This window comes from Ovis canadensis, chromosome 3, assembly GCF_042477335.2.
Source record: "Ovis canadensis isolate MfBH-ARS-UI-01 breed Bighorn chromosome 3, ARS-UI_OviCan_v2, whole genome shotgun sequence".
Taxonomy (NCBI): Eukaryota; Metazoa; Chordata; class Mammalia; order Artiodactyla; family Bovidae; genus Ovis; species Ovis canadensis.
In genome coordinates this window covers 34,513,309-34,566,198 of record NC_091247.1, presented here as the reverse complement: position 1 = coordinate 34,566,198, position 52,890 = coordinate 34,513,309, and the positions used below count along the sequence as shown (strand labels likewise).

The 52,890-nt window shown below is 47.0% G+C and overlaps 3 protein-coding genes across 6 annotated transcripts; 1 reads left to right on the top strand and 2 right to left on the bottom strand.

Annotated features, from left to right (window-relative positions):
* Positions 1–285: 285 nt before the first annotated feature.
* IFT172 (intraflagellar transport 172) lies at positions 286–34,706 on the top strand. 2 transcript variants are annotated; one of them, XM_069580317.1, is made up of 48 exons: positions 286–477; positions 3,207–3,350; positions 3,589–3,701; positions 4,135–4,174; positions 4,480–4,545; positions 4,759–4,838; positions 5,059–5,146; positions 6,146–6,360; positions 7,264–7,387; positions 7,804–7,899; positions 8,783–8,944; positions 9,300–9,353; positions 9,579–9,682; positions 9,858–9,943; positions 15,235–15,347; positions 16,198–16,365; positions 16,889–17,025; positions 17,263–17,370; positions 19,172–19,256; positions 19,551–19,643; positions 20,133–20,210; positions 20,450–20,698; positions 20,879–20,957; positions 21,130–21,250; positions 21,427–21,571; positions 22,761–22,850; positions 23,452–23,549; positions 23,714–23,849; positions 23,939–24,055; positions 24,390–24,532; positions 26,360–26,453; positions 26,615–26,679; positions 26,872–27,052; positions 27,284–27,393; positions 27,549–27,678; positions 30,263–30,361; positions 30,553–30,662; positions 30,789–30,852; positions 30,953–31,039; positions 31,374–31,490; positions 32,046–32,156; positions 32,414–32,533; positions 33,033–33,128; positions 33,346–33,405; positions 33,491–33,589; positions 33,893–34,046; positions 34,248–34,339; positions 34,566–34,706. In XM_069580317.1, exons 1-48 carry the CDS (start codon positions 439–441, stop codon positions 34,653–34,655), a joined length of 5,250 nt encoding a protein of 1,749 aa, XP_069436418.1. In that variant the 5' UTR covers positions 286–438; the 3' UTR covers positions 34,656–34,706. The 2 variants fall into 2 exon arrangements, with proteins under 2 accessions (XP_069436418.1, XP_069436417.1); XM_069580316.1 differs by having other exon boundaries at positions 306–477; positions 27,284–27,429.
* Positions 34,707–34,774: 68 nt separating this feature from the next.
* KRTCAP3 (keratinocyte associated protein 3) lies at positions 34,775–36,533 on the bottom strand. 2 transcript variants are annotated; one of them, XM_069580321.1, is made up of 7 exons: positions 36,355–36,533; positions 36,028–36,212; positions 35,857–35,916; positions 35,457–35,663; positions 35,195–35,329; positions 34,977–35,090; positions 34,775–34,855 (listed from the first exon to the last, which is right to left on the bottom strand). In XM_069580321.1, the coding sequence occupies exons 1-6, from the start codon at positions 36,380–36,382 to the stop codon at positions 34,983–34,985; spliced, it is 723 nt and encodes a 240-aa protein (XP_069436422.1). In that variant the 5' UTR covers positions 36,383–36,533; the 3' UTR covers positions 34,775–34,855; positions 34,977–34,982. The 2 variants fall into 2 exon arrangements, with proteins under 2 accessions (XP_069436422.1, XP_069436423.1); XM_069580322.1 differs by having other exon boundaries at positions 34,775–34,858; positions 36,355–36,472.
* Positions 36,534–36,536: 3 nt separating this feature from the next.
* NRBP1 (nuclear receptor binding protein 1) lies at positions 36,537–49,382 on the bottom strand. Of its 2 annotated transcripts, XM_069580318.1 has the most exons (18): positions 49,230–49,382; positions 46,182–46,411; positions 45,517–45,639; positions 45,227–45,328; positions 44,229–44,318; positions 44,047–44,087; positions 43,575–43,669; positions 41,977–42,060; positions 41,733–41,791; positions 41,473–41,571; positions 38,903–39,035; positions 38,612–38,717; positions 38,420–38,470; positions 38,188–38,323; positions 37,620–37,673; positions 37,469–37,532; positions 37,170–37,225; positions 36,537–37,081 (listed from the first exon to the last, which is right to left on the bottom strand). In XM_069580318.1, the coding sequence occupies exons 2-18, from the start codon at positions 46,389–46,391 to the stop codon at positions 36,977–36,979; spliced, it is 1,608 nt and encodes a 535-aa protein (XP_069436419.1). In that variant the 5' UTR covers positions 46,392–46,411; positions 49,230–49,382; the 3' UTR covers positions 36,537–36,976. The 2 variants fall into 2 exon arrangements, with proteins under 2 accessions (XP_069436419.1, XP_069436421.1); XM_069580320.1 differs by lacking the exon at positions 37,469–37,532 and having other exon boundaries at positions 49,230–49,355.
* Between the last annotated feature and the right edge of the window lie 3,508 nt (positions 49,383–52,890).

Genomic DNA, 52,890 nt, shown 5'->3' with positions numbered 1-52,890 from the left:
TAACCTATTTGGGTTCAATTCTGTCAACTGTAAAAGGCCTGTAAGAGCAACTGCCCTGCTTTTCTCCAGGGTTGTGAGGATTAAAAGAAAGCGCTCGGCCGCGTTTACGAACATCAAACACCTAGAAAGACTAAGATTACATAGGACCCCGGAGTTTGCCGAAGGCTTGTGGGAGTGGCTGGAGTTTGGGTTTGCATGCCGCGACGGGATTGGTCGAGAAGAGAAGTCAGCAAACCCTCTCAGGGTCCCGCCCTAGATCTCACCGCGCCTGCGCGCGCTCTATTTACTAAGCTGCGAAACTGCGTGGTGACCTTGCGACGCGTGTCGCGCTCAGGTCGCTAGTGCGTCAGCGGCCGTCGCTGCGGCTGCGTGGCGGGTTGTCCAGGTAACCACGGGAGTTGTCGCTGTCTGTAGGCATCTGAGAGACAGGTGTTCGTCATGCAGTTGAAGCACCTGAGGACGCTGCTGAGCCCTCAGGTGAGGAGTCGCGTGCCTCTTCCCTCCCTCGCCCGCCTTAGTGTTCCACGGAAAGTGGGGGATTGAAGTTTAAAAATGGTGAGCGCCTACTGTGTGCAGAAGACCGAAGGCTTTAGCGGTGATACGGACTCTGCTCCGTCGATAGAGTGTGAAGTAGGGGAGAGGGGGCTGCTGAGCACCGTAGCTTTCAGTTCATTTCATTTAACGGATCAGTTGTGTACCAGGTCCCATGCTGGGGCTCCAGGGGATCCAGAACTTCCTCAGTTGTTGCCTTTGCTTTCGAGAGGCTCGTACTAGAGGAAGAAGCGCGTGTGTAAACAACTAACAATAATCTACATGGTGCATGTCCCACCGAAGGGAGTGCAGACGACCACATCGTTCGTTCTGGTGGTGAAAATCTCAGATTCAGAAGAGGCTGGGCACTAGGGGTGTAACCCTAGAACATGCTGAAGAAAGGCTGGGTTTTGGAGTTAGGAGACCAGAATTCAAGACCTAGCGTCACCACTGCTTTAAATAAATGACCGGATACTTTAGCCTTTATCGCACAGGCTCTTTAAGCACTCATCCAAACTTTTACATTTGGAAAAGGGGAATAATAGTAATCGCAGCCTTAGGGGATTAGGGGAAAGAGTTAAAGGCAGTAGTATACACAAGAGAACCTTGTAAACTAAAAAGCAGCAGGAAAACTGTTAGACAAGAGAGAACGATATTCAAAATTCAAAGGAAAAATTCAAAGGACAAAATAATACAAAGCAAGAATATCTGTCATAGTTGAATGTTTAATGTGTACCAGGGCAGCATAAATAAAGAAGTTGGGGTTGTGGATTATAGAATCAGGTACACGTGGATTTAAATCTTGATACTGCCGCTTAAACTGTGTTTGTAAACTTGAGCAAATTACTTAGACTTTCTGTGCCTCCATCTGGAAAAGATGCATAAAAGTAGCATCTAACTCAGTAATGAGATAAAGTGAGATAATGCATATCACACACTTAGCAAAGTGCCTAATCTGTAGTGCTCGTTAAAACTTAGCTATTATCCTCTTCTCTACCTCATTTTGGAGAAGGAAATGGCAACCCACTCCAGTGTTCTTGCCTGGAGAATCCCAGGGACAGGGGAGCCTGGTAGGCTGCCGTCTATGGGGTCACACAGGGTTGAACACGACTGAAGCGATTTAGCAGCTACCTCATTTAATCCTCACAACAGTCCTGTGAGGTACATATTGTAGAGAAAGGAGAATTGATTGATTATGGGAATCAGGAAGGCTTCACAGAGCATGTGGCTTTAGGAAAATAGAAGGAAACTAGAACAAAAGAGAGGTGTACTCATTGCTTTGAATCTGTATTTTGAAAATTCCTTTACCCTAATGGAATAATTGGAAATGAAATCTCCCTTCAGTCTTTCAAAATAAGGTGATGTCAGATGCAGGAAAGGACTAAGTGTCCAGGATGGTGCAAAATGATGAAGGAAGTTGGTCAGCAACAATTGATGAGGAGCCTTCAACACTCCTAACCTAATTTAGTTAAGAGTTGGAGAAGGCTAAAGGTGGTGGGGTGACTATTTTCTGATTCTGGTTTGAGGATTTTGATTGGGAAAAAAGGCCCTTTTTACCTCTGATGTTGAAAGTGGGTAGGTTAGGAGTAAAAATTAACAATGTTTTAAGCCAGGGCTCTACAGCCCAAGTAGTTAATCAAACGGAGCAGAAACTAGATTTTTTTTTTTTAATTTCTAGGAGGGAAATCCTTAGTGCAGAACCTGCTGCATAGACCACCAGGGCTGGTGGTGGAAGGGACAGACATGGCAAGAATAATTCGCCAGGAGTTGATCACTTCTAATTTGGGCCTCTGTGAAGTGGATTGTTAAGGGAAAAAACAACAATGACAGAAATAAAAATAAAAAACAAAGGCATTTTTTGAATCCTAAGTCTCAACTGTGATTATTTTACTTCCCATTCCAGAACTTTTACTGTCTCTCCCTTTTCTCCCAAATAAGTCCAAACTCAGCCTAGCTTCAAAGAGCCTTCCTGAATTGGCCTCCATCTGTTTTTCCTGCCTTCCCCCTTCTGCTCTGCTGTTAACAATGTAGTGTGAGCTAAATTAAATGACTGTTTATTCACCAGAACTTGTTATCGCTCATGCCATTTCTTCTACCTCAGAGAATTTCCCTACTTAACTGTATCCATTCTTCAAAGCTTAGTGTTGATCATTTAAATGGAAAATTATCTCAGGCTTTTCCAAACTGTTAATAGTGCTTTGTATGTGCCTCCCTTATGGGACTTTTTCCATTTTTAGATCTTTGGGCAGGAACCACGTTTTGCTCTTTGTCTCTATCTCTCAGCCCTTGGCCAAGTGCCTTTTTCAGTTTGGTACTCAAAAACATTAATTGAATTAATGGCTAAAGACCAAAACTTAATCAGACCAGTTGCATTTATTTCAGTAGCAGAATGAGGGAATAAGAAGGCCACTGTAGGGACACACTGGTGCTTACTTACTGTGTCATCTCCTAGTGCATTTGCATTATGGTTTCTAGAATCAGTTTGTTCCCACCATCCAGGGCTCTGAGGCCTGAGACCTGGACAGATCATGGGCATCTCTTTGTTTTAAGGACTGTGCTAGAAGGAAAATTGACCAAAGTCACACTAGAAGTAATGGACCTAGAAATGCTAACAGAACTAGAACTAGCATTCTCCACCAGCGTCTGGATTATTTTTGTCCCCTTTACCTCTGCAGGATGGAGCTGCAAAGGTCACCTGCATGGCATGGTCCCAAAACAATGCCAAATTTGCTGTCTGCACAGTGGACCGTGTGGTCTTACTGTATGATGAACATGGGGAGCGAAGAGATAAATTCTCCACCAAACCAGCTGACATGAAGGTGAAGGGAATACTCACATGTACCTTAATCTGTTGATGGGACCTTAAAAACCTAGAAGGCTTCCGTACCTACTTCCTAGCCACAGGCTTAGGAAATGGCCTGCCCTTCCTTTTTTCAGTACAAAGCCCTCAAGCCCACTACCATCACACATGTACCTTTTCTTCTCTTTTCAGTATACTCATTACTTCTTTTTTCTGTCCTTTTCTTTCTTATTTTTTTTTTCTTTTTTGACTCTTAGTATGGCAGGAAGAGCTATATGGTGAAGGGCATGGCTTTTTCTCCTGATTCCACTAAGATTGCCATAGGACAGACTGATAACATCATCTACGTCTACAAGATTGGAGAAGACTGGTGAGGATAGAGATTGGGAGATAGGGTGTCCCAGAGAAGGGCAAAGTGGGAAGAAATGCCCCCCTGGGAAGGGGGAGTGGAGAGCATAAGGAGCCACGCTGGGGCTTGGCAGGCAGGGGCCTTCTAGAGTCTGTTGCGGCCCTCTCTTTGCCTACACTGTGTTTCCTGTGATCCCGTCCCTGGAGGAATCAGTCTTAGATCAACAAGGAGGCCCTCTGAGATCCCGAGGAGCCAGGAGTGATGTTCTGTTTTTATTATTCTTCCAAAGCTACTCTGGCTCCTTCTTACGCCTCCTCTGAGGGCTTCTGTGGAGTGAGAGGCAACACTGGTGGGCCAAGGATGGTGTCTGCAACTCCTTCCCCTCCCCCAGCATCATTTGTGGCAATTATTCGTGGCTGTGGTTTTTAATATGCTTCTCTCTTTTATTTGGCAGGGGTGACAAGAAAGTCATTTGTAACAAGTTCATCCAGACGGTAATGTTCTAACCAGTCCCTGAGAGATCAGGAGGAACAAACATATCAGTATATCTGCTTATAAATACAGCCAGAAGTTGGCATTTGTTAATATCTGGCTCAGACTCTTCCTGCTGCATGAATGGTGCTGCCTGGCTGCTTACCCCCCTGTGCCTTTCTCCTTAGAGCCCAGTCATGTCCCCTCCTCTCCTTCCCTGTGGGTGGTTGGGGTGGTGGCATGTGATAGGCTGTTCAGGTTTAGATTGTCTATCTTTGTGCTCATATACATAGACAGGCTTATCCTTTTCATTGTTGCTTTCTTCCAGAGTGCTGTTACTTGCCTGCAGTGGCCAGCAGAATACATCATTGTCTTTGGGCTGGCTGAAGGAAAGGTAAAGGAGGGAAGCGAAACACAGGAGAGGCTGTGGATGGGGATAATGGTTCTGGAAAGAGGTATATAGTTAATCTTCTCCCTGAGGGTCAAGTTACGTACTGGGGAGAGACCACACAGGGAACAGTTTTTGTGTTTTTATTTCTTGTTCCTTAGGTTCTGGGTAAAGTTGAAAGTAGCCTAAACAGACTTGTGTCCACTCTCCCATTTTCAGGTTCGTTTAGCAAACACCAAAACTAACAAATCATCTACCATCTATGGGACAGATTCTTACGTGGTGTCCTTGACAACAAAGTGAGTAAGGAAGAAGGGTATCCCAGAAGCCTGGTAATGGTAGGAGAAGCTCTAGGGGAGTCTTGGCTTGAGGGACCATAGTGTGAACGATGGGGAGGGCTGGGAGCGGGAACCACAGGTAGAGTAGTGTCTGATGAGGAAGGGGACTTTCTTGGGGAGACAGGATGTCCTAACTGCTTCCTTTATGTCTCTCCTTTCTTCCTTTCCCCCTTTTTTTTAGTTGCTCTGGGAAAGGAATTCTCTCTGGTCATTCAGATGGCACCATTGTTAGGTATTTCTTTGATGACGAAGGCTCAGGAGAGTCACAGGTATGAATAAAGGGTGCCCTGGGAGAGGGGAGAAGGAAATCCCAAGCACTGTCCTAGGGGAGGTTGGACATCTAAGGAATTTAGATTATGGTGCTCAGGGAGGAGGCTGGGACCGTGAAGCCTCAGGCAGAGAGACACCTGGATGTGGCCACAGAAGAGGGTTTGTTTTCAGGAGGCCAGAGCTTAATAGTTATAGGAAAGGATGAATCAAGTGGAATAAAGGGGGTAGAGGGGAATAAAGACTCTGAGAGAAATGAAAATTGAAAATTATTCTCATTTATATAAAATGTTTTACATATGTATATAAATTCAGAGAAAAAAAGTTGTTTATGCTTGCAAGGGAAAATATAGGGGAATAAAGGAAGGTTCATGTTTTAATCCTCTATTATTTGAATCATTTACAATAAGAATTATTGGTGTAATAATTAAATGTGCCCTTCCTAAAATAAAAGAGTCATATATTCCCTGTGGGCCTATATAGTGTTAGTTGATGTATAGGTCAGCTTCCTTTGGGGGCCTTATTAGGTGAGTATTGAAGATCTCCAAACAAGTATTTTGAGGTTTCCTTGTGAACATAAGGGCTTCCCTTGTGGCTCCTCTGGTAAAGAATCCGCCTGCAATGCGGGAGACCTGGGTTCGACCCCTGGCTTGGGAAGGTCCCCTGGAGAAGGGAAAGGGTACCCACTCCAGTATTCTGGCCTGGAAAATTCCATGGACTGCATAGTTCATGGGGTCACGAAGAGTCAGACATGACTGAGTGACTTTCACTTTGAACATAAAATTGATAAGTGCATATATATTAAAATGTCATAGAAGATGTGTATGTGGTATGAGACAGATAATTTGTGAAGTCTTCAGATTAGGATGTGTTATGGCAGGATAATGTTGGGGAAAAGATTTCCTCAAGTAGAATGATCCAAGGGAGTGTGTCAGATGCTAGGAATGAGAAATTTCCGAGGTGGTGTCCTCAGAGTGATGGAAACCCTCCTCTACTCTTAGGGAAAGTTGGTGAACCATCCGTGCCCACCCTATGCCTTGGCGTGGGCAACCAATAGCATTGTGGCTGCAGGCTGTGACCGGAGGATTGTGGCCTATGGAAAGGAAGGCCACGTGCTACAAACTTTTGACTACAGCCGTGACCCTCTGGAGCGGGAGTTCACCACAGCTGCAGCAAGTCCTGGGGGCCAGTCAGTTGTGCTGGGAAGCTATGACAGGTGGGTCCCTGTCCAGCTGTGGTTTTTGCCTACTTTCCCTGTGTACACTCTTCTTTAGCCTGGTTTTGCTTCCCAACCAGAGTGGAAGATTGGCTGAGCGTCAGAATCAAGTGATTCTCAAGGTTTAATTCATGCACATTTTCCTCTTCCTGCTCCCACCATCCGTTAGCATGCCAGCAGTTCCAAGATGCACCGTGCTCTGGTTGTGTGGGTCTCTCTCCCCAGGACTCCACAGCAGACTTCATCTCTACTTTCTTTGTATTCCCCTTGCGCCTTTTCAGACTACTGGCTTTGTGTTTATCACACTGTATTATCCTTTGGTGTTTGTATCTAACTGGCTAATTTGAAGAGCCCTTAAGAAAAGAGCCTCTATTTTTATTTTTTCAGGTCTCCAAAGCCTAGATTAGCATCTAGTATATCATAGGTGCTCAGCAGTTTGAGAATGAATGCATGAATGATGGAACAGTGCATAAACAGCTGGAGTCTAGGTCCCATCTCTTCCTGGAGTGCTTTTAACCCCAGCTTTGTCAGTGCTGTCTTTGTCCCTTTCAGTCTCATGTATGTCTCTTCCTTTCTTTCTTCTCTGACTCCTAGCAATTCTCTTTTCTTTTTCTGTATTTCTCTATACTAACAGCTCATTTTTCTAAATATCCATAATCTCTTTTTATTTTTTCACTCCTATCTCTCTTACTCTATTTTACTTTTGACTTGATTTTTCCCAGTTTACTTCCCTTGAACATTTTTGTTCTCTCCTACTAGACCCCCCCATCCCCTGCCACCTTGTCTGTTTTCTTTTATTTCCTCTGTTCTCTGATGTAGCAAAACTCATTTCCTTCCATTACAAGCCCATTTACACTTTTTCTCAGCCTCCATCTCTTCTAAAAGCCACATACTTAATTTCAGACTTCGGGTGCTCAACTGGAGTCCTCGGAGAAACGTCTGGGAAGAGGCAAAGCCCAAGGAAATTGCCAACTTATACACCATCACTGCCTTGGCCTGGAAGCGGGATGGCTCACGACTCTGTGCGGTATGCAACTAGTAACCCCTTTCTGCTTTGGTGACTTCTTCAAATTAAGAAAAATCCCACCTGTCTTAAAGCACTCTCTCCTGACACTGGAGAAACTCCTGTTCCCTTTTGATCACAGTCTAAAACTCTGATGTTCCAGGCAGGAAAGAGAAATCCACACTTTATTGGAGGTCACATGGGTCAAGATTTTATAGGCAGGGCTAGTTTCTCCCTCATATCCCATCACTAACTATGTGGTGCTCTTAAGACCTGCAAGTGCCACCTCTTTCCTGCTGATACTTCCAAAAACTACCAGCCCTTTCACCGCCAACTCTTCTGTAGATTCTAGAACCTAGGGTTTGAGAGTGTCTCTAAATACCCTCTTCACACCTCTGTACTGTGTGTGTTACCCTTTATGCTGCCACTTTCCCTTCCAGGGCACACTCTGTGGTGGAGTGGAACAGTTTGACTGCTGCCTCCGAAGGAGCATTTACAAGAATAAGTTTGAATTGACGTATGTGGGACCTAGCCAGGTAAGCAGCTGATAGCCTACCACACTGAAGTCATGCCATGGCTCATTCATCCTTGTAGTCCTACCCTGTGTTCTGGCCACAACATAGACTCAAATTTAACCTCTGGCAGAGCTGTTCTGAGGAACAGAATGTGTCTGACAACTTTCCCACTGTAGTTCTTCCAGCTTATTGTAAGAGAAGGATTAAATACCAGGTTTAAGGGGTACAGAGATTGCCATTTACATCTTCCTGGTTTAAAACTTGACTCCCTATAGGATGTCAACTGGGGAAGCTGATAAATAGGATTATAATTCTGAATTCCTTTGTTCTAGGGCTTCTGAACTCACTGTATATGACGGTGCAAGCTCATGCCTTAGTTCCTGAACCCAGTTTTATCTTTTCTCTACCTCTACCCTCCTTTCCTTCATTTATTATTCATTGATTCCTTCAGTCTTTCAGTTTCTCCAGAAATATTTGTCCTTTCTTTGTCTGTCAGCACTGTAAGGCATTGAGAATTCAAAGATGGTTATCTTTGAATAGTGTCCCTTAATCGAGAAGATCATTCTAGTGAAGGAGACACATGTATCAAAAAATAATATAGCACACATGGTAAAGTTATAAAAGTTTGTACAGAGAGCTATAGGAACATAGGGTGAGTGATTAGTTTAACCCAGTGGAACTTTCAGAATCATTTGTATTATAAGCATCAAAAGAGATAATAGATGAAAGCATTTTATAAATAGTAAAAGCATTATAAATGTGAGATGTCCTTTTTACCAAGAATATCCCAGGCCAGGCAAGGAAACAAGATGTGCTTTTGCTTAGCACTGTGGCGGTAGGCAAAGGGCACAGCCTGTTCCCCCCACTTTCGGACTTGGGGAGCTGAGACTCATCTCCTACCAAGGTGATTGTGAAGAACCTCTCATCGGGGACCCGAGTGGTACTCAAGTCACACTATGGCTACGAGGTGGAAGAAGTGAAAATCCTGGGAAAGGAACGCTACTTGGTGGCCCACACATCAGACACACTGCTGCTGGGGGACCTGACCACAAATCGCCTTAGTGAGGTAGGAACCAAACATGGAGAGGTGGGGAGTGGGGCATCCTGAGGTGCTCCCCAGATGAGCCAAGGTCCCTGGGAAAGGTCTCCATGGGATGCCCTAACATTCCTGTGTTGGGGACCTGGTTTCAGGGAGTGAGACCCAGGTTTAGAATCCTGGAATATGAATCACCGCTGTTGGACTTTTTTTTTAACACCTTCTCCCAGAAACACAGGGACCAAGGCAAAATCTGACATAGCATCTCTCTTGTGCAATGTCAAACCTCCCCAGATCAATCTCTCTGCGTCCCACTCTGTTGTTCTTGCAGCATTGTCTCGGGTGGTTATCCACAGGTTCCTTATGTCTTCTTCCCCCTTAACAGGTAGCTTGGCAGGGATCTGGTGGCAATGAGAAGTATTTCTTTGAAAATGAAAATGTGAGTAGAGCTTGGTTCACCATAAACCTCCTTCTAGCTTCTGTGTCATAGGATGGCAAGTGGCAAGGGGTTGAGGAAACAGCAGATAAAATGGGAAGGTGAAATAGAGGAACAGAATAAAGAGAAAAGTGGACTTTGCTGTAAACTCACAATGTACCTCCCTCGACGGTTTGTCTCTTTCTTCATGCAATCTTTCTACCATCTAACCATCCCACTCATCCCCAGGTGTGCATGATCTTCAATGCTGGAGAGCTCACCCTGGTGGAATATGGGAGTAATGATACCCTGGGTTCTGTACGGACTGAATTCGTGAACCCCCATCTCATCAGGTAACCCCACCTAGTTCTCTCCATTTTTGAAACCCAAAAGAATTCCTTTTTGACTTCTAACTCCTGTGTCCTCGAGTTAATCTAAAACCATCATCCCATGTCTTGTTTCAGAGCTCTTGTTAAACATCCCAGCTACCTAAGCCCATTTTGCCTTACCTGACCTTTCATATTTCAGTGTCCGTATTAATGAGAGGTGTCAGCGAGGAATGGAGGATAATAAGAAATTGGCTTATCTTGTTGATATCAAGACTATTGCTATAGGTGAGTAAGACTCCCTCATAATTGTAATAACAAAATTGATGTTTATAAAGCACTTCCATATCACAGGATTGTGTGCAGTGGAGAATCCAAGACTCTGAGAGGCAGCAGGCAAATGTGTGTCTGCATTCTTACAGTGGATATGTGAAATGTTTAAATTCACGTGTGTGTCTGTGTCTAGAGGTCTAGATATAGATACCTTGATGTGTATAGGCCTGCCCATATAATTATTCATGTTCTCTAGGCATTTATCTTAGGGCTGGAAAATTGGGAATTATAGGGAAGAACCATTAGAAAATTTAAGAATTTTCCTGTTTATACTTCATAGGGTCACAGATTCTTAGAACTGGTAAGTCCCCTTAGGAAGGGGACTTACTTTCTGTATGCTGCGAAGTCGCTTCAGTCGTGCCTAACTCCGTGCGACCCCATAGACAGCAGCCCACCAGGCTCCCCCGTCCCTGGGATTCTCCAGGCAAGAACACTGGAGTGGGTTGCCATTTCCTTCTCTGTATAGTTTGTCATTAATAAGTAGTGATGACACGTTTTATGTACATGTCACAAGTGTTCACATTTATAAATCGTACTTTATATGGGCTTCCCTGGTGGTGCAGAGGTTAAAGTGTCTGCCTGTAATGTGGGAGACCTGGGTTCGATCCCTGGGTTGGGAAGATCCCCTGGAGAAGGAAATGGCAACCTACTCCAGTATTCTTGTCTGGAGAATCCCATGGACGGAGGAGCTTGGTGGGCTACAGTCTATGGGTCGCAAAGAGTCGGACACGACTGAGCGACTTCACTTTCACTTTATATATTAATAGTTAATTTTGTATCATGAAATGTTTCAAGCATAGGGAAAAAGTATAAAAAATAGCATGGTATTCTCTGAAAAGCTTATTAGAGAATAACATATCCAGGTAGTGTAGTTGTTAACAGCAGAGCTCTGGACTCAAACCATCCCACTTCTCTACTTACTACTTGTGTGATCTTCAGGTAAATTACTTATCCTTTCTGTATCTCAATTTCCTTATCTACAATGTGGGGATAAAAATAGCACCTACTTCGTATGAAAAGCACTTAGACTAGTGCCTAGTATATGATAAGTACTTAATAAATGTTAGCTATTCATAATAATAATATTATTATGAATAGCTGACATTTGCTACATACTTATTATATACCAAGCAGTAGTCTAAGTGCTTTTCTTATTATTATTACTTGTATACCCATGGGCTTCCCTGATGGCTGAGTGGGTAAAGAATCTGCCTGCAATGCAGGAGACGTAGGAGACAGGGGTTCAATTCCTGTGCCGGGAAGATTCCCTGGAAAAGGAAATGGCAACCCACTCCAGTATTCTTGCTTGGAAAATCCCATGGACAGAGGAGTCTGAGAGGCTACAGTCCATGGGGTAGCAGAAGGGTCAGACATGACTTAGTGACAGGGAAGAGCTCTGTACCCATACCAAATTCTGTCAAATCCTTAACATTCCATTATATTTTCCTTGGATCTTTTCTCTCTTCTTTTATTGGTGGACATTTAAGTTGTTGGTTTTTCCCTGTTGCAGTATTTCAGTTCTCTAAGGTTTACACCCAGCGTGGAATTGCTGAATCATAAAAGAGGTACAGCCTCAATTTCACTAAATATTTCCAAATTGCTCTCTGAAGAGGTTGTACCCATTTACAGTCCCACCAGCAGTACAGTTCCACATCCTCTCCAATGCTTGAAATTGCCTGACTTCATAATTGGCTCAATCTGATGTATTCAATATATGAAAATATATTTAATTCTATTAATTTTCTGTTCATTTGTTTATTGGCATTTTGGATTTCTTCTTCTGTGAATTGCCAGTTTATATCCATTGCCTCTTTTTAAAATTAGATTGTTTTTTCCTTGTTTGGGCTTCCCTTGTGGCTCAGCTGGTAAAGAATCCACCTGAAATGCGGGAGACATGGGTTCGATCACTGGGTTGGGAAGATCCCCTGGAGAAGGGAAAGGCTACCCACTCCAGTATTTTGGCCTGAACTATACAGTCCATGGGGTCACAAAGAGTCTGACATGACTGAGTGACTTTCACTCACTTTCTTGGTTACTTGAAGGAGTTCTGTGTGTGTGCAGGTATAGACTTTGATGGTTATTTGCACTGCAGTTATATTTTCTCACCCTGTGTCTTGTCTTTTCTCTCCTTTTCAGCATCTTTTAGTGTTTAGACATTTTTAAGTTTAATGTAATTCATCACTTTTTAAAAATTTATAGTCGATTTACAGTGTTGTGTATCACTTTTTAATAAATAGTTTGTGGGTTTTGAGGTCTTATTTAGGAAATCCCCTTCTATTCCCTCCTATATTTTGACACTTAAAATTTTTGCCTTTTACCTGCAATTTATGTTTGTGCATAATATAAGTAGGAAGCTAATTGTATTTTTCCATATGTGTAACCATTTATTGAAAATCCATTCTTCTCCCAATAATACATTATGTCATCTCTCATAAATCAAGTTTCCATATACATATGGGTCTGTCCTTAAGATATTTTTACATTTCAAGAATTTTATATTTCATATGAGGTTTCTGAGCTCAGAAATATAAGTGTAATGCAAATAATAACACAGTCCACTGGCCTAAGTTCTAATAGCAGTAGTGAGCCTGCTACTGGTAGCAGTATGACATAAAGTAGTATGACTTTGGACAAGTCACCTCACTCTGTAGGTCTCATCTTCAGTGTACATTGACAGAGTTTATCTCTTAACTTTTTTGGGTCACCAACCCCTTTGAGTATCTAATTGAAAGCATAAATCCTTTCCCAGAAAAATATCCACACACATAATTTTGTGTGTAATTTAAGGGTGCTCATAGAAATAGGGTCCCCACAGCTTTAGCATTTTCTAATTGTACTTATAACTGAGGCATTAAAACACGGATTTACTATTTTGCTTTTGAATTAAAGAAAAATTCATTTCTAAGTTGGTCTTCCCAGGTGTGGCTATCAGCTGGCATTTGGTCTTTAGCTTAAGCATATATAACAAAAACAGGCACATTGCTCATTGATAATGTATAAGATAATTGACAATGCATGCTGGTGCTGCTAAGTCACTTCAGTCATGTCTGACTCTGTGCAACCCCATAGACGGCAGCCCACCAGGCTCCCCAGTCCCTGGGATTCTCCAGGCAAGAACACTGGAGTGGGTTGCCGTTGCCTTCTCCGGAACTGACAATGTATCAGTTCAGTTCAGTTCAGTTGCTCAGTCGTGTCCAACTCTTTGTGACCCCATGAACTGCAGCACACCAGGCCTCCCTGTCCATCACCAACTCCTGGAGTCCACCCAAACCCATGTCCATCGAGTCGGTGATGCCATCCAACCATCTTCTCCTCTGTCATCCCCTTCTCCTCATGCCCTCAATCTTTCCCAGCATCAGGGTCTTTTCCAATGAGTCAGCTCTTCGCATCAGGTGACCAAAGTATTGGAGTTTCAGCTTCAACATCAGTCCTTCCAATGAACACCCAGGACTGATCTCCTGTAGGATGGACTGGTTGGATCTCCTTGCAGTCCAAGGGACGCTCAAGAGTCTTCTCCAACACCACAGTTCAAAAGCATCAGTTCTTCAGTGCTCAGCTTTCTTTATAGTCCAACTCTCACATCCATACGTGACTACTGGAAAAACCATAGCCTTGACTAGACGGACATTTGTTGACAAAGTAATGTCTCTGCTTTTTAATATGCTATTTAGGTTGGTCATAACTTTCCTTCCAAGGAGTAAGCATCTTTTAATTTCATGGCGACAGTCACCATCTGCAGTGATTTTGGAGCCCCCCAAAATAAAGTCAGCCACTGTTTCCCCATCTATTTGCCATGAAGTGATGGGACCAGATGCCATGATCTTAGTTTTCTGAATGTTGAGCTTTAAGCCAACTTTTTCGCTCTCCTCTTTGACTTTCATCAAAAGGCTCTTTAGTTCCTCTTCACTTTGTGCCATAAGGGTGGTGTCATCTGCATATCTGAGGTTATTGATATTTCTCCCGGCAATCTTGATTCCAGCTTGTGCTTCCTCCAGCCCAGCGTTTCTCATGATGTACTCTGCATATAAGTTAAATAAGCAGGGTGACAATATACAGCCTTGACGTGCTCCTTTTTCTATTTGGAACCAGTCTGTTGTTTCATGTCCAGTTCTAACTTTTGCTTCCTGACCTGCATACAGATTTCTCAAGAGGCAGGTCAGGTAGTCTGGTATTCCCACCTCTTTCAGAATTTTCCACAGCTTATTGTGATCCACACAGTCAAAGGCTTTGGCATAGTCAATAAAGCAGAAATGATGCTGTGAAAGTGCTGCACTCAATATGCCAGCAAATTTGGAAAACTCAGCAGTGGCCACAGGACTGGAAAAGGTCAGTTTTCATTCCAGTCTCAAAGAAAGGCAGTGCCAAAGAATGCTCAAACTACTGCACAATTACACTCATCTCACACACTAGTAAAGTGATGCTTAAAATTCTCCAAGCCAGGCTACAGCAATACATAAACTGTGAACTTCCAGATGTTCAAGCTGGTTTTAGAAAAAGCAGAGGAACCAGAGATCAAATTGCCAACATCCACTGGATCATGGAAAAAGCAAGAGAGTTCCAGAAAAACATCTATTTCTGCTTTATTAATTATGCCAAAGCCTTTGACTATGTGGATCACAATGTATAAGATAATATATAAGAGCTATGAATGGGCTTTGTTTAGGAGACTCCCTGAAAGCATCCTAGCCAACCCTGAGTGGTCTGTTCTAAGCATGATTGTTTCTTAATGTTATCTACAAAATTCAGACCCAGCTAATATTTATCCCCTACACTGACCCGCCTAACTTTAGTCAGAGGTTCCTCCTATTGTGTCTGTGCACCTTCAACACTGATAGACCCTCCTGTTTTTATGGCTTGGAGCACCTGTGATCACTGAGGTCATTTCATTCATCAGCTTTCTCTCATTGGTAGGCTTGCTGTAACTGGGGCTTATCGTGAGTAACGGAAGCCATAGTTTTGACCTGCTATGAGACAAGTCCCAGAGTCCCAGAGAGGAATCAGATTTCTTGATGGGTCTGGATCTTCTAACTTAACTGCAGAGTTAAATGAAATCTCTGTAAACTTAGAAGAAACACGGCATCCGAAGCAACTTAGCAAAACTATATTATACTGACCATTTGTACTCCTGAGTGACGTGCTCTAGACTAATGCAACATTCTTAAAACCAAACTTTCATAAGCCACCTCATGCTTTGTACGTGACTTTGTGGAATCTCTCTTTTTCACACTGTTTCCTTTACTCTCTAGTGGACCTGATTGGCGGCTACAACATTGGCACCATCAGCCATGAGAGCCGTGTGGATTGGCTGGAACTTAATGAGACTGGGCACAAGCTTCTCTTCAGGGACCGGAAACTTCGTGTGAGAAGGGTTACTAAGGCCTTAACCACTGACTGGTCCATAAAGGATGTGGTACTAGCTGCCACCAGGGACGGTGGGAGGCAGAATGGGACATGATTTCTTGGGGCTGTGCCATAAGCATAATGAACAGCACAGAAGGATCAACATTTTTTACATCTAATATCACCACGCATCCCATTTTACCCTGAGAGATTGTATCATGCAGGCACCAAAGTCATGAGGGGAATTTGGGAGTTGGTGTGTCTCTTACTATTCACAAATCTGTGACTTCATGAACCATCCTCACCCCTGCGTTCCTCTTCCTCAACGCCCAGCTGACCTTTACCACACATACTTCTCCAGTGCTCTTCGACCACACTTACCTGACTGCACTGACCCTGACTTGAGGACAGTCTCCCCCAGCCCTTTATTGATTCTGATTTCAGTGTGGTATCGCCAATGAGTTCGACCTCAGGGACTACCTGGTGATTTTTCGTTTCATTTTCACTGTGATGTAAAAGCCACATCACATATTTCCAGGCCATTTAATTTGTCTTATGACCTTATTTTTGTAATTTAGACCAACAACTCTGGCCCAGAGTTATTCTAGGAATGAAAGTCTGACCTTCACCTAACTTAAATTCCTAGGGTGTAGCCCTTTGCTCTTTTGGTCATCTCTTATTTGGCCAGTGTCAGAATATACCAACCAAGCATGAACTTGAAGGGTTTATGGTTGAAGTTCAGTAAGCTTTGAAATTCAGCATGTACCTGACTAGTGGGCTAGCTCACCACATTTCCCCATTAGGAAATGGTCAGATGGGAAGACACCCATGTCTTTTCTTAATTGTGTATCTACTTCTTCCTCCTCCAGTTGCATCTGTACGATATCGAAAGCTGCTCTAAGACGATGATCCTCAACTTCTGCTCCTACGTGCAGTGGGTCCCAGGAAGTGATGTGCTGGTGGCTCAGAACCGAAACAACTTGTGTGTGTGGTACAACATTGAGGCACCCGAGAGGGTTACCACGTCCTCTATCAGGGTATGTCAACATCAGGGCACCTCACACATAGTGTCGAGCTGATTAATCGGAACCCAAGGAAACTTGGAAGGCTGCTTGGTTTCTCTGCCTGCCACCCATAACCTCTCTGATGAAGCTGACAGGAGACACTTACACTGCTTCCCACAGTGCTCTGGGCCCCAGAGCCATCCTCGTTCAGATTCCTGACATTATATTAGACCCTCAGAGTACTAGTCCCTATTATAGTGGGAATTCACCAAGTTGAATTGTGGAGTTCCCTGGAAGATCCCCAATTGGGGAGGAGTTCCATATCACACCTCCTTATGTTCTGATTCTCTGTTACAAGCCATTCAGAGTTCTTGTTTTTTTCAGACTGCTGATCACACCCTCTGTTCTACCCCATGACAACATCACTCACACAGTAATATCCCAAATCTGGGAGTGTGAGCAGTAGGGTTGGATGGCGGTGGGTCTTTTCTGCAGTTGAGCCTGTGTCAACACTCACCTGGAATTCTGGTGGGGTGGGGGGATTGAATTTTTACAGGGTGATGTTGTAGGTCTGGAGCGAGGTGGGGGAAAGACAGAGGTGATGGTGACCGAAGGTGTGACTACAGTTGCCTACACCCTGGATGAGGGCCTTATTGAGTTTGGAACAGCCATTGATGACGGCAACTATACCCGGTGAGACACGAGGCTGATAACCAGCACAGTGGTGGGAAAGTCTGGGTCTGAGGACCTGCCTGAGGTGGGCAGTGAAAGCAGCCATGTCTGAAAACGACTCGGTGGTCCTAGGAGGAGACTAGACAAAAAGGGCAAATAATTGCCTCCCCCATCCTCTTGCTGCCCCATCACCAATATTCCTTAGTGTCTTCCTGACCTTGGACTCATTCCTTGTGCTTTGCTTCCTTCCCTCTGCAGGGCCACAGCCTTCTTGGAAACTCTGGAAATGACCCCAGAAACAGAAGCAATGTGGAAAACCTTGAGCAAGCTGTCACTGGAAGCAAAGCAGCTACACATTGCTGAGAGGTGAGCCGGGCTGTGGAACCCAGGTGCCAGGCAGCTCAGAGGGAGAGATGGCCGCACACTGTCTTCCCCATGGGCTGCTCCTCCCCAGGGTTGGGGCACCTCTTGCCTTCCCATGCCAACAGATGTCATAGAACCCTTCCATAGTGCAGTTATTCCAAACATCCTCCCATCCTAGAGTATGAGAGTATGGCTTTTATTTATTTTTTAAAATTTTTATTGGACTATAGTTGCTTTACAGTATTGTGTTAGTTTCTTGCTGAACAACAAAGTGAATCAGGTATTCATACACATACACATATATCCCCTTTTCTTTAGATTTCCTTCCCATTTAGGTCACCACAGAGCACTGAGTAGAGTTCCCTGTGCTACACAGTGGGCTCTCGTTAGTTATCTGTTTGATTAGATACATTAGTAGTGTATATGTGTCAATCCCAATCTCCCCGTTCATCCCATCCCCTCTTCTTCCTTTGGCAACCATAAGTTTGTTCTCTGCAACTGAGACTCTATTTCTGCTTTGCAAATAAGTTCATCTCTACCATTTTCTAGATTCTACATTTAAGCGATATATGCTATTTGTTTTTATCTGACTTCCTATAAGAGTATGTCTTTTATTGTTTTCACTCCCCCACCTTGTAACTAGGTGCCGCTTCCAAGTGTTTAACGCTCCTGCCCTACAATCTATGTGTTGATGTGTATATTCCAATAATGGTATAGGAGTGTAATTAACAGGAAAAACATGGGACTCCAGACTCTCCTATTTCAAATCTTAATTCCATTTACCAACTGTGTAACTTTAGAGAGATTAACTTAACCTTCTCAAGCCTTGGCTTCTCCATTTTCTCTATGAAATGAGGATAATAACAGTATTCACCTTGCAGGATGGTGAAGAAGAGTGGCAGAGTGGCAGTGATAGGGGAGACTTAATGACAGGATCTGTGCAAAGAGCACAGACCAGAGTGCTCATTAAACATCAGCTGTTGTGGCCTTGGCGAAGATTCATCCTTGGTCCCTTTTATCCCATCCCCCCACAGCTAGACTCACTGCAAGTCATAGAGACAGTGAGCCAGGGTTTTTATAACATACCCCAGATCTCTTATTTGTTCAACCCTACTGTCTCCACCCTAGAACAGACCACCACCATCTCCTGCATACAGTGGTGCAAAAACCTCTTAATTAGTCTCTTAATTAATTAGAAACTGCTACTTAGACCCCTACAATCCTTAGAACCATAGCAGCTGTGGTAATTTTTTAAAAACAGAAATTAGATTAAATCATTTTCTTGCTTTTGTGCTTTGTATAAAACACAAACTCCTAAGGCCCCACAAGATTTGACCCACTTCCTTCTCATATCAGATACTTGCCCATTAGTCTCCAGCCACACAGGCATCCTTTGTCCCTTTGAGCACACCAAGATCACTCCTGCTTTGGGCCCTTTATACTAGCTTCTCCCTTTGCCTGGAGTAATTTTCCTCCATCTTGCCATGATTGGCTCTTTCTTGGATTCAGGTCTCAGCTCAGATGACAGCTCCTGGAACAGGCCTTCTCTAACAACCAACTTAAATAGTCCCCTTAGTTTCATTTTCCATTATTCCAGTTAATCTTTGTTTATTCGTTTGCTAATTATCTGTTTCCACTAGAAAGTAAGTTCCCTGAGAGCCAGGCCCTCATCTTTGTTTTTGTGTCCTCAGTGGCAAGAACAAGTGCCTGGCATATAATGGATGCTCATCATATATCTGCTAAACCAATGAATTAATGATGATTCTATAATAATATTATTATTGTTATTGCTTCCATACTTTAGGTGCTTTTCTGCTTTGGGACATGTTGCAAAAGCTCGGTTCCTCCATGAAACCAATGAGATTGCAGATCAAGTGTCTCGGGAATATGCAAGTATTCTCCTGATTCGTTCCCTTTTTTGAGCTGCGATTTCTCTTGGCACTCAGACCCACAGCTCTTAGCTTTCCAGCCACGGCTCATTTCCTCTACCCTGCCCTCCCTGTCGCCACCTTCAGGTCAGGCCATTTTGGAGTTGTTTGCCAAACCTCAAGCCTCTGAGCCCCAAGTTTTTCAGCTTCCTAAGCCTTTAGCCTCCACATCTCTCTGACCTTCCTGTCTCCACTTACACAGACAGAATTGTTCATGGGCACCAACAATAACCAGAACTTTCTTTATTTCCACAGGGTGGAGAAGGAACAGACTTTTATCAGGTCCGAGCACGACTAGCCATGCTGGAGAAGAACTACAAGCTGGCGGAAATGATCTTCTTAGAACAGGTAATAGGAGCAGAGGAGCTGGATGGAAGAGGGGATCAGAGAGGAAAAAAGTGAGGCAAACTCAGAGGAAGAATGAGCGCTGGTCAGCTGGGCTATCAGGCCTGGAGAGAAACTTTAAAAAGGTTTATACAGTGAATTTCACTGCTCCATAATTTCCTCCTCTGGGTTCATTCTGACAATCACTTCTTTACTTCATAGAAAGCCTACCATCTCCTTTTGTTCTCCACAATTCTTGTGCATGGAGACAGATCCCGATTTGGTGAGGCCCAAAGCTTATTCAGTTTGAGAAGCCCTCTTTAAGAAAAGTTGATTTGGAAGGAGTCTGTGCAAATAAGGTGCCCTGAAGCTTAAGCTTCTTTTAGTTTCATACTAAGGATGAAGCTTTCAACCCACACAGGCTGGCATCTCAGCCAGGCTGAGGAGAGCTTGCTAATTTCTGATCCTCGTGTCTTCCTGGTATCCCTCCTCCCTCTGCCCGGCCTCCCCTAGAATGCCGTTGAAGAGGCCATGGACATGTACCAGGAGCTACACCGCTGGGATGAATGTATCGCTGTGGCTGAGGCCAAGGTACCGGTTCTGTCTTCCCCACAGTTGTTCAGAACTAGGGCCCACCAGTATCAGAAACCCCTTCTTGTCAAGGAGGCTGCAGGAGCTGGAACAGTGTTGGGGTTGCACCTCACAGTGCGGGGAGTTGGGCCGCTGGTGACTGGGAGGATTTCGGCTGTTACAGTGGGATTGGACATGATGGGAAGCAGCAGGGCAGGAAGGAGGGGCGTGACTCCTGGTTCTCTTCTGCTGAATGTCAGGGGCACCCGGCCCTAGAGAAGCTGCGCCGGGGTTACTACCAGTGGCTGATGGACACACAGCAAGAGGAGCGGGCAGGCGAACTTCAGGAGAGCCAAGGGGATGGGCTAGCAGCCATCAGCCTCTACCTCAAAGCTGGGCTCCCTGCCAAGGCTGCTCGGCTGGTGCTGAACCGAGAGGAACTGCTGGCCAACACGGAGCTGGTGGAGCACATCACCGCTGCCCTGATCAAGGGCGAGCTGTATGAACGGGTACCCTGGCTTCCAGTTCCCATCCCTTAGCCCCCAGGGCTCAGTGCCCTCTCCTACCCAGCGGTGTCTTGGAGTGCACAGCCCTCCCTGACCGCTGGCTGAATCCCCTACCTTGCGGGGCTGACAGTTGATTTTTGTGTAGTAGGGGTATCTTTGAAGTAACATGGGATGTGTTAACAGGCAGGTGATCTCTTTGAGAAGATTCGAAATCCACAGCGGGCCCTGGAGTGCTACTGTAAAGGCAGCGCATTCATGAAAGGTACTGGCCAGTCCACAGTGTTGTGGACTCCTGCCCTAACAGTCCCCTGACTCCTGCCCTAACATTCCCCGACACCTGGCTTCAGCAATCCCCCTCCCTTGTACTCCACGCCTCACTTCTCTGCCTCACAGTGCCCGAAGCCTGCACTGAGTACCCTCTCTGTCTCCGGCAGCGGTGGAGCTGGCTCGGTTGGCATTCCCAGTGGAAGTGGTGAGATTAGAGGAGGCATGGGGGGACCACCTGGTGCAGCAGAAGCAGCTCGATGCGGCCATTAATCATTACATCGAAGCCAGGTGTGGTGGTCCAGGGGTGCAGAGGGCATTTGGACATGAGGTGAGAGGTGATGGGACAGGCAAGGGCAGCAAGGCCTCACTAAAACAAGGGAAATCTCCGAATGTGGGTTGGAATATGCTTGAGGTATCTCTGCCTCCATCCATTTTCCTCTTTCCTCATACACCAACTACGCCAGGTGCTCCATTAAGGCAATTGAGGCTGCCCTGGGTGCCCGCCAGTGGAAGAAGGCAATTTATATATTAGATCTGCAGGACCAGAACACTGCGTCCAAATACTATCCTCGCGTGGCCCAACACTACGCATCTCTGCAGGAGTATGAGGTGAGGGACAGCCCCTTTCTGCAGCATGAAGCAGTATAGCGCAGGAGGACGAGGAGAGAACCCAGAAGAAGGAGTGGGGGCCACCTCACTAGATCCTTCTTACTGGGGCCCAACAGTGTCACCACCCTAAATGAGACACACCACCATTTCATTCTGACATGACACAGAACCCTCTCCCAGACATATAAGGCAGGTCTCTAGCATGAGAGATGCTTCAAGAATAACTTCAACATTAGCAGATGCAAACTATTATGTATAGGATGGATAAACAAGGTCCTGTTGTATAGCACAGGGAACTATATTCAATATCCTATAATAAACCATAATGGAAAAGAATATATATATGTGTGTGTATATATATATATATATATATATATATATATATATAACTGAAGCAGAAGTTAACATTGTAAATTATACCTCAATAAAATTTTTTAAAATTAAACTAAAGAGTATCACCAACATATTTACAGTATAGAATCATCATGGACTGCAAAAACGTGAGGCCATCTTAAGTTCAGTTCAGCCGCTCAGTTGTGTCCAACTCTTTGCCACCTCACGGACTGCAGCACACCAGGCCTCCCGGTCCATCACCAACTCCCGGAGTTTACTCAGACTCATGTCCATTAAGTTGGTGATGCCATCCAACCATCTCATCTCCTTCTCCTGCCTTCAATCTTTCCTAGCATCAGGGTCTTTTCCAATGAGTCAGTTCTTTGCATCAGGTGGCCAAAGTATTGGAGTTTCAGCATCAGTCCTTCTAATGAATATTCACAACTGATTTCCTTTAGGATTGACTGCTTGGATCTCCTTGCAGTCCAAGGGACTCTCAAGAGTATTCTCCAACATCACGGTTGAAAAGCATCAAAGAAAGTTCAAAAGCTTTCTTTATAGTCCCACTCTCACATCCATACATGACTCTTGGAAAAACCATAGTTTTGACTAGACAGACCTTTGTTGGCAAAGTAATCCTAAACTCCCACTGTATTGTCCTCATACCGTTTGGGGCTGGTCTTTTATCGAAACAGAAGAAAGCCTGAGACACCTACAGTCACTTTGTCTTCTCTGTGACTGGACGCTAATGGAGTCCCAGGCTCTGCTCCCTCCCAGCTGAGGTTTGCTCTTTCCTCCTCCAGGCTGCTTTCACTCTGTCACTCTGACCTTTTGCCTCTTCCTGTCTCACCTGCAGATTGCGGAAGAGCTCTACGCTAAGGGAGACCGGACGAAAGACGCCATAGACATGTACACCCAGGCTGGCCGCTGGGAGCAAGCCCACAAGGTGGGCAATGGGTAACATTCATGAGAGGAGAATGCCACCTTCATGGTTGTGTTGTCCCTTCCCCTAGTCGCCAATCTCCCCACTTCACTGGGCTCCCTGCAAGCCAAAGAAGAGTACCAGAGTACGGTCTGGGTAACTGATGCTTAGCCAAAAGGAAAGGCAAGGATCATGAGAGGCTCTAGTTCCCAAACCTGCAATTCTGAAGACAGCAGATGGCCTTGGAAGCTGGGAATCTGAAATACCTCTGCTGAAGCTCTAGTTACACTGGTAGCTGTTCTCATTCATGCTCTTAGAGCCCAGTGGGTGCAGTAGGAGTATATTAGTGGGATCAGGTGCCCCCACCCAGCACAGGGCATCTCTGACCCTCCTACCTTAGCAGAATGTAGTTCTTATTCTGCTCTTTATGGACTTGGGATCCCTGAGCTGAGTAGGAGAGTGGCAGTAACCAAACTCCTGTGCTTATTGGGAAAGTTCAGAGTTCCTGTGAAAACAAGCTTCCTTGAAGAAACCCCACTTCCACTTCCCTGTCCACTCTGTGTTGCCCTCTGCTTCCCTTGGGAATTAGTGCCTGAGGCTGCCCTGACCCTGTGTGTCTGCACAGCTGGCCATGAAGTGCATGAGACCAGAAGACGTCTCGGTGCTATACATCACTCAGGCTCAGGAGATGGAGAAGCAGGGCAAGTACCGAGAGGCTGAAAGGTGAGCTGTGGCCCCAGGGGAGGTGTAGCGGGATATGGGGCTTGAGGGCTGGGGTCTGCAGATATGTGCCCTCTGCCCAGAAGACAGGGACGGAATCCCTTAGGAATGACTCTCACAGCAGGAATCTGGGTCTAGGAGGCCACAGGTGTTTCTCCTGTTCCCAGGCTATATGTGACCGTGGAAGAGCCTGATCTTGCCATCAGCATGTTCAAAAAGCACAAGTTGTATGATGATATGATCCGCTTAGTAGGGAAGCACCACCCAGATCTCCTCAGTGACACACACCTGCATCTGGGCAAGGTGAGCTCTTCTCCTGCTTCTGCCCATCTTTCTCCCAAAGAGGCTCCATCCGCCCCTCTCCCCATCCTGACTTGCCTCTCCCTCCCCAGGAGCTGGAGGCTGAGGGCCGACTCCAGGAGGCTGAGTATCACTATCTTGAGGCCCAGGAGTGGAAGGCGACAGTGAACATGTACCGGTCCAATGGGCTTTGGGAAGAGGCTTACCGGGTAAGGTCTTCCCCTTACTGGGTAGGGATGCACAGGGTCCTTCCATCCTGCTTTCCCACACTCAAGTAACTGTCTAATTTTAAACTGGTCGTGGGTGTCTTTGAAAAAAGTCCACACCTACACACACAATTTCACATACAATTTTAATGGTTTGTGAACGACCTGAAATCCATCCTTGGACCCTAATCAGGTTAATAGGGCTGAAATTTAGCCCTCTTCCTACTGCTCTGGAGAGGTACCTGATCCTTTTCCAAGCTGAGGTCAAGTCAGAGATGACAAGGGAGCAGCCATGTACCCCTGTGTTGGAGGGTTGCCACGGGGCTTTGCTTTTCAGGTGGCCAAGGCTCATGGAGGAGCTAATGCCCACAAACACGTGGCCTATCTGTGGGCCAAGAGCCTAGGAGGAGAGGCTGCTGTTAGACTGCTCAACAAGCTGGGACTCCTGGAAGCTGCTATTGACCATGCTGCTGACAACTGGTGAGGCCCCAAGCCTTCTCTCTGGGGGCCCCATCCCAGACAGCCTCTATATAGAGAAAGAAAATTGATGTATAACTGAAAAGCATTTCTAGAGGCTGAAGCAAGAGTGAAGAAATGTGGTAAGGAGAGATCCTTGGAAGAGCTTGATAGAGAGGCAAGAATGAATTAGTAATTCTGCTCCTGTTCCCCTGGGGGCTCAGAAGGGTGTTTAATTTTTGGCTGTTTTAAGGAGAAAGGAGGAAAGAGAATAATTTTTAAAGCTAAAATGCTCTAAGCCAGTAATTTACTGCTGAGTAATGTGTGACGTGAGTAAAGTGTGGGTCTCTCCAGTGGCTCAAATGGTAAAGAATCTACCTGCAGTACAGGAGACTTGGTCTTGATCCCTGAGTTGGGAAGATTCCCCTGGAGAAGGAAATGGCAACCTATTCTAGTATTCTTGCCTGGAGAATCCCATGGATGGAGGAGCCTGGTGGGCTACAGTCTAAAGGGTCAGAAAGAGCTGGACATGACTGAGCAACTAAGCACACACACACACAATGGAAATGTGATTCCATTAAATGCAAAATGAGCTTTTCTTTTTTTTTAAATTAAGTTAAATTATTAATTTTTTGAAGTGTAGTTGATTTATAATATTTGTTTCAGGTGTCCCACATGGTGATTCAATATTTTTTATAGATTATACTCCATTTAAGGTTATTATAAAACATTGGCTGTATTCCCTGTGCTGTGTAATGTATCCTTGTAGTTTATTTATACCGAGTAGTTTGTACCTCTTAATCTCCTATCCCTGTCTTACCCTTCCCCCTTTTCCTCTCCTCACTGATAACTACTGGTTTGTCCTCCATATCTGTGAGTCTGTTTCTGTTATATATTTGTTATATTCATTTGTTTGTTTCATTTTTTAGATTTCATATATAAGTAATAACCTATAGTATTTGTCTTTATCTGACTTATTTTACTAAGCATAATACCTTCCTGGTCCATCCATGTTGTTGGAAATGGCAAATTTTCATTTTTTATGACTGAGTAATATTTGTGTGTGTGTGTGTGTGTGTGTGTGTGTGTGTGACATCTTCTTTATTAATTTATCTGTTGATGGACACTTGGTTGCTTCCATATCTTGGCTATTGTAAATAATGCTACTATGAACATTGGGGTTCCTGTATCTTTAGTGTTTTTGTTTTCTTCAGCTATATACCCAGGAGTATAATTGTTGGATCTTATGGTAGTTCTATTTTTCAGTTTTTTGAGGAACCTCCATACTGTTTTCCATAGCGGCTACACCAAATTACATTCCCACCAACATTTCATAAGGGTTCCCTTCTCTATACATCCTCACCAGTATTTGTTATTTGTAGATCTTTTTTGATGCTAGCCATTCTGACAGATGTGAGTTGTCTTCTCATTGTGGTTTTGACTCGCATTTCTCTGATGATTATTGCTGTTAAGCATCTTTTCATGTTAGCCATCTGTATATCCTCTTTTGGAAAACATCTATTCAAGACTTCTGCCCCAAAGTGAGGTTTTCTTAAGCAAATGTTAAGAACACCAGTAGGAATCCTGCAATGAGTCAAATTGCTATGGGTGGTTTTACTTGTTTCCAGAAGATTATTTTCCTGCTAGTGCAGATGTGGCTCTGTGGGAGGCGGTGGAAGCACCAGGGGTCCTTCTTGCCTGTTGGTATCGTGCTCTCTGTGCTTCTCTTATCATTTTGTTGATTTTTAAAAATCTGTCCCTTTTCTTCCCCTCAGTCCTTGCCCTCTGTTTGTCTTCTGTTATAAAAGGAAATATAGTGTAGACAAACCTTGTTTGCACCTCCCATTTCAGCTCCTTTGAATTTGCTTTTGAACTCTCGCGGCTGGCCCTCAAGCACAAAACCCCTGAGATCCATCTCCGATACGCTATGTACCTGGAGGATGAGGTATAGATGTGGTTCTTCCCCAGTACTTTTGACTCTGACCACAGAGCCCTCCTTCCCATGCCCTGGTCCACTGCTGCCAGGCATTCAGACCTCCTGTCTCACGGCTGCCTGGGGTGCCAGTCTCTTCCGCATCGTGTATGGCTGTTTCCCTCTCCCTCTAGGGAAAATTTGAAGAGGCTGAAGCTGAATTTATCAAGGCCGGTAAACCCAAGGAAGCAGTCCTCATGTGAGTTACTCCACAAATCCCCTAATCCTGTCCTCCCAGACTCAGTCCCAGGACCTCTCATTGTCATTTTCAACTTCATCTAAACCTAGTTCCAATAACTCTTACCCCCTCTCAGTGACACGGTGGTTTGCCTCTCATCATTGAGGCTTCAGTCCTGTACTCAGCCTTCTCTCTGTCCTCATCTGGGAACAGGTTTGTCCATAACCAGGACTGGGAGGCAGCTCAGCGTGTGGCCGAGGCCCATGACCCTGACAGTGTCGCCGAGGTGCTCGTGGGGCAGGCTCGGGGGGCCTTGGAGGAGAAGGACTTCCAGAAGGCAGAAGGGCTGCTGCTTCGGGCCCAGAGACCAGGCCTGGCCCTCAATTACTATAAGGTGGGGCAGCAGATTCAGGGGAGGAATCCCATGAGGAAGGGGGAGAGGTAGGAGAGCCCATAGTGCACTACACTGAACCCTGGTTTTGAGAAGGTTAACCCTGGGGAAGGGGGAGGAGCAGAGAGAAGGAGGAAAAGAGGTCCAGGGACCCAGGGACCAGTGGGCTATAGTGGTGGGCCTGTGTGCAGTGGGAAGCTGTCATACCATCCTGATACCTGGAAATCTGAGCAGGAGGCTGGACTATGGAGTGATGCTCTGCGGATTTGCAAGGACTACGTGCCCAGCCAGCTGGAGGCACTGCAGGAAGAGTACGAGCGGGAAGCTACCAAGAAGGGGGCCAGGTATGAAGCCAGGGCTCCAGGAAAGAAGGGGGCCAGGTATGAAGCCAGGGGACCAGGAAATGTTGGCAGGACTGGGGGTGGGTCAGAAGGTGCACACAGGCTCAGCCACACTGCACGTTCCCCTGTCCTGGTCACAAGGGCTCTCGTCCACACAGGGGCATGGAGGGTCTGGTGGAACAGGCTCGACAGTGGGAACAGGCTGGAGAGTACAGCCGTGCAGTCGACTGCTACCTCAAAGTGCGGGACGCAGGAAGCAGCAGCCTGGTGGAGAAGTGCTGGCTGAAGGTGAGGTGCCACACCCGCTGGGCTCTGCTCCCCGCCTCCGTTCACACCCAGCATTCCTTCTCAGACATTCTTTGTTTTCAGTCAGGTAGCGGGTGTATGCTGAGTTCCTGATGGATGCTAGACCAGAATCTATGAAGGCTATAAAAAGGGATGTAAGACAGAACTGGAGAGACAGCAGTTGGGGGAAGGTAGACTAACACGTGGATCAGTTGCTTAATACTGCAAGTTAGTGAAGACAGAAGTTAACTAGTGAAGTTCAAGTAGAGTTCAGAGAAGGGCAAGATCTCCGTGGCCTGGAGGGGTCAGGGAGGCCTTGTGAGGGAAGAGTAGGCCTAGGGCCAGAGTTGAAAGGGCAAATCCAGACCCTGAAACTGGGCCAGATGGAGGCCGTGAGAAAAGCAGAGGCCCCTCATCCACTCAGTAGCTCCTAAAAAAAAGCCTCTGGCAGATTAAGCCAAGCTAGTATGTTTCATCAATTCTAAGATGGATTCTTAGGGTCTTTGTGATGGGGATACATGTATATATTAATGATGTGCCTCAGACGCAGGGAAATAGGGTATTAGAAGTAATGAAGGGTTGAGACTGATCAGTCCCTGAATAAAATGTTTTTGTGCAGATGCCCCTGCAGAATTTCCCAAAGGTTGTGAGGCCTTGTCATTGAATAGCCCCTTGAAGTTGGAGGGGAAGGAAGTAGAAAGACTGAGGTTGGTTTTGAGAGTTTAGCAAGTTTTATCAGGTATTAAGCATCTGCAAGCTGGAATCAAGATTGCTGGGAGAAATATCAATAACCTCAGATATACAGATGACACCACCCTTATGGCAGAAAGCAAAGAAGAACTAAACATCCTCTTGATGAAAGTGAAAGAAGAGAGTGAAAAAGGTGGCTAACACTCAACATTCAGAAAACTAAGATCATGGCTTCCGGTCCCATCACTTCATGGCAAATATATGGGGAAACAATGGAAACAGTGACAGACTTTATTTTGGGGGGCTCCAAAATCACTGCAGCCATGAAATTAAAAGATGCTTGCTCCTTAGAAGAAAAGTGACCAACCTAGACAGGATATTAAAAAGCAGAGACATTACTTTGCCAACAAAGGTCCATCTAGTCAAAGCTGTGATTTTCCTAGTAGTCATGTATGGATGTGAGAGTTGGACTATAAAGAAAGCTTTTGAACTTTGATGCTTTTGAACTGTGGTGTTGGAGAAGACTCTTGAGAGTCCCTTGGACTGCAAGGACATCCAAGCAGTCAATCCTAAAGGAAATCAGTCATGAATATTCATTGGAAGGACTGATGCTGAAGCTGAAACTCCAATACTTTGGCCACCAGATGTGAAGAACTGACTCATTCGAAAAGACCCTGATGCTGGGAAAGATTGAAGGCGGGAGGAGAAAGGGATGACAGAGGATGAGATGGTTGGATGGCATCACTGACTCAATGTACATGAGTTTGAGCAAGCTCCAGGAGTTGGTGAAGGACAGGGAAGCCTGGCATGCTGCAGTCCATGGGGTCACAAAGAGTCAGACATGACTGAGCGACTGAACTGAACTGAAGCATCTGCTGTACCTTACTCTAGGGAATTGTTAACCCAGGTCTGTGCACGACTATACCTTCTTTAGGTTAGTCACAGGGTGGGCTTTCTGGGTGGGAGCACTTAAGCCTTGAAGGGTTTGGCAGGTAAAGAAGAAAGGCAAGAACAGGTGGGGAAAGACCAGGAGGCTTCACATAGACTATAGCTGAAGTGGACTCTGTGGAAGTTAAAATCTGGTGAGGATATCAGCATCACAGCATAAACAGAGTGAGCTCATGGAACAGTTGGATTTGTAGAATTACTGAGTTTTATGGTTGAAAGGGGTCTCCAAAGTCATCTAAACCAACACCGTCCAGTAGAAATACAATGCAGGTCACAAAGATCTAAGTCATATATGTAATTTTAAAATTTTCTAGTAGCCACACTCAAGTGTAAAGAAAAAGGTGAAAATAATTATATTCTGCTTAACCTATTATACCAAAACTATTATCAATATTTCAACACAAAATCAATATAAAAATCTATCAAGGTAGTCTACATTCCTTTTTTCATACTAAGTCTTTGAAATATGTAAGGTTACTGCACATCTCAGGTCTAGCCACATGTGACTCGTGGCTGCTGTTCTGGGCAGTACAAATCTAGACCAACCATCACTCTGATGGGTGAAGAAACTGAAACTCAGAAATGCCCAACAGAAATAGTTGCAGAATGTCCTGGGCTCCTGCTTTAGGGGTTTTTTCCCCTACACCATGCTACCATGGTTCTGTTTGTGACAAAGACCTTGAGAAACCAGTTTGTGAAAGGTGACAGAAGCAAATGCAGTGCTCTCAGGCAGCAGTGAGTGAAAGAGGAAGGGCTGAGAGGAACAGATAGGTCCTCTGATGGTCATGGAAAAGCTCTGATGGACCATGAGGCAGGATTTGCTCCAGAGGGCGGAAGGTGAGGGAGAAGGCAAGAAAGTTGGCATCTGGAGGCAAAAATAGAGCTGGTCGAGGACCCCTGGGCAGTATGTGTCTCTCTGCCCACTACCATCTTCTGCTCAACCACTCAGGCAGCTGAACTCTCCATCAAGTTTCTACCTCCCCCACGCAGTCTGGAAGTAGTTCGGGCTGTGGGACCCCAGCTGATTGGAATTGGAAAGCCCAGCGCAGTAAGTAGGATGCTGGAACTGACAGAAATAGATTCCACAGAGATGGGTAGAAGCTGTGTGAAGTCGGGGTTGGGGGGCGGGGGTCTCCTGGCAGGCTCGGTGTGCATTTCTGTTTCCCCAGAGTTCCCAGAAGGGAGATGAGGGAAGGAGAGGGGAGAGACATCTCCAGTCTCAGATTTTCCCCTGTGTAGGCTGCAGAGCTCTATCTGAACCTGGACCTCGTCAAGGAAGCAATCGATGCTTTCATTGAGGGTGAGGAATGGAACAAGGCCAAGCGTGTAGCTAAGGAGCTAGATCCCCGGTAAGCTCATGACCCCTTCTCACTAAAAATTTTTTTACTTCCTTTTGTAAAGACTAGGAGGAAGTTCTTATGGGAAGGGTGTGCTTCTGGGGCTTTGATGTGCGAGCTTTCTCCATGCCTTCACAGGTATGAAGACTATGTGGACCAGTGTTATAAACAGTTCCTCAAGAGCCAGGGCAAAGTGGACTCGGTGAGACTGGCAGAGGCAGCAGGAGGCGAGCACAGGGAGGCTCAGAGACTCTTTCCCTCTTCTTCCCTCGTGTAACTCTGTCTTTTTAACTGGCCCATAGCTAGTGGGTGTGGACGTGGTGGCTGCTTTGGACCTCTATGTGGAGCAGGGCCAGTGGGACAAGTGCATTGAAACAGCCACCAAGCAGGTACTGCTCCCTTCCTCCCACACCAGCCCCTCTGGGTATTTCCTCTGACTCCCCACCTGTCCCGGAGAGTGTCTCTCTCTCTTCCTCCAAAGCCCAAACCCCAAAGATCCCTAATCAGCATCAGAGAGCTCAGTCTTCACGCTCTGACATCAGGTCAGAGCAGGCATGCACATGCCCTTCGATGTCAGAGCAGGCATGCACATGCCCTTCGCCTCCTAAACAAATCCATGGCCTCAAGTCAGGACCCCACCCCCAGGGACTCAAGTTACGACCCCACCCACACAGCCTGGTCTGACCCCAACCTCCCCCTGCTTTTCCTGCACCCCTCAAACAGAACTACAAGATTCTGCACAAATACGTGGCATTGTATGCAACTCACCTGATCCGGGAGGGTGGCTATGCCCAGGCACTGGCCCTGTACGTGCAGCATGGAGCCCCTGCTAACCCACAGGTACCAGCCTGCTCCTCAGGGTGAATGTTTCCCCAAAGAAATTTTTACCTTCTCCTCGACAACTGCTTACCCAACTCAGGATCTGTCTTCTCAAAGAATTCCTTTGTTAGCATCGTGGCCAGAGACTCCGCCTAGGCTCTTCTGAACTGTACAGCCTCTCTGGAGGATTTACCCTCTGAAGGCTAACACAGGGAACAGTCTTTCAGAGCTGAGCCCTGTACACACCTCGAGGGCCTGACTAACTTCCTCCAGAGTGTGAACACCCCTCTCCTGTCTGAGCATCACAGCTTTCCGGGTGTTATGCTGTTAACACCATGACTGTGCATTCACAGTCACACATCTGCCCACACCCACAGAGCACCAGTTAGGAAGAAATGGGTGTTTTCTTACCCTCCTTCTTTCTCTTCCCTGAAAAACAGCACTTTCTCCAGCAGCATCTCATAGCTCCTCCACATGCCATTTCCAGCCCAGTTTTCCTCTTTAGCCCCACTTCCCCTGACTTTCTCTTGCAGTTGTATTCCTCTCGCTCAGCTCCCCTTCCCCTTCCGCCTGCAGAACTTCAACATCTACAAAAGGATCTTCACTGACATGGTGAGCTCTCCTGGGACCAACAGTGCTGAGGCCTATCACAGCTGGGCTGACCTCCGGGACGTCCTCTTTAACCTGGTGAGGAAGCCAGGCAGGCAGCAGAGTGGGACGGCTGCTCAGGCCACCTGGCCCTGCCCTCGTCTCTCCCTTCACACCCAGTCTCCTTCACCCTCGAGCTCTACCTTCCTCTGGGCAGCCGTCCATTGACCACTCTGGCACTCCTCTGACCCACCCTCAGGCTCTACCTTCCTCTGTCCAGATGGCTGGCTGTTGACCACTCTGGCCCTGACACTCCTCTGAACCCTGACCCAGGCTGTGTGCTCTTCCCACTCTAGTGTGAAAACCTGGTGAAGTCCAGTGAGGCCAACTCTCCAGCCCACGAGGAGTTCGAGACCATGCTGTTGATTGCTCATTACTATGCCACCCGCTCTGCAGCCCAGAGCGTCAAAGAGCTGGTGAGATGGAGCAGGGAGGGGCACTCAGCTTCACATGTGTGAAGCTGAATGAATGCAAGTTCAGGACAGTGTCAAGCTTGGCCCACTTCTAGTCTCTCTTCCATTCAAAGAAATCTTTAGCCCTTGCTGAGATGGTTTCCTGTCTGTATCCCTTTGACCTTCTTAGGGCTCTGTGCCCACACAGCTCCAGCCTCCTTATGCTCAAACATTCCAATTCCATGATTTCTGCATTGACCTCTTATAATAGATATGTACTTTTAGCTTATTTATGGTACTATATTGAGTTACTGTAGTTGGATGATGGAATTCTAGAGGTGGGAGGAAATAACCTAGGCCCAGTTCTCTTGTGCAGACGAAAAAAACTCAGTCCATGACCTAGAGCAATTTAATATTGATCGTTGATCTTCTGATTCTATGGCTGTTTTAGTTATAAGATCATTGGTCTGGTAGCTCAGTCACTATAGTGCCAGAATCATAATGCTTTTACTTTAATTCACAGGAAACTGTAGCTGCCAGGCTTTCTGTTTCACTCTTGCGTCACACCCAACTACTACCTGCAGATAAGGCCTTCTATGAAGCAGGCATTGCTGCCAAGGTGAGCAATGGGGCCAACCAAGGGTGGGGCTGAGGAGAGAAGGAAGTAAAAGTTGGAAGGTAGACTGTCCCAGCTGCTCAAGTTAGAGCAGAGCTGCGTGTGGGGCCAATGTGGAGGATACCATTTTCCTCCATCTTCCTGGATTCTAGCCCCTGCATCCTGGAAAAACAACAGACAAGGTCAGCTGCTCACTCCTACTGACATTTCTCTGTTGCAGGCAGTTGGCTGGGAGAATATGGCCTTCATCTTCCTCAACCGCTTTTTGGATCTGACTGATGTGAGTAGGGCAGTTGTGCCCAGAAGTTGCAAGGTTTGGCCTGTCACAAGCTGTGCCCATCTCATGGCTGCCCACTCTGCCACAGGCAATTGAAGAAGGGACCCTGGACGCCCTTGACCACTCTGACTTTCAGGACACAGACATTCCCTTTGAGGTGCCACTCCCAGCCAAGCAGCACATCCCGGTAAGGGCACAGAAACAGGAGGCCTCATGAGCATGACTGCACTGGAAGGGAGGACACTCTTATGGATGGTCCTCCCAACACTCTCATGGCATCAGACAGCAATGTCTTTGGAGGGGCCCCAGCCCTCACTATTCCTTCAGTGAGAGTAGAAGCAGAGGAGAAAGCTAAGGCTGAGATTGGCCGCCAACACAAGGAGTTTCATTCGTGGGTGAAAGATGGTACATGGGATGACAGCTTAGCAAACCCCTTCCTTACCACCCTCCACTTGCCCTGCACCGTGTGAAGCTGCTCTGTCCTTCCCAGGAGGCTCAGCGAGAAGAGGTTCGAGACTGGGTTCTCACAGTCTCAATGGACCAGCGGCTGGAGCAGGTTCTACCTCGGGATGAGCGTGGGGTGTACGAGGCTTCCCTGGTGGCAGCCAGCACTGGGGTTCGGGCCCTGCCCTGCCTCATTACAGGTACAGAACCCTAGAGCACCATATTCTGTGCTGGGTGGAAAGGAGGGGGAAACAGCAGGATCAAGAAACTGTTTTACTGTGATTCAGTAAAGGATGCAGAAGACAAGAACATCCAACTTTCTACCCCTCACTTGCTCTTTGTTATTGCCTCTCAATCCCCCTCACACTCCAATCATCTTTTTCTCTCCCTCCAACCCCCAGGATACCCCATTCTGAGGAACAAAATTGAATTTAAGCGGCCAGGGAAGGCAGCTAACAAGAAGAACTGGAACAAGTTCCTTATGGCTATCAAGGTTAGAGAGGAAGGCTTGAGGGATGAGGGCAGGGAGAACACTGAAGACCAACCAGCACCAACCACTGGGGTGGTGTGTGGCGGGGGGGGGTGGGGGGTGGACTGTCAAGAAGGCAGGTGCAGGCCCCACAGCCTGCTCCTCACACTGAGATGGAGCTGGTCTTCCTTCTACCGGGAATGTTCTTCCCAGTACTGCTGAGTCCCTCTCCTGCTCTGTTTGCTTACAGACGTCCCACAGCCCCATGTGCCAAGATGTGCTGAAGTTCATCAGTCAGTGGTGCGGGGGGCTGCCCAGCACCAGCTTTTCTTTCCAGTAATTGGGAGAGTTAGTAGGTTCCATCCTTCATTAAAGTCTTGTAAGTAACTGAGACCACTGTATTCTTTGACCCCTCAACACTAGCCCAGCACCCCTTTCCCCCAAAAGGAAACAGTCAAGCAGAAGAGACGTCCTTTTATTACAGCTGTTACTATATAAACATATCCTAGGTGTCAGTGGACGGAGCCTTTGGACCTGCACCTGCTTGACAGAAGGGAGAGCCTGGTCAGAGGGCCAGCAGCACAGCAAGGGACTCAACCCAGTTCGAGGCGTGCTCCCTACCACTGCCCTTTCCCAGGCCACAGTCCTCTTGGCCCATTACCTGGCCCTAAACCCAACTTTTCTGTGAGGTCCGGATTTCTTGGGTTTGGTCCAGTAGCTGCACATTTTCCTGCCATTTACGTTTAGGAAATTCAAGCTCTGTCAGCTCCTCCAGCTACAGAAGAGGGCGGGGTCAGTGCTCCAGCCCTCAGTTGTATAATCCAGCGTCTCTTCAAGACAATGTGTATTGAATGAACCCTTCCTGTTCATCTTCCTTACCTGTTCCTGTAGCCCATCCTTCCTACAGGGCCCTACCCCACGCAGGGTGAGCGCAGCCACACAGCAGTAACCAGAGAGAGCAGCCTCGGCTGCAGACATGAACACAGAAGGGATCCAGAGAGCCAAGGCTGTGTCCTAAAAGATGAAGGAAGGGCGGGAGACAAGGAGAGGAAGCCAGGCAGGAGTGGCAAGTGCGGGCGATTAAAGGGCAGGACCCAGGCTCTGTGGACTGCAAAAAGGCTGGGGAGAGAACTGGACTCACATAGATTTTCGTGGGGTCAAAGGGGCAGTCAGCATGTCCAGACCCCTGGTCCAGCGGTACCAAAGGATCCAGCAGTCCTGGGTGGCAGTCAGCAATAAGACGGCGGCCGCCATTGGCCACAGTGAGGGACACAGCGAGGAGGAGGCCCAAGGAGCAGGCAGCAGACAAGAGAAGGTTCACCAGCGCTAGCGCCAGCAGGGCCCAGTGCTGGCAGGGGCAGGAGGTCAGGGTGAGCGGCCTGGGCGGTGGCTGCCTCGCCCACTGACCAGACACCTTGGTTACTCTTATTTGGGGCTCCCTCTCCCGCTAAAGACGAAGCTGAACCAGGACACCCCCACCACCACCACTCTCCCCGCTTCCCTGCCACCAGGCCTCCTCCTTAAAGCTCCAGAAATCTCACCAGTCGTGGGCGAAAAAGATTCCTGGACGCCAAAAGGGCCACAAGTCCCAAGGAAACGCTCTGGAAGAAACGAAACCTGAAGCCCGAGCCGCTCGGCGGCCCTCACCGACCGCGCCCCGGCCCCGGCTCTCCGTGCCCCGGCCCCGGCTCGCCCCGCCCCGCCGCGCTCACCAGCAGCCCTGAGCCCACGGAGATGACATTGGCGGTGGTGTACTCCGGGGTGACGGCGCCGCGGGGGTTAGCCACGTGCCGCAGGACGGTGCCGTGCAGCACGGCCCCCAGCAGCAGGTTCACGTGGCCCACCAGAATCAGCGCCAGGCCCACCCGCATGAGCCGCCGGGGGCCCCGGGTCGCGTCTGCAAGGAACGGGCGAGGGGCGGGCTGAGCCGGCTGAGGAGCCGGAGGCCCCGCACGGCCACCCCAGGTCGGCCACTGGCCCGGGGACGGATCCAGGGTGGGCCCTCGGGGGAAAACAAGACCGGAGGGGCCGGAAATTACCGAAAGCACAGAGGTGGCGGCACTTCATCCGGTCCGTCGGCGCTCGCCGCAGGGCAGCTCTTACCTGCCGGCCCCGGCTCCGCCCCCGCGCCCCGGCGGGCTCCGCCCGCCCGGCACACCTGCGGTCCGGCCTCCGCGCCCCCTGGCGGACAGCGGGACACACCACACACACACTACGCGCGTAGCAAAAAGTAGACTTTTATTACAGCAGCAACTGAGGCGAATCGAATGGCCCCCTGGGGCCATCCCTGCAGCACCACCCTTCTCTCCCGCCCCGTCCGCCCCAGCGGGATGGTAGAACTCAGCTCCCCGCGCCCGTGCGCCTCCTTCCACACAGGCTGGGCGGGAGCGGCATTTCGGCTACTAGCCCCCGACTAGAAGGCGGCTGCTGAGAAGGCCAAGGCCCAGGCCCACGTCTGTGCAAAACAAGTAAACAAAGTGCAGAGGGATGGAAGAGAAGGGGAGGGCTGGGGAGGGTGATGCTCAGAACCAGGGAGCCCAGAGCCCTCCTGAATAACAGAGGAGAGCGGGGCTTCACGGGGTAATACTGACTGGGGGGCGGGGCGGGCGCCGCAGCCTCTCGGGAGGCCACAGCGCGGAGGAGGGGCCGGGCCGAGTGGCTCTAAGAGGAGACGGTGACAGCGGCTGAGTTGAGGGTGCTGTTCCTGGCGAAATTGAACTTGTTCAGGGTCTCCTCCAGCAAAGAAGTCAGTCGGCTCTGGTCAGCCTGGAGGGGAAGGACTCTGTGAGATTCCGCGGAGACGAGAGCGCGGAGGGGCCGCCCTACCCCGAGCGGCGGAAGGCAGACACCTCACCTCACTAATGAAGCCCAGCTGCACCAGCTCAGCCGCCAGCTCCGGGATGTTCTCATCTGAGAGAAACAGGAGAGGGTGAGCACAGTGGCGACTGAGGGTCACGGGAGCCCTTCCAACAGCCCCGGCCGGGACACAAGCAAAACTGTCAAATCAGATCCACCCTCCAGTTTTAGGGGCGAAGATACTCATTCTAAGTGAATCTGCGTGTTGCTGCCATGTCACCTTCCCCACCCCTCAAAGTGTCCCTCACAGGTGAGGCTCATAGACTCTCCATCCTCTGAGGGACAGGAGAGACTCACTTGGCATCAGGTCACAGCTCAGGTGCCGGTTCAGTTTGTCCTCCAGCTTCAGCAGAAGCGTCAGCTGGAGAATAGGACAGTCAGAAAATGAGGCTCCCCTTCCCCACCCTCTGGCCACCCAGCGCTACTCAGCCTGGGCCCTGAGCCTTACGTGGTGCTTGACTCCCTCCTCCACCGACTCGATGTTGCACTGCATCAGCACCACCTAGGGAGAGGAGGCAGAGAGGGTCACAGGCGTAGAGGCCAGTGAGCAAAAAGAGCCCTTAGGGAAGGGAGGCAGAGAGGGCCGCAGGCGTAGAGGCCAGTGAGCAAAGAGCCCTTAGGGAAGGGAGGCAGAGAGGGCCGCAGGCGTAGAGGCCAGTGAGCAAAGAGCCCTTAGGGAGAGGAGGAAGAGAGGGCCACAGGCGTAGAGGCCAGTGAGCAAAGAGCCCTTAGGGAGAGGAGGCAGAGAGGGCCACAGGCGTAGAGGCCAGTGAGCAAAGAGCCCTTAGGGAGAGGAGGCAGAGAGGGTCACAGGCGTAGAGGCCAGTGAGCAAAGAGCCCTTAGGGAGAGGAGGCAGAGAGGCCACAGGAGTAGAGGCCAGTGAGCAAAGAGCCCGTAAGAGGCGCGGTTCCCAGCCCACAGGACATGGCTGCCAGTGAGCAGACACACATTCCTGTCTTTACAGCACAAAGCCTTATTTGAGATGTCCCTCTCTGCTACAACCACACAGCCATACCTTGCGGGTCTCCACCTCAGCCGGCTCGGGTGTTGGAGTCTTGACAGAGGGGGGCACCACAGGTGATGTCACCTCCTCCTGCTGCGGCTGCTGGGGCCGAGGCAGCCCAAAGGCTGTCAGGGGGTAGATCCCATTCCTAAATGGAGATCAGACAGGTCAGATGGGCTCTGGATGCCTTCGGACACCCACCCCTACCTCCTAAAGGAAGTTTTTTTTCTTATTCTTCTCTCACCTGACATCTTCAAGGAATTTATCCAGTTCTAGAGCTGGAGACTGAGAGTACCTGGAGAGAAAAAAAAAGAAGATGGAAGTAAAGAAGCGAAACAGCAGGTTTAACCATTCCCAGACAAAGGACAGTTGACAGAAACCTCCAGGTGGGAGTGACCGATCTGTCCCTTTCAGAACCTCTCAGTTAGTTACTCACAGAGTCTGAACTGGTTCTCTTCCTGGTCCTGCAGGGATTTCAGCCAGTACAGCACTGGTATCCATGTTTTTGGTGATCTCCTCCAGAGCATTCTCTGGGATCATGTCTGGAGGGCAAGATGGAATGGGAAGTTATACGGATAGTTCAGATTAATATTATAGAGGGCACAGGAGTCCTGGGGGAGGGTGGGAAAGAATCCGTTTGGAAGTAGAAGAGGAAAGGGAATACTCCAATGAGAGTTACAAGGCTCCAGACTAGAAAAAAATTCCTGAAAGGGTCAAGAGGACTCACGCTGGTGTCCCACAATGCAGTGGGCAGCAAGGAGTTTGAGCGAGGGCACTTCGAACAGTGCTGGGTGAAACAGAAGTTCTCTGGCGGTTGGTCTGCGAGCAGGCTCAGACTGCAGGCACTTTTGAATGAACTCCTAGAAAAGGGAACAAAGGAGTGGAGCAGGCATCTGGTAAGCAGCCCACTGTATTTGTCTTTCTCTCTCTCACTATATCTAGCACAAGACTTTGTTATTACTAGGTGCTCATCAATGGCTAAGGCAACAAATTGCTAAATGTATTTGAAAAGACTTTGAAAACTATAATTATATATGAAATATCATTGTCTTTCATTGTTTTATTTTCTTGCTTCCTAGCCACAAGCTTTCTCTTTCCTTTGCTGTTCAAACTTATGATATCTTTTTCCTTATTTTCTCTCTCTCTGCTTTATTAGCCCACTCACTGCCTACCTTCTTCTCCAACTCTCACCAAATTTACCTCTTCCCAAACTCATCCACTATGGACAGTAATATTCACCATCTTTTTATTTCCCAAGCCTACTGTCACAATTTTCTTTGTCCACTACATCATTTATTCACTGGATTTCCCTCTGTTTCTCTAACCCCTACTTATTTACCTCTCCTAAGTCCCATGACAATTAACCTGCTTTCCTCCTTTCCCTGTGGAAGGCCAAAAAGCCATATACCTAATCTTTTACTTGAACATCGCACCCTGAAACTGAACTAGAAACTTTTTCCACACTACCCTCAAGATTCCCACTAGTCTTCCTTCTTTTCTCTTCGGTCCCTTTTAAATGCATGTAATGACTTACAAACTAAACTCCTCTTAGGACCTTTCTTTCCAGACTCTACTCGCCATATCTTATTACCTGATTCAAAACCCTTTATATCCTTTCAGTCTTAGCTCATTTATTCAGGGCACTTTCCCTAACTATATAAATATACAACCCCAAATGACTGGTTTGACAAATTCACACTGATTCAGTTCAGTCGCTCAGTCGTGTCCAACTCTTTGCGACCGCATGAATTGTAGCACACCAGGCCTCCCTGTCCATCATCAACTCCCGAAGTTCACCCAAACTCATGTCCATCAAGTCGGTGATGCCATCCAGCCATCTCATCCTCTGTTGTTCCCTTCTCCTCCTAACCCAATCCCTCCCAGCATCAGAGTCTTTTCCAATGAGTCAACTCTTCACATGAGGTGGCCAGAGTATTGGAGTTTCAGCTTTAGCATCAGTCCTTCCAACGAACACCCAGGACTGATCTCCTTCAGAATGGACTGGTTGGATCTCCTTGCAGTCCAAGGGACTCCCAACAGTCTTCTCCAACACCACAGTTCAAAAGCATCAATTCTTCGCCACTCAGCTTTCTTTCAGTCCAACTCTCACATCCATACATGACCAGTGGATAAACCATAGCCTTGACTAGACGCAACTTTGTTGGCAAAGTAATGTCTCTGCTTTTGAATATGCTATCTAGATTGGTCATAACTTTCCTTCCAAGGAGTAAGCATCTTTTAATTTCATGGCTGCAATCACCATCTGCAGTGATTTTGGAGCCCCCAAAGATAAAGTCTGATACTGTTTCCACTGTTTACCCATCTATTTCCCATGAAGTGATGGGACCAGATGCCATGACCTTCGTTTTCTGAATGTTGAGCTTTAAGCCAACTTTTTCACTCTCCTCTTTCACTTTCATCAAGAGGCTTTTTAGCTCCTCTTCACTTTCTGCCAGAAGGGTGGTGTCACCTGCGTATCTGAGGTTATTGATATTTCTCCCGGCAATCTAGATTCCAGCTTGTGCTTCATCCAGCCCAGCGTTTCTCATGATGTATTCTGCATATAAGTTAAATAAGCAGGGTGACAATATACAGCCTTGATGTACTCCTTTTCCTATCTGGAACCAGTCTGTTCCATGTCCAGTTCTAACTGTTGTTTCCTGACCTGCATACAAGTTTCTCAAGAGGCAGGTCAGGTGGTCTGGTATTCCCATCTCTTTCAGAATTTTCCACAGTTTATTGTGATCCACACAGTCAAAGTCTTGATTAATTTGTTTAAAAATATCAAGATGGTTGTTTAAGAGTATGTATCAATTACCTGAGGTAACCATCAAATCAGTTTGCCTTCATGTAGAGACACCTAAAGTTAACATGCAACCTTAAGACTCAACCTTATTACCCATCTTAAACCCCTGACCTGAGAGAGAGAGAATGTGTGTGTGTATCAAAAACACCTGGGGAAATGCTCACCACTTTGCCTTTCTGCTTTATATTCTCTTGCTCTTAGAAGAGAGCATATTCCCAGTGGGTGAAGTGAAAGTTGCTCAGTTGTGTCTGACTCTTTGCAACCCCATGGACTATAGTCCATGGAATTCTCCAGGCCAGAATACTGGAGTGGGTAGCCTTTCACTTCTCCAGGGGATCTTCCCAACCAAGGGATTGAACCCAGGTCTTCGGCGTACAGGCAGATTCTTTATCAGCTGAGCCACAAGGGAAGCCTGCCCAGGGGCTAGAAGGAAGAAGAACCTACAAACATTTCAAAGTCTATTAAGGAGAAGTGATCCTAAGGATCCTCACCCTTTGTAATGGGTCTTCTAGAAGCTGAATGGCACTGCTGATGGCTTCCTGTGGCACATATGAGGACTCTCCATTGCCCTGAATCTCCAACACTGCCATCTGCAGAGAAGGGGAATAAAAAGGAAAAACAGAGACCTAAGAAACCTCAGTGTTTCCACGATCACTCCCCCAGACCAGTTACCTCACTTGCCAACCCTCCATTTCCCCTTCTATCTTCTAATCTGACCCCTCTCCACTATCCACCCTTCTGGTCTCCTCACCTCCAGTGCACACATGCCAAAGGAGTAGATGTCCACTGCTGTTGTCACATTAGTGACTTCTAGGGAAAACAGAGCAGCTTTGGTGAATCAGAGATTTGGGGCAGGGCATGGCAGAGATGTCTTAAAACTTTGTGCATGCCAGTAGAGAAGGACAGCAGTTTCAGTTATGTTATCGCTGACCCTTAGGTTATAAATTGGAGAATCTGGGGGATGGGCACAGGGCAGAGAAACTGGGATGCCTTACCTCCATATTCTGGTGCAAAGAAGTGGAGGTTCTTCTGCTCCTCCCGACAAGTCTTCACATGATTGTTGATAGTGTCAGGAGCCACTGGGAGTAGGGGAGATACCCACAATCTGACCACCGTCAACAAAGCACAGCTTTGCTCCAGAGAGAGGCCCCCAAAAGATAAATTCTCTCCTGAAGTCTCTAACCCTCAACAGGCATAAACTGAGCCCTTTCCCATCAGGAAGTCCAAACTAAACATGAACACCACCTGCCTCCCCTTTCTCAATCTACCACTTCTTATCTAAGGTCCCTAACTCAGTAGCAACAAAGGCTTTGCACTAAACTAACAGGTACCTAGGGTCTTTGGGCTGGCAAGGTACAACACAGCCTAAGGAAAAGCTTTCACTTGTGACCTGCTCACCTGCCCCAAAGCCCAGGTACATCTAACCCCTGATCTCATGAAAATGTTTGGTCTAGTTCTTTCATCCACCTTGCATACAGCATAAAAACACTGGCAGCCCTTCCTAATCTGGAACAATTAAGAGACCTCAGAAACTTGGATGAAGATGGGTAAGAAGGATTAACATACAACCATAAAAAAGATAGCCTCCTTCTTATCCACCTTAACTTCTTATCCACCTGACTGAAACTTAAAACGAGCTCAAAATTGAACCAATACCCTTAAATCAGTTTCACTTGGAATCCATCAAAAACTTTAGACCCCTGCTCTACCCTATCATCAACACTGCCTGCCACAGGGCTGAACGAGGAACCAGGGCCGGGCCCAGTTTGGACTCACTCGGATCATAAACAATGACTACAAGTCACAGAGGGTCTGGGAGCACAGTATGACTTAAGGAACCAGCCTGATGATGAGGGAGGAGTAAGAATCCAGGACATAAGTGGCCAGCCAGGCAGAATCCACAGGAAACAAGCAAGTTATGGAAGGGCAAGCAGGCGAAGGGTTGGTAGGGCAGCAGCCAAGCAGGCATAATTAGGCAGGGGGACAGGGTTTGCTCCCACGACTGCATGCACTGGGCAGCCGCAAAGGGGAGCAGAGGAAGCACAAACAGCGCCCCACAAAGGGCAGAGGGGGCTCTCACCATTAGCAAAAATCCTATGAAAGACTGTTGGGAACAGAGCAGCCCGTAAGCGGGAGGGAGGAAAACAGAGAAAAGTTGTGAGCGATGGAGCAGCCAAGCCCCAGACAAATGGACACACAACAACACACAGACACGGCACACAGAAATGTTAAACACTGCACACGTGTACACAGCAAATGAAAGCACTCACAGCAGGCACAGCCTGGAACCTCCGATGGTAGGTCTAGCCCCAGGGGCTCAAGTCAGACCTTACACCAAACTCTTGCCCTTTCCCAACCTTCTATCGAGATCTCTGTATTAACCCCAAATTCCCTCCAGAAAGGTTCAAGATTAGGCCCTACCCCTTTTTCCACTACTTGACTGGCCTCTCTATAAACTGCCCCTAGTAAGGTCCTTTCTCTTATCACCAGCCCACACCTCAGAATTTTGCTCTTTTCCCCATTCCTTTCAGCTTACCCCCATGGTTCCCAAATTCCCGAGGCTCCCCTGCCCAGAACCTCTCCCTCCCCTCACCAGAGCCAATCTTGATGAGTCCGTTGTGCTGGATGAAGATGGTGTCACAGGTCAGGTTCCCATGGATGATGGGGGGGTCACACGAGTGCAGGTAGCTGTGGGGGCACTGGGCTGTTAGAGGGGCCAGTGGGAAATTAGGGCAGGGGGAACCCAAGGGTTAAGAAGAACAAGGGCCTGGTCTCCTGCTGGTCATCACAAAGGTAATACCCACACTCTGAATCTCCATTATGTCTGATGAGTTAAAAAGCTGGATAAGAACTAGGAGAAAGAGGTGGGAGACAGTATCATGGTCAAGCCATTGGGATAAACCCTTTAAAAGACCCATAGGGGCCTAATCTTGAGAATATGGTTCAAAGAAAGTGGGGAAGAAAAGAAGTGGGGCAGAAAAGAACAGCAGAGTAGTGCCCTGAAACTTGTCTGGAGGAACTAATCAGGAATAAATATGGGAAAGACACTACCAGATCTTGCTTACCTTAGGGCGGAGAGGATTTGTGTGCACCAACGTTTCCAAGCCTGGAACAGAGTTTGATCCAAGGGTCAGAAGTTATCCACTCTCTTCACCCTCCACAGTTCCCTCCATCCCTTTCCTGATCCGCTTCATAATCTTTTTTAAACTTCCAAACCAGCCTAAAGCTTTGTCTGTTCTCTCTGTACCTTTTCATTCATAGTCTTGTGGTTTTTTTTGGTCTTCTTCAGAAATTGCTTAAGACTCCCAGATGACATGTATTCTGTGATAAAAATGACCTGGAGAGGCAGAACACACAAATAAAGCTTTACAATAGAAATGATCCCCTATCTGGGTAACTTTTATATGACATACACATAAAATTGGGAAGCCTGGTGTTTTTCTTTTTTCCATCTCCCATCCCGTCCCACCCCTCTAGGTGGTCACAGAGCGCCAGGTTGGGCTCCCTGTGTCACACAGCAAATTCCCACTGGCTATCTGTTTTATATATGGTAATGTGTATGTTTCCATGCTGCTCTCTCAATTCCTCTCTCCTCCCCTTACTGTGTCCACAAGTCTTGTTTTCTGTGTCTGCGTGGAAGCCTTGTATTTTTAATAAAGTTTCTCTCTTTTGTTCTTAGTATTACTTCCTTAGATTTAATAGGGCAATGAAAATTACTGAGCAATATGAGCTATGGCAAGGAAGAAACAAAAATTCACTCACTTTTGCCCCGACTATAACCAGACAAAAGGCACAGGTAATAGTCTTAGGCATACCCTTGGACTGCGAGGAGATGAAACCAGTCAATCCTAAAGGAAATCAACCCTGAATATTCACTGGAAGGGCTGGTGCTGAAGCTCCAATACTTTGGCCACCTGATGCAAAGAGCTGACTTACTGGAAAAGACCCTGATGCTGGGAAAGACTGACGCCAAGAGAAGGAGGTGACAGAGGATGAGATGGTTGGATGGCATTACTGACTCAATGGACATGAGTCTGAGAAAACTTGGAGATGGTGAAGGACAGGGAAGCCTGGTGTGCTGCAGTTCATGAGGTCGCAAAGAGTCGGACACGACTTGGTGACCAAACAACAACATCTCAACACCAGCTGATTCCAGGTCTGTTTCAATACTACCTTTTTCTGAATGTAAAAAGAACAATAAATGTAGCTAGTCTGTTTCCAGTAAGCTCAGGAAAAAGTTCTTACCCTGGCCTTGTTCTCTTTAATGTCAGCCCAATACTTATGAAACTTGACAATGTTGAGATGTTCCAACTGAATCAGATTATCAAACACAGCACGGACCTTTTCCTGGAAGCAGGAGAGACGTTGGGATTACAATGTTCAGAAAGCATTATCATCCTAAAAAGCCATTTCCTATCCCCACTAGAAATGATCTAACCCCAACATACTCTTCTCCTAGTAGTTTCCCAACATCAATTCCTCTTTAACACCAGCATTCTAACAACCACAGGCTGCATCCTTTCACCATTGCTTACCTCCTGCAGCTTGTAGTTCTTGCGCTCTGAGAACTGTACCTCATTCCACACAACCTCTACACCCTCCTCTGTATCCATGGCCAGGTATGCGCTGTCAATACCTGGTACATTCCGCTGATTCACCTGAGAAGAAATTCAAATGAAAGGGAATTAAAGTTACCAAATGAACTGTCTGTTGTAATACTCCATACGATCATCTTCTCCCTGCCTCTGACCTGTTCAAGTTTGGTCCGCCCCTTTGAGACTCTGTCCCTTCATTTCTCACCTCTTAGAATTCAGTGTGAAGTAACACTCCCACTGTGCTGTGCTGTGCTTAGTTGCTCAGTCGTGTCCAATTCTTTGCAACCCCATGGACTGTAGCCCTCCAGGCTCCTCTGTCCATGGGGATTCTCCAGGCAAGAATACTGGAGTGGGTTGCCATGCCCTGCTCCAGGGGATCTTCCCAACCCAGGAAGCAAACCCAGGTCTCCCACACTGCAGGCGAATTCTTTACCATCTGAGCCAGCAGGGAAGTCCAAGAATACTGGAATGGGTAGCCTATCCCTTCTCCAGGGGATCTTCCTGACCCAGGAATCAAACTGGGGTCTCCTGCCTTGTAGGTGGATTCTTTACCAGATGAGCTACCAGGGAAACAATACTCCCACTAAACACTCCCACTGCCTTACCTCTTCTCTCCTCTTCTGCCAGCGCCCACAGGGTGACTCTTCCAAGATTTCAGACTCATCTTCGCTTTCTTCTTCTTCCTCTGGGGAAGCAGCTGAGGTTGTGGAGGTCACAGGAGGTGACACTGACGTCAAACCAGGAGTTGAGGATGAGGATTCTACCTTTGGGTCCGAACCACTGCTGAGTACTGCCTGGGGCTCGCCTTCCGACATGCTGGAACAAACACTCAGGCCTGTATTGGTTGGAGCAAGGGTGAAGGGAGAAGGTGGAGAGGGTTAGAATAGATTCTATAAAGATTCCATCCTAATAACCTAATCTGGGGTTTAAAAGTAAATAAAACATACAGCTCCCTTGTTTCCTTTAAGTCCAAAATCAGAATTAGTCCTGTATGAACCCTAAACATTAACTGCTCTCCTAGTCTGGAGAAGGGGAGCTATCTCAGCTGAAGATGACTCACCCAGGTCAGTGACCAACTGAAGTACACATCAAGCTTAAAGAATATGCTGCTATGCATAAACATGTTAATAAATATATTCTATCATGTAAAAAGATGATTCACCCAAGACTGGCAAACAAAAGATTTATGGTTGTGCAACTCATGTTTAGTAAGGTCCAAAAGGAACAGCAAAATCAGGGGCCTCATTCTTTCTCAGCAAATACCTACCCAATAGCCTTCCCTTTGAATTCTCATCTACCTCATCTGCATTATGCTCAAGAACCAAGCTACACGGGCACTATGCAGGGCAGATGACTCCAGATCCCCAAATGTTCCAATGAACCAGCTCGAGAGTTAGAGCTGTAGTATTCTCAACCAATTTGTCCAACTGAAACCCTAAGCTGATTTATTCCACTTGCACTAACCCTGGCATCCACTCTCCATCCCTCCTATGCACAGAATAAGTCTGCCAGTCCATGATGAGGCTACCCTTGGGCCAGGTAACCGGTAGTGGTTAGTGACTTCATTCCTGATGACCTCACCTGCCCTGTGATGTGAGTGTGGCAAATGGGTGGGTACTGGTTAGCAACATTTTTTTTCTATTCACTCATTCAACAAGTGTTTATTAAGCACCTATTGTGGGCCAAGCACTGAGCTAGGTGCTCGAGATACCACAGTGAACAATATAAATAAGATGCCAACACTCATAAAGCCTAAATTTAAGGCACAGCTAAGATTTTAATCTTCCAGTTTTCATTTCATTCACATGGCTCAAAGGCTCCATCCTCTGAGGCACTGGATCTGACACAGGTATCCCTTTTAAGCACAAATAATTCAAGACAAAGCCATTACAGGAAAAGTACTATATTACACTAAATAGTGTATAGTATTATACATGGATATGGCTTCTTGGAAAAAAAGAATTCTCAAAAGCGAAATGTCACAAATTTCAGAGTCATAGGAAAACTGCTGAATGTTATTCCACATCTCTAAGAATGAAGGCTGTGAAGAAGTTGGAACCTGTGTGTGCTGGGCTAAAGGGGATGCTCCCCAGGATGAAAGTATCTCGTAGATTTGCTCCTCTAAGTCAGTTCAAAATACAGAAGCTTCTGATCAGGATCTTTTGAAAAGCTCTCATTTCTTTTTAGAACTCAGATGCCCTCCTCTGCCCATCTCTGCCACCAACCTGCACTATGTTTAACTCAAGTCAGGAGATTTCCTTGGTCTTTAAAAAAAATTTTTTTTTCATTTTGGAGGAGATTTTTATTAGATGACATTCCAGTAAATATCAAAGAGCAACAAAGCACTACAGAGAAAATCTGGCAAGATGCTTTTTTTCACCTGTTTTTTCCTCAATCCTTGCCTATCATGGATTTCAATCAACAAGTTTTAGTAATCTATCAGTAAATTTAAGTTACAGATCATTTTTCTTCTCCCCATGAAAAGTAGCTAAAAGCTCACAGGGATTACTTTCTAGAGTAACTATTTATAGAATGTATCCTGAATCTGAACAGCTACGGAAAGAACCAGCTACATAATAAGAAATATCAGTGGAACTGTAATACAGGAAGCCTGTGGCCAGTGGGCTCTAAAGAAACTTCTGGACCCAGGGCACAGACAGTTAATCCACAGTATGGCACGAGATGCCAGACCTTCATCAGTCATAGACGCTCTTCGAATGTGCTTGTCTTCTCCCTCCCCAATCTCTCCCCAGTAGGCAAGATGATGGCAATGCCCAAGAATCCCCAGGACCCCTCCTGCTGATGAAGAAACCTTTGCAACACTGGGAGTTTTTGTCTCAGGGTCAGTCGTTCAGAAATTTAAATAAGACCACAGACGGAAAAAGGGAATCTCCTCGCCGCCTCCAGCCACCCCAAGATGCACAGTGTTCACTTCTGAGCCGTGCAGGTAAAACACTGCAAAGTTTTTTCCTGCGAAGTTTTTCATTTTTTGGACTGCAGCTTCTTAGCATCTCAACTCCTCAGCAACACCTCGCAGGCCACAGGCCTCTCGCCCGCTCTCATCCTGAGGGGACCGAAGAGGACCTGAGACCTGCAGGACTGACCAGTCAGACAGATATAAACTCGAGGAGGAATTTAACACTCCAACAGGTCGCCTAGCCCGCTGACTGCGAGGGAGCGTCGGGCCCCCAAGCAGGCCCTGTAGCCAGCAGCGGCCACCTCACCAGAGGCCGGCCCCGCGGCGCCGTCAGGGGCGCAGGCCACGCCCCCGCGCAGTCGGCGCGCCGGCCCCGCGAGCAGGCGCGGCCCCGACGCTGCGCTTCCGCAGGCCTCCGGGCCTGCGGCCGCCGCCCCCGCCCCCGCCCCCGCCGCCGGCCCCGCCTCTCGTCAGGCCGAGTTCTACACGAACGCCGGGGCCTCGCGCCCCGCGCCCGCAGAATTCCGGGGCCCCCTGCCGCCACTGGGGGGCAGTCGGGGAGGGCCGGGCAGGAAATGTGGGGCCGAGGCGGCCCCCCGGCTCCGGCGGGCCGGGCCTTGGCCACCGAGTGAGCAGGGCCGCCTCCAGACACTCGCCTGCTAGGGTCCCAGATCCGGGCCCTAGAGGCCGATCCTTCGGTCCTCTCGCTGAAACCTTCCCTCCCCTAGGCGCTCACCTCCTGACTCCGCTCCCCGCAGCCTGCGCTTCAGTTCCAGCTCGGGTTCCGGGGCCCCGGATCAGAAAGACTCGCTCACAGCTGCGCTCCGCGGCGCAACCGAACTGCGGGCCCCGCCCTCGTGGCGTCCTGACCAACAGTGGGCGGTGCCGCACTGCCGTTGGGTTTCCATTGGACAGGGCGGCCAGGGTGGGCGGTGCCCCGGGTGTACTGTGGCTGGTAGAGGTAGCCTTCAACCCGGTCTCCTCCCGCTGCGCCTGTCCGGCTGAGATCTCTCGGCGGGTTCGGTGTTTTCGGTCTCAGTGAGGCTCGTCTCTCTGTCTACCCCTCGGTCCGGTCCTGGTGCCCCGGACGATTCTGCTGGGCGAAAGGAAGGCCTTGCCCCTTTTCTTGAAGGCGCCATGACAGTTCTAGTACGACTGAAAGACAAAAGGAGCGAAAGACGCAGCCACAATCCGAGAGGAGAGCCCACCCGCTTTCAGTATTTGGGGGTGAGACTGTGCAGGACACCTATTCAGAAAACTTTCTTTGAATTACTGTGTACATTAAAACTGAAAATTAATAGTTAACGCCTCGTAAGTGGATAGTAATGACGTTGGCCAAAACTTCGCAAGAGGTTTTCACAGATGTTCTCTCTTTTGATCCTCATAAGAAATTGAAATTTTCTTTGAGCAGTAGTTGTCAAATGGAAAAATACTGAATCAGAGGCATTAAGCTATTCACCGAAAGTTGGTAAGAACTAAATTAGGATCCGAAACAGTAAGGCTTATCACAGATTTCCTTGAAAAGATGTTTGGAAAAAATTTAGATCGAAGAGAGTCCAAAGGAAAGAAGTGGACTCGGCTCTTAAGACACGTATTGTGGAGGGAGAAGGGTGAATCAGTCAGTACTTGGGAATGTCATAATCACCAAATTTCACTAAAGGACATCTGTTGTCCTGTTTAACTGATAAGACTGGCAAAAGTCTTATCATTTTCCATCTCTTCACCTCAAAATTTTTAAAATCACTCTTTGTTCCTTGATGCTTTCATCTTTGAAAGAGAGGGCTCCAACACGCTTAGAAATCTGGACCTTGTTTTGGATATTTAGCATATAATTTCAGGGAGCTGAGGTTAAGAATCTTTGTTGTCATCTCAAAGAAAGAATGTTCCTCCTCCTATCCAGATTAATCTCTTAACTTCGTATATTCCAAAGCACTGAATACCTGCCCCACAGTAAACATTAAATATCAGTTGATACTACTATTGCAGTTTCCCATTATCTCCTGTCTGGGTCTTAGTATCATTGACCTTTACCTTTCAACTAGCTCCTTTCAAATCTGCATAAAGGACCTAGGCATCCTCAAGCTCTTATTTGTTTTTAACCTTTCATTCATGGTTTTTTTGTTGTTTTTTGCCCAGCTGCATTCCCCACTGCCCTTACAGTGGAAGTTGAAGTCTTAACCACTGGATTTCCAGGAAAGTCCATTTTCATTCATATTTAAAATGCCCAAGGAGACTTCTCTGCCAGACCAGGGGTTAAAACTGCCCTTCCAATGCAGGGGGCATGTCTTCCAATCCTAGTCAGGGAACTAAGATTCCCGTCGTGTTGCAGCCATGCTGCCAAAATAAAAATGGTCAATTGTTGCCCGTGTTTACACCACATTATTTTTTATTATCTCTTTTTTCTGCTTAAAGAAATAATATGTACTTATTATAATAAACTTTCAAAAATAACTGTAAAGTAACTATATAGTTGCTTGTATGTGCTATTGGAGAAGGCAATGGCACCCCACTCCAGTACTCTTGCCTGGAAAATCCCATGGACGGAGGAGCCTGGTGGGCTGCAGTCCATGGGGTCGCTAAGAGTTGGACACGACTGAGCGACTTCACTTTCACTTTTCACTTTCATGCACTGGAGAAGGAAATGGTAACCCACTCCAGTGTTCTTGCCTGGAGAATCCCAGGGACGGGGGAGCCTGGTTGGCTGCCGTCTATGGGGTCGCACAGAGTTGGACATGACTGAAGCGACTTAGCAGCAGCAGCAGCAGCAGCAGTATGTGCTATATTCCACTGTTTTAATTCCTTATGACATATTAAAGCATTTAATACAACTATCCTATGAATATTGTGAATTAATTGCTATAGAAAGTGAAAACCTCTTATTTTCACCAAAATAATTAAAAGACTTTGATGTATATTTCTCCATATTTATTTTCCTAGGTATATATTAATATATATAGTTTAAAATAAAAGCAAGCTTATACCACATAATCTTTTTCAGTTTACTTTTTACTTTTTTTCCCCACAGCAGCACATATAGCATTACTTTAATTTTTCAACCATTGTAGAGTATTCCATTATCCAAATATGCCATGTTTGATTAATAACTACCAGGGAACTTTCAGATTATTTCCAACATTACTTATTTTAGATAAAGCTGTAATGAATATTCTGCTACATACACGTTTGCCTACTTGTGAAAATGATTTCACTCATTCTTAGAAGGAAATGGCAACCCACTCCAGTATTCTTGCCTGGAGAGTCCCAGGGACGGCGGAGCCTGATGGGCTGCCGTCTGTGGGGTCACGCAGAGTTGGACACAACTGAAGCAACTTAGCAGCAGCAGCAGCAGCTTCCCACCATCCTTACCAACATTGGGTATTCCCGATCTTTTCAACTTTGTGATATATTAAGGGAAAAACAGATATCTTACTGTTTTGATTCGCATATACTTAATTAGTAGTGAAGTTAAACATTCTTCTATAAAAACTTTTTAGAATAATTTTACAACAAAATTGAGAAGAAGCTACAGAGACTGCCCACATACCCCCAATCCATTTGCACAGCCTCCCCACTATCAAATCACCAGAGTGGTATATGTTGTATCAAAGATAAATCCATCATAATCACACAAGCCCATAGAACCTTAAGGTTCTTGGTGGTGTACATTTTGTGGGTTTAGACAAGTGTGTAATGGCATACAGAGTGTTCTTACTGCCCTAAAAGTCCTCTGTGCCCTGCCTGCCCATTCCTGACAACCACTAATCTTGTCTCCATAGTTTTGCCTTTTCCAAAATGTCATAGAGTTGGAATCATACAGTATGCAGTCTTTGCAGAATAGCTTATTTCTCTTAGTAATACACCTTTAAGTTTCCTCCATGTCTTTTTAGGGCTTGATAGAACATTCCTTTTTGTTGCTAGATAATATTCTATTGTCTGGATGAACCATAGTTTGTTTATCCATGTACCTATTGAAAGACATCTTCGTTGCTTCTTTCAAGTTCTGGCAATTATGAATAAAGCTCTCTATATACATGTGTATACAGGTTTTTGTGTGGGCATAAGTTTTCATCTACCTTCAATAGATAACGAGTGCAATTTCTGGATCATACATTAAGGGTGTGTTTAGTTTTATAGTGAAGTCACTCAGTCGTGTCCGACTCTTTGCGACCCCATAGACTGTCGCCTACCAGGCTCCTCTGTTCATGGGATTTTCCAGGCAATAGTCCTGGAGTGGATTGCCATTTCCTTCTCCAGGGGATTGTCCCAACCCAGGGATTGAACCTGGGTCTCCCGCATTGTAGACAGACACTTTACGGTCTGAGCCAGTCTTCTAAAGTGGTTGCACCATTTTGCACTTTGACCAGGAATGTATGAGAGTTCCCATTGCTCCACATTCT

Coding starts and splice junctions, on each gene's coding strand:
- NRBP1 (XM_069580318.1), bottom strand. CDS start 46,391: ATGTCGGAAGGCGAGCCCCAGGCAGTACTCAGCAGTGGTTCGGACCCA. Junction 43,670..44,046: donor CAAATCCTCTCCGCCCTAAG/GTAAGCAAGATC, acceptor GTGCCCCCACAG/CTACCTGCACTCGTGTGACC. Junction 37,533..37,619: donor AGGAGGGAGTCAAGCACCAC/GTAAGGCTCAGG, acceptor CCTATTCTCCAG/CTGACGCTTCTGCTGAAGCT.
- KRTCAP3 (XM_069580321.1), bottom strand. CDS start 36,382: ATGAAGTGCCGCCACCTCTGTGCTTTCG. Junction 36,213..36,354: donor CCGCCACCTCTGTGCTTTCG/GTAATTTCCGGC, acceptor CGTTCCTTGCAG/ACGCGACCCGGGGCCCCCGG. Junction 35,917..36,027: donor CCGTGGGCTCAGGGCTGCTG/GTGAGCGCGGCG, acceptor CGTTTCTTCCAG/AGCGTTTCCTTGGGACTTGT.
- IFT172 (XM_069580316.1), top strand. CDS start 439: ATGCAGTTGAAGCACCTGAGGACGCTGCTGAGCCCTCAG. Junction 6,361..7,263: donor GTGCTGGGAAGCTATGACAG/GTGGGTCCCTGT, acceptor ACTTAATTTCAG/ACTTCGGGTGCTCAACTGGA. Junction 20,699..20,878: donor AGGGCGAGCTGTATGAACGG/GTACCCTGGCTT, acceptor ATGTGTTAACAG/GCAGGTGATCTCTTTGAGAA.